Source organism: Nilaparvata lugens, chromosome 3 (assembly GCF_014356525.2).
Source record: "Nilaparvata lugens isolate BPH chromosome 3, ASM1435652v1, whole genome shotgun sequence".
NCBI lineage: Eukaryota > Metazoa > Arthropoda > Insecta > Hemiptera > Delphacidae > Nilaparvata > Nilaparvata lugens.
This window is the reverse complement of record NC_052506.1, coordinates 28,676,912-28,749,000: the sequence shown is the minus strand read 5'-3', so window position 1 is coordinate 28,749,000 and position 72,089 is coordinate 28,676,912. Positions and strand designations below refer to the sequence as shown.

Below are 72,089 nucleotides of genomic sequence, written 5' to 3'. Positions count from 1 at the left end.
CTTAGTCGATTTAGATCTTACAAAGAATAAAATCCAAGGACTGAGTTCGCTCTAGATCTAAATAAATAATTATACTTAAATTGCAAGTGCTTTCAGCTAATTAGCCTTTTCTATAAGTGGGGATTCACACACTTCATACTAGGTATAATAATCAACTAGTTTTACACTATTTTGCATTTAATAATATTTTGCTATCAGTCTTGATAAATAGTTTAGAGCTGATAACAACCGAATACGGTTCATAACAAACTTGAAAAAGACTAGAACAAGATAACTTTATTTTAACTTAAATAAACTTACAATAAAATTTGGTTTATCAATGGTCAATGTAATACATGTATTTAAAATGTAAACAATTCAATCTGAATAAATACGCGTATATTTAAGTACCGTACCTGACAGATACATTGTCTACAGATACATTTGGAAGTGATTACTCAATTTTCAAGTGGCTCATAATAAAGAAAAATGTACAATTCTATCTACAGAAATACTTATTTACACTATAAAAATATATTATTAGAATGTAAGTTATGTTATAAAATTTCAATATTTACAATAATTATGTTTTTTATACATTGTATTATTTACAATTATCATGTTCAACAATGGGTTACCCCAACACTACATAATTGAAGTCATTGGAAAGGAAACCCCTTTATAGTATGCACCATTCAAAACTTATTGTAAAATCAATTAGATGATATGATTGATGATTTTTGTAAAGGAATGATCCAGATATTGGTTTTAAAGTTGATGGAATAAATGTTGTAGTTTGGAATACAGAATATTACTGTACTTGCAAAAATTAACTTATTAAAACTTTTCGAGTGAATGGACACGATAAATCTGCTTAATGACAAATCTAATTAAAGACACCTCACTCACACACGAGCTGGGAAGCTTGACCGAACTGTTTTGTGATGAACACCCACAATTTTTGACTAGAAGTATTTGATGTTAGCCATCTAAAGGAGGCCCAAGGTAAACCATCGACACTTCTGTATTTCCATAGACTGCTGAGACAGCAGGGTACAGCCGTTTATCCGGTAATCCTTAAAAAAACAAAGTTTTAAATTATTACTCAAATAATAATTTGAGTTCAATATAGATAAGTATGCTCATGATTTCTTTTCTGTACTTTTCATGTATATTTGAACAAAATTTCAATCTTAATAATTTACCTACTCGACTCTGCTTTTCGTTCAATACAAGTATATTCTTATGCTGAATCTAATGGATAAGAAAAAAGTCTACTGCATAATAATTATTTAAAATTCAAGACAATAACATAATTTATTGGTTCAGTACCATATTATAGAATAGAATAGCGAGATTGCCTTTTTCCAAGTTCTAGAGACCGAGTACATAGTAAGTACATAGCTGATGCAGTTATCAGCTACTATGCAATGGGTCTTGCAAGACGTGGCAATACATTGTCATTTGTGATAAAGAATCAATCAATCAATACTAGGAAATAATATTTCTATAAACCCGAAGTTGTCACAACATTCACCTATAACATAACAGCTTCGATAGAATTCATAAAGTTTATCATTGTACATAAAAATTAATTTGGATTTTTTCATATTGATAGAACTATAAAAATTACACAAAATTCTGTTCTTACATCCAGAAACCCAATGGGTGCAAGACAGCCTTATCTAGAAATTGAATGTCTAGATATTTCTACCGGGTGCGGCAGCAAAACTTCCTTTTTTAAAGTGAATGTCATCCAGTCAGCTGATGTAGTAGAAGAGCAAAATTTGCCTCATTAGAGGGGTCAGAATATAAAGTTTTCTCCCCGACATGTTCAGTCGCCATCATGCATTGGAACAATGAGAAGCGGGCATTTGCCGTTGAGACTCAGGGCCGGTTTCCGAGCTCGGGATTTAGCTAAGTTCTAGACTTTAAACAGCACTGGAGTCGAAAAATGGCTTTCGAAAACGGGGCGTAGTCGCAGTTTTTATTTTCTCATTTCTATAATTGGAAACGTTATTCCTTGATGAAATTGAACAATCCTAAATAATCCAAAATAGCTTAAACTTTACACTATTTTTCCTTTATTTTATTTTGTGTTCAACGTTCTAGTTTTTCGAAATTTAATTCAAGCGTGACAATGACAATGACTACGACTACGCCCCGTTTCGGAAAGCCAATTTTCTCACTCCAGCTGTTTAAAGTCTAGAACTTAACTCAATCCCGAGCTCGGAAACCGGCCCTTATTTTTCGAACGGATGTTCTGTGATCACAACCCAGCGCGCATTTTGAAATCGCTTTAATTCAGCCCCTTTGGCTACTGTCCCGGACCGGAAATCAATTGTTACGTGAGTAACTACATTCAGACAAACTGCAAGTGCGACTAGACGAAGAACTGAAGTCCAATTGCAAAGTTCAGTAATCTCCTTCCAACAGAAATACTTAGGCAATTAATTTGTAATAATATGAGATATTTTATTTGTAGCCTGATTAATATAATACTGTACTGAAAAAGTAACAATGCAAGGTTCAGAACAATTTTAATCAGGCCGTGATCATCTCGATAAGTAATTAGAAGTTTTAAAATTCCAAGTGATGAAGGTGGTGTTTTCTGCGATCAGAATAGAATGGAGTACTTAGATTCATAACAAAATGTTTTAAAATTGATCAACAGCCGTCTAATATGGAAAGAATTTGCTATTCCAAGAGGGAAATTTGCACCATATTTAGGCAGAACGTCCTAAATACTGCAAGAAAATCTCTCTAAAACAATATCCTCACGGTGATATGCAACTACTTACGGTAATTAAAGTGATAATTTTGACTGAAGTAAAAAGTAATTGAATACGACCAACATATCTGTAACATTAAAGTCAGAATAACAAAATATAGATCTTTCTCAACACTAATGCTAAATGGGGTCCACAGCTTAATCAATATGCTCCACAAAGAATTGGAATCTATCAAAGAAAGGAAATTTTTGCTCAAAGGTCCAAAGTGTTACCTATCGGTAAACCTACAATTCAGTGGCAGATTACGTGCTGGTGCCTAAGCCTACCTTCAACACTCCCCGATCAACAGACTGAAGGCTTGGAGAATACAAGTAACAAGTAAGTTAAGTTATTAACAAACATGAAATATTTACCTCTGAAAGCTACTCCTAGAAACTCATAATTCTTCTCAAATGATAAGGTATTGTCATCACAGTCTAAAATCACACGGATTCTTTCTCCAACCTGAAAATGAGAGAAAAATTGCATATATTTCTTCTTAAAAGAGCAATATTATTATAATAATAGCCTAGTACTGGACCAATTACTAAAATAATACTTGTCAAAGTCTAGGAGGATAAATTTTATGTGACTTATGATTAGCCTTATCTTTTGTCAAACCCAGAAAAATAAATTCAGCTCTCAGATTCAAAAATGTGGTTATTACCTTGCTCATTATATAAAAATATATTCCATTTGTAGCCAACTAAAACTCATTGATAAGAAAAACAAAACAAATTAATAAACAATGAGACTCTCAGATATTGTCTCCGAAGTACTGAGGCAGTACACAACGAAATTGAAATTGTACAACAGGCAACCATTTTCGACTTTATTAAAATTCCGAAACCTATGCGGAGGCTAGGGCCACATGAGCGCACAAAGTGCGTCCGTTGCAAATTACTTTTTGACGTCCGTTGTAGAAATACATATAAGTAGTGATGTGGATCGGGAATATTCCCAGAGGGAAGGAACTTATGATTTGGCAATATTTCCAAGGCAAAGAAATTTTGGAAATTTGAGGGAACTTAGGGGAATTTATAAAATTGATCTAAAAATGATTGAAATTGATCAATCCCACTCATATTTTACATCAATATAATCAATAAATCATCATTCTATTTGATATTGATCAAGCTCAGGCACATTTTACATTGATATAATCAGTAAATCATCATTCTTTGAGCCTGTTTTTGCTCACTCACTCACTGTCTTTTAAATACTTGTATAGTCCAGTCAATGGAAGATTATAGAGGGAAAATTTTGGAACACAATTATTGACCCTGTAGCTCTTTTAAGGGTAGTAAGGGGGTAAACATATCAAATGTCCTCACTCATATCCCCTGTGCTAAGGTGGTGGAGGTGGTTTGAAAGTGCCATATTTTGTTTTTTGCAATTATCTCGAACAATATGCGCATTTCGGAAATTTTTGTCGAACACAATCATAATATTAAAGCTCACAAATTATCCTACAAGTTTCAATTCCAACATTTTTCCATATCTCCCATAGTATCACATTTTGAAGAAAACCCCTTTCGGCTCCGATTTTTTTATCTTTTTGGCCTTATAACTTTTTAACGATTCATTGAAAAAATCCGAGCTAATTATGGGCTCATAGAGCATCATATTCTCTTCAAGTTCATCTATGGTCTCATTATTTTACGCATCTCCCTACGATTGTTGCAGCAGTTATAGTGTTGAGTGTGAAATCTTCAGTTTAACAACAATAGATCAATTGTCAGGGAAATTTGGAGGGATTGTTTGGAACACAATATTTGACTTCGCAGCTTTGTTTGAACTAGTTAGAAGGTGAACATATCAAAAGTTCTCATCCCTACTCCTTGAGCTTAAGAGATGAGGGTAGTTTAAAAGTTGCATTTTTCATTTCTGGCTGACACGCATGTAACTGGGAGAAAATGCATTTCAGCGACATGGCTAACGGAGTAAAAATGAAGCTAGATAAAATTCCTACAAGTTTTGTACAGTAGAGTTTTGTGATATCTTCTTTAGTTTTTGAGATATTCACTTTCAAAAGTGTAAAATCTTTGAAAAGACAGTTATTCTTCCAACTTTTTTCACTTTCAGGGCTTATTAATCAACAGCAATGCATCGAAAAAATGTATTTTTTTTACACATGGGGTAGGAGTGAGGACTTTTAATATGATTACTCCCTTACTATCCTTAAAAGAAAAGCTACGGGGTCAAAAATTGTGTTCCAAAATTTTCCCTCTATAATCTTCCATTGACTGGACTATACGAGTATTTAAAATACAGTGAGTTGTAGAGCATTCCATTCTCTTCGATTTGATGTATTACTTCATCATTTTATGCTTTCCATCAATTTTTATAGCAGCTTTAGTGTTGAGTGTGGTAGGAGTGAGGAATTTCTATATGCTTACCCCCTCACTATCCTTAAAAGGACTGCGAGGTCAAAAATTGGGTTCCAAACTTTTCTGTCTATATCTTTTTGAGCATTCGTTGCCTGGACTAGTATCTTATTACAAGTTAAGTGAGCCTTAATGACTCTTGAAAGGTTGTGAGCTCATTGGTTGTGAGACTTTGTGAGACTTTATTTACCTGATTTACAGGCATTTATTTGTAAGAAAAAATCTTATTCAACTTGTAAGACAAGAAAGTAGCATGATAATAGTGGTGCAATTTTATGATTTATTAAGTGCTCATTTTTCCTTTCAGTCTATGATCAGTCTATATAAACTTCAAATTACTGTTTTCTTTGAACTCACTGCAATTTATAAGTTATTCATCCTTATATTTCTTACATAAATCTTTTGTATAACAGGTGATTGAGAGCTTGAGTAACAAAAAACGTCTTTTTCTGCCATTTTCATAAAAGAAATCATAAATTTCCTCAAGTTCCCATAAATTCCCGGGAATTTATGATGTTTGGGAATATTTCTGTTTAATTCACTGGGAATATTTCCCGATCTTAAATTCCCGGGAATTTTACATCACTACATAGAAGTGAATTGGTGACAACACACGAGGTACGTGCGGACCAAGTAACGGAAGTCGTAACAGACGGTGATTTTTGAACTGCGCAGAAATGCTACAACGCACGTCGAGACATGCAAAAGTTATTGCTTCGTCTGGTTGCATTGCTTAAAGCCAACTGACGTTGACGCACCACACTCAATGCTCGTGTGGTGTCATTGGCGACGGCCGCAAAAAGTAAGTTGCAACGGTCGCACTATGTGTGCGTGATCGCTCGTGTGGCCCTAGTCTAAGTGTCGATTAGTGAACGCACGGCTTTGTATCGAAAAATGGATCTTCCAAGAAACTCCAATCTATGTATTCTCTGTTCATCTTATTGGAGCACCAAGCATATTCTCACACAGTGTTCTGTTTCGTGTTTTTGTTGGTCCCATTATCATAATGAAAGCACACCATTCAGCCCCCCTGCTTGACTTTGAAACTCCTGAGAGGAAAAAATACGTTCTTTCGACTACTTTTTACAATTGGAAGAATAATTTATATTGTTTCTGTGCAACTTTGTCGCTTTTACTACCTATTCATCTCTTGAAACAAAAATGTTTCTAGAATGTTGAGAATTTCATGTTTTCTGATCGAAATGTCTCGACATTGACGAGCATAATCACTGATAAATCAATAAAATAACTATGGATGGATGAAATTTTCCAGACACCAATAGAAGGGAGACATTTTCACCATTATTTTGATATAAAAGTCTTACCTACTCATTACGTCTCATAAATCTAAGAGAAATAATATTCAAGTAAAACACATTTTCGCGATGTTTTCATTTTAATAAAAAAAAACTTTCCGGCCTTATCCGTCTAGCCAGGGGGCTCCAACCCCTGGATCCCCAGCTATATCATCCATGAATAATGGGATTGCTTTCCTTGCATGCCTTTTTTATTTGAGCTTGCTCTCTTCCGTAGAAAAGTCAAAAAAGACTTTCAGACTCGATTCAATCACCAATTTTCTTTGATTTATATTATGTAGCGCATGATTGCAAAATGCTCATTTTTATCTGAATTAATAAACATTCAGTTATTTCTCAATTAGAGGCTTGGTTAGAAATTATAATAATTATTGTAATTCAGTCTAATAGTTATTTCAAATTTGAAACAGGAATGATGTGGAGAACTTGAAAAGCATCCATATCTAACTCAATATCTAATTGGATAATCGCATTTTGAGATCTTATCAAGTAAATGAAATAGCAGAGGAGCTTAATGAACATTTTGTGAGTGTTGGTAGAAGAATTTCTGAAAAAATTACCAAGGTAAAGGACAAGATTTTTAGGGAAAAAACTAATAGATTGTTTTGTAATTCGTTTTTCTTTTTTCCTGTCATAGCAGAGGAAATTGATATGTGTATTAAAAACTTGAAGAAAGGGGTAGCACCAGGATTTGATGGAATTTTTTCTAAATGTCTGAGTTCAAATTCTCGCATAATTTCAGTTCCTCTGGCTCATTTAATAAATTTATGCTTTTTGAATGGTGTTTTCCCCGACGAGTTGAAAAAGGCCACTGTTATTCCTTTGCATAAGAATGGTAACAAAAGTGATCCAGGGAACTATCGCCCAATTTCTTTGCTTTCATGTTTGTCAAAGGTAATTGAGAAATGTGTTAAGACTCGTTTGGTCGAATTCTTGGAAAAATATGAAATTTTATCTAATTGCCAATTTGGCTTTCGTAAGGGTGTAAGTACTTCTGATGCTGTATATAATGTTACTAAGAGAATTATTGAAACACTGGACAGGGAAGAGAAATGTATAGCTGTGTTTTTAGATCACCAGAAGGCTTTTGATACAGTGGACCACAATATTTTATTTAGAAAGTATTGGAATTAGAGGTGTTGCTTTGGGTTTCTTCAAAAGCTATCTCAGTTGTAGATCACAGGTGGTTGGTGTTGATGGTATAATGAGCTCAGAATTAGAAATTACGATGGGTGTGCCACAGGGAACAGTTCTGGGTCCAATATTATTTTTGATTTACATTAATGACTTACTCAAGATAGAGCTTGAGAGCTGTTCTTTGTTTTCTTTTGCTGACGACACTGTTGCTATTTTCTGTGCATCAAAATGGGAGGATGTTTTTTGTGGAGCTAATGAGGGTTTGAAAGTTATAAAAAACTGGTTAGATTTCAACTTAAATCGTTTAAATATAGAAAAAACTACTGCAGTGTCATTTTCTTTGACCTCAGCAGGTCAGCCAGATAACCAGGGGAGTTTGGCTTTTCATGAAACTGGATGCGATGATAATAGTTGTCTATGTCCTATAATAATATTTAAGAACAGCACCAAATACTTGGGAATAATCATTGATAAGCATTTGAAATGGAGAGACCATATTTCATATTTATGTTCTAGGTTGAGGAAGACGCTGTATAAGTTTGTTCAACTGAGAAATATTTTTACAGTTGAGCAAATTAAAATGGTTTTCTTTGCGCTTGTGCAGTCAGTTGTGCGATATGGTATAATTGGCTGGGGTGGTTGTGGTGTTAATGTTCTTAAGCCTCTTATAGTATTGTATAAGAAAATTATTAAAATATGCTTGAAAAACCCGGTTAGATATCCAACAAATTTTCTCTATAAAGAATTTAATGTTCTCAGTATTGAGCACTTGTATGATCTTGACCTAGCTAGTTTTGTCTATTCGTGGCCCAATAGATTCCCTATAGCCCCTCATGGCGGCTATGTTACTCGTAGACAATCTGAGAGATTTTTGCTAGAACCACCTTGTAGAACAGCGGCTGCCAGTGCTCATGCAGCGTATTATGGTCCTAGACTTTTAAACCGTCTGTTGCTTGAAGTTTCTGGAGCATCCCAATGTATACCAATTTGTTATTATTCTTTCACTTTCAAAACTTTTAGACAGTATCTTCGACACTACTTATTAGGGAGACAAAATGAAGACTAATTTTGATTTATTTCTCAAATCTGTAAATCTTAATTCTATTCTTAAAATACATATCTTACTTAGTATAACAGAGCAGAAGAGAATTTGTTGTTTTATTTTTAAATATTGCTGATCTTTATCTTTGATGTAGAACATATAGTTGAATCTCAATTAGGCCTATACTGATTACAAGAGCAACATTTGTATGAAAATAGCATAAGAGAATGGAATTTTCTTTTTTTCTTGATATTGTAATGTAAAATTATAAAATCTAATTATGTTATTAATATCACGATGTATATTAGTATCTTATGCTATCCAACATTCTAGAGATACACCATCCCTCATCACAAGCTTTGCTTAAAGAGGGATGCAACAATATTATTTAGAATATGATATTTTATGTAAATATTCATTATTTTATAAAGAATTTGTATTTTATGTTTGTAAGTATGAATTGTATATTAATTTTTTGTTGACATTAATAAATTGAAATTGAATTATGAATTTGCTTGAAAAATGTGGAAAAATTCGTTGAAAAACGAGATAGGAGCCCTCTAAAAAAACACTGTGGAACGCATGGAAAACGCTGTTATACCACCTATCTTGGACGTATCTTTGACTTAATTCTGAAGTCCTCTCTAGACAAAATTTCTAGACCCTTGCTGAAATTCTACACCAAATTTGAACATTTTCTCTCAGTTGGTTTATATTTGAGACTAATGATGTTCAAATTATGGTTGAAATACAATAAAATGATGGTACGATGTACGAGTATTTCGACAATAGGACTACAGCTTTAGGTCATTATGAAAGTGTAAAATAAACCGTAATCATGGGCCTAAATAGTTCGGCGAAAATCTAGGTTCTGTACCGTTATACACCGTTAACAAAATCACAAAAATAAAACGGCGGTCACTATTGTTTTTTAAATAAACAAATTTCAACGTAGCACAATTTTGCATGCATTGAGCCTATACCGTGTCAGCCATGTTTTTTTTAACTATTGATAGGCCGATACAGTACTTACAGTTATAAATGTACTGATCTGATCCATAACCCCTTCCAGCATATTATTGCCATTTAAAAGAAAGAACCTAACCTTTCACATTTGAAACATTCATAAATATACTTTAACCTGGACACCAACCCCTTCCAACATATTGCAATCCCATACCAAAAACCTAACCTCTTAACCCACCATTTACCTTTGCAATACTAGGTAAACATAACTCAACCTTATCCCTAGCCGGCGTAATTCTAGGTCCAGAGGTGTGTGAAAAGTCTTGAACAAAGTAAGGTTAGTAAAACTAAATTTCTGATAAGTGGCCGTCGTTTAATTTTTGTGATCAAAATAACATACTAAATCGATCCCAACCAAAACTTTTATAACAGGTTGACACTGGATCTAGACTTTAGTCAACGCCATATATCCAATATCCAACGCCATATCCAATACGGTACTAAATATCCATGAAAGCATTTTTTTAGGTTAGGTTTGATTAATATAGCTAACAAACACATTGTACCTAACGTTGATATTTCAGCCTAATTTGGAGTATAATTTTTTTATTAACAATTCTATACTTACCTAAACTAGCTTGATTTTGCCTCAAAAACTACAGAGCTATCATATGATTTAGGAAGGAAGTAAGGCTAATAGATTATCAATACTTAATCTGTTCAGACTAAACAATATATTTAAATTCTATTGATCTTGCATAGTAAGATAAAATTATAATAATTGAAAGCAGGAAAACTAATTGTATGAGATTACTAGAAAATAAACTTACAATAAAGATAACCATTCAGATTCCAATTATTACCTGGTACTTGGGTGCATTGTTCAACAACGGATAGTTTCCTCTTGAGTCCCCATTATGTAAAAGGTGATTGTCAACTAGATTCCAGCCCCAACTTTGATCATCAGATCCTAATAAGGCAACATATCCATGACACTGGAGTAGCGCTTCTTTTGTAGATATCCCTATCACTGCCACAGTTCCTAAAGGTCCCTCCCATATCACCTCCCAAGCATGTCGTCCATGTCTAAACCCTATTTTGCCTCTGGAGGCGTCAGTACTTTGAGCTACAGGATTTCTGTGGAGAGTAAAACCATTAGGTTTAATATACACATTCCTGGAACAATCGTTTGGATTCCAAGCATGATAAAATGCTTTGAGTTTTGCTTTATAGGTTGGTACAGATGAGAGCAAGTCTGATTTCAACGCTTCTTCAGCCAGTTTTCTTATACAATGTAACCGCCACACATCATTATTTTCATCAATCAGAAACACATACCACCGTTTACACACAAGTGAACAATTCCTAAGATCATGCAAATCTAAATATGAAAATATAACTTCTAAAACATTATCAGTCAATGTCGCAGCCATTCTACCATTTTGCCGGTTTACCACTTGTTCAAACTAGGGAACGCTTCAGCCAATCAAAACTTATGTTTCTTGTTCCGTTTCAGTGTTGTTCCCATTTCAACCAAAAAACGGGTCGATTCCGTGCACAGAGTAGAAGAGTAGAGCAATCACTGAAAAAGACAGATAAAATAAAAGTAGTCCATTAGAAAGAATTGAATTGCTCATAAAAGAAATACGGGTAATACAAGCTTACAGTAAGATAAAATTACTTTGTTGTAAGCAATTCGAATTGTAAGTTTAATTTCATTTCTGATAAAGTCTGCTCAACTTGAGAAAGTGAAGTGGATTTCTAGCAGCCCTGAAAAGTTTAGTTGCTTGATCCAGCCCGTTGACCACATCTTTATTTCGTCGAAAAGGGAAACAGTACTGTTGCATATGAATAGAGCGAAAACATAAAAGAGCTGCATGTGAACGAGTGAGTATAATTTTTTCACAATTCACAAAGTAGAAGGTATTAATTTCTTCTCCCACTTTATTTAATTCTCTGTGCACAATGCATAATGAAAGACAAATAATTATGTGCTGTCGAAGAGTACTCTGTACTGTACTGAAGTATGCAATTCATCAGATTATATTGACTATGGATGAGGTGGTGGTGGTGGTGGAATAGGAAAACATAATAATAAACTATAGAATGCTAAATATTTGATGAGCCAAGGGCAATTATGGTTGATGATATCATTCATTAATATTACAGATAAGCAATTTTGAAAACATCAAAACTCGATATATCAAAACATGGATAAATAGGAATAGATATACCATTTAGTAAATGATACTGTGGATAAATAATATAGATAGATGGAAATTGAACACAAAAATTAATTAAAAATTGTAGTTTTTTAAAAAATATTGACAAAATTATGAATGAAAAATGATCAGAGTCAACTCATTTTTTAAGATTCTCATTTATTTCTCAAATAAGTTATAATTTGAATAATTTATTATAACTGGAATCCATACCGGTACTGATGGGAGCCATGATATTGCATGCATTGCAGAAACCTGCCTAGGTGATGAAAAAAAATTAAGATTGAACAATACAGTAGCCTATGTCCATTGAATTTCACAGAAGGGAAAAGACGGCGGTGATGTTGCAATGTTAAACTGTGTCTCCAGTATAAATAATTTGAGTTCTATAACCAGAATAAGAAATCAATATTGAAAATGTATTTGAGTGTTGCAGAGTTTTGGTAAAGCGCAGTGAGTTCAAGTTCATATCTGTGATTGAATAATATTGCTGAGAAACAGAAACCATTACCTGCTGCTGCTCGAGCTACTGCATTCTATAAACATGACCTAGCTCCTAGCGCCTAGTTCATAACAGACAGACCCTTCAAGCTCAAATAAAATAATAAAGGCCCAAATTATAAGATTTCAGATTCGAGTTCTTATAACTTGAAACTCCTTAAATGAGTTCTTTAATTATTTGAGTTGGTATATTAATTACTCAGATGCTATTAGGACTCAGTAGAGTCCTAACATACTCAACTGTAAAGAGAACATATTTTGATCTCTTAACAGTATAGTATGCTGTAATGAAAATCACATGTTTTCTTGTTCAGCAAACAGCTGTTTACCGGCTTGATTTAATGCATGGAAAACAGCTGCAATTGAGTAAGTATGACAAAAAAGTAATTGTGCTTCATTTGTAGTTTCTTTTTATACATGTTTTACTTTTATTCTTCATCTCTTCTCCCTGTCCCCTTATTTCCCCCTATTCTCTCTTCCTCCTGGATAGAGCTTTCTGCTATCTTATAATTATAACAATTAATCTGTCATTTTCCAATTATCTACTAATTTATCTTTTTCTTAATTGCATTAATATCATTTTGTTCATGTTACTATCATTTATTTTGTTTAATTATTTGGATGTATATTTTGTAATGCTGTTTTTGTGCAATGGGTCTGTCGAGACCTAGCACACCATCAATAAAATCAATCAATCAATCTCTCTCTTTCTCACACAGACACACCAACTCTTAATTCACACAGCATAGCAGTATATAGAGAATTGAACCCTCTATACTTAAAATATTGTAAAGCCTCAACCAGCTCCCAATAAGTGAGGTATAGAACTATTTACGTCTTATGTAAGATAGTATTTAAAATACTATGACAATTCATTGATCGAAAAAGGTTGTCATACTCAATATTAACCTGTCTGAGTAGATTTTTGCCCACACCTTCTTCTACTAGAATTCCCAGTGTCGCTCTGGGCCGGCTAGACTCAGTCGGCGACTGGGGTGGGCCGCAGCAGGGGACAGGAGTCTTGGTGGGGTGTCCGCCAACCACCTTCATTCGATTCGGAGGTTGAAACAGAGCCTTTAGTACTTTAGAGAAATGTTTCCCTCTTTTAGGTAAGAGGGGCCGTGCTTTCGCACTGCCAAACAGGGCTGGGCGTGGAGTGAGAGGAGTAGGAACGCTGCGGTGTCCGCAGTGAAGGAGGCCTCTGTGATGGGAATAACGTTCCCAATTGCCACAATGCGTCCTCTTGTGCGTCTTGGAACTATTCACTGGAGTCGGTCAACGGGTCGCTATTCTCGGGAACCGGGTGTCTTCCTGGGGCCCGGATCGAGTTCGGAGTTCTCGCAAAGGCTTTCCCTAGCCTTCCTTGAGGTCCTCTTGCGATTCCGGAGTGAATCGGCTAGCTGCGTGAGCCCGCGCACTGGACTTCTCTTCCGATCACTAAGTCCTAATCTTCGGACACCGGGTGTCTTCCTGGGGCCCGGATCGATCTCGGAGTTCTCGCAAAGGCTTTCCCTAGCCTTTCTCGAGGTCCTCTTGCGATTCCGGAGTGAATCGGCAAGCTGCGGGAGCCCGCGCACCGGACTTCTCTTCTGATCACTAAGTCCCAGTCCTCAGGCCCGGGTGTCTTCCTAGAGTCCGGATCGAGCTCGGGGTTGTCGGAAAGGCTTTTCCTAGCCTTTCTCGAGGTCCTCTTGCGATTCGAGGTTCCGGCGATGATGTACCAAGATGTAGTCAGGTTTTAACCAAAACCTGGCGTGTCGCTGCTGGTTGAAACAGGCAGGTTGATGCCCAAACTCGTTGAAAAAGTCGAACAACACTCGTCCAAGTGTGTGTTGAACTGCGGAGCTTCCAGTGTCTGAGATTAACCACCTTTAACCTCAGACACAACTCCCGGTCGTCGAAGGATTCGGAGTACACTCAAAGCACGAGATGTACTATGTTGCTAGCTGCGCGCTGCTACCTTCACTCTCTCTGTCGACCGCTCGCACTGGACACCCGAACCAGACTGACTGCCTACCAGCCTTTTACGAGCCTCCCTCAGTGGCCGAGATGGAGGGGAGTAAGGATGCGCGTCACCGCTGAGCGGTAGCCCAGCGGCTAGGCTGCTCGTTGACCTCTGTGATTCCATCAGAGATAACCGAGCATCTTATAACAAGCCCTAAACTCAATTCCCTTCATTAAAATCAAATCAAATCAAATTTATTTACTTACCAATTCACTAGAATTAGTTACGATATACATCATGACACCTGTTAAAAATAGAGACAAAAAATTGTGATTCAATTCCAGCTTCCTCAATAAAATTTCCTACAAGCAGACAAAAATAATATTAAAAGAAGTTCATTCTTATTGAATAAAAAATGAAATATGTTTATTCTACAGCTAATAAAATTTTTTGGGAAACACTGGTATTATTATTTTACAGTACTAGTACTTTCTTGCTATAAGTTCAACCAAATTCTTCATAGAGATAGAATTCTTCATTAATAACATTAAAGTGCTCACAGAGTTTAATTTTTGACTATTTTAGAGCTCCCGCAAACCATTTTACTAATTCGAGGGCGCTGAATCTGAATCTGAAATCAAAATTTTGCTATCTCGATTTTTACGCGATTTAGATTTTTGGTAACTACACTCGCCCGGCCGGGAGAGCCTACACACTCACGGATTTCGCCCGAGCCGAGTCAAGACGGGCCAAATCCGTAGGTGTGTAGGGCCCAAAACTGGAAATTCTAAATTGGAATTCTTCTAAACTGGAAATCATATGTTGTAGTTCTCTTTCCGATTCAGCTAGTAACACGATATCATCAGCGTACATGAGAAGTATAATCCCAATATTACCAACTCTTGCCCCTCCTCCCAATTCTCCCTCCAAATCATTTAAAAAAAGAGAGAACAAAAGCGGGCTCATCTGACAACCCTGTTTTAGGCCTACCCCTGCACCAAACTCTTCCGTCAGCCCATTCTCACTCCATACTCGTGCAGTGGTTCCATTATTTCCGCAATACATATTTCTAATCATCTTTATAAACTTTGATGATATCCCCATGCACGAGAGTTTGTAGAAAAGCGACCGTCTATCCACCGTGTCGAACGCGGCCGAAAAGTCGACATAGAAACAGAAGAGTTTACCTCGTTTTCTACTAATTTTCAAGTTGGCTATCGATAGTAAATTGAAAATGTTGTCTACTGTGCAATATCCCTTCCTGTAGCCAGCCTGATATTCGTTCAGTATTTTATTCGTGTGTACCCACTTCTCTAGCCTCATCAGTAAAGTTCCTGCAAAGAGTTTTGCTACGGCGTCTATAAAAGCTATTCCTCTGAAATTCATTGCTTGATTTACATCTCCTTTTTTATGTAGGGGAAAAACTATTGATCTTTGAAAAGAATCAAATACTGGACTAACCACTTTGTCAATAGACAATGATTCGACTGGCATCTATGTCAGTTCTGGTTGATGACTAATATCTGGAGAATTAGTTGGGGATTGTATAGTAAAATGTGATTATTTTCCCCTTCCATGATGTATAAAAAACAGAAGCTACAAGTATTATAGAGAATTCTCGCAGTCAAAACTGGAAGTTGTAGAAGTCAAAGATAAACCAATGTTCGATTTTACTACGAAATATCAAAGGGACCAAGATACAGCAGTGGGCCAACATTGCTTTACTATGGATTATTGAGGCTTTTCCCTGGGATTGACCTTCCACTACGAATTATAGTACATATAGTGAGGTCCACGTTATAATGTCAGTGTACAATTGACAATACCTACTGTTGCTGTCCTTTTCTATCATACAACAAAACAGATAGCGCTATCTCTCTCTCGCTTTGCAATGTTGTCCATTTGCCAGAATATTTTATTTTTACTTTTGACAGTGACTACAAAAGTGAACAAACAATTCTCAGCCGCCATTTTTTCTTCATTCTATCAAAATATTTGAGTACATGAGTTGAATAATTGATTTAAAATGTATTTTTGAAACAATGAAATAATTTTTAGACATTACCGTATGAGAAACACAAATTAGAATACCTGAAATGACATTTTAAAAGTTGATATCCAACTAACCATCCTAGACTTCATCCATGCTTCAGTTAGCCTACACGTATAGGTTACCTATACCTACTCGTACTAGTATAAATAATATTGAAAGGTTATTTCAGAATTATTTCCATTAAAATTACTTATTTTGAATAGGATTTCTATTATTTTTAAAAAGAATTGGAATAGAATACCTACCAAATAGCTTAACTTTATGCTGTTTTGAAATACAGAATGTTGTATCACAGCTTTTTAAATTAGCCGCCATTTCAGGTTTGTATAAAAATAAAAATCTGATCTCAGTTATGAAAGCAAATTTTCGAATCAAATTATGAAAAAATATATTATCTTTATTAATTTGACATAAAATTGATAATTTTATCAAGGAATTGATAATTATTATCGGATCAAATTATGAGATGAATTGAGTAACAGCTGTGTACACTCAGTGGCAAAATGGAGAGACTTGGCAACGTTTTTCTCCTATCTTTCTTCACTGTCATTATAACGTGGACCTCACTTTTTTATAGTAGAGTTATCGAGTTCCTACTCTAAAATATATGCAGCTTCAATATATAATAATGATTCAGCACAAAAAAAGGCTATAAAGCATTCAGGCTATAAGCTCTTTCTCTACCTCTGCACTACTGCCAAATCAGTTTTTGGCTATGAAGTAATATTAATGAATTACTGTGATATTATCTCAATTATGGATTTATCATTGAATCATAAAAATATACTTTTTTGATGAATAAAATATATTTAATCATATAAACATGAATCAACAATATTAAAATAAAATAATTTTCACTGGATTTATGTGAATCAAAGATAATATTTATTTAATATGGAAGGCATTAGTAAAAGGAAATTTGTAATCCTGTATTCTTATTGTTATACACTGAACGTATATGCTTTGTCCAATAGCATAATGATAATGCTGACTAAAATCAAAATGTGAATCTCACTATAGTTGAGGGTTGAGTTTTAGCTTTTCAACTTGGACCAGTTATAGAATATACACACCCCATACTGAAAGTCGATGATGCCAACATGTACTGCCATATCGCTCCATCTTGACGTCAGCATCGTATAGAAAACTATTCTGTAGAGTTTGTTCACATTGTTTTTCATAGCAGATTGTGTCTATTTCAGATGGAAGTAAATTATTAAAGAACTAAAATTATATAATTGAGAACTTATAATTATATATTATTGATTTGAGAAAATGTGATTATTCAATTGCAAACTGTTGGCAACTGTTGATTCTATTAAATCATTCACTATGAAGAGATAGCAGATCTCGTGTATATCCAGCGTTATTGTCCTGTCACCAGCTGGCTCAGATCTTTGAATAGTAGACTTGAGATGTGCGTTAACACTAGCGTCAGATGATCAGTTTTAAATGTTTATATCTTGCTCATTTACGGCAAAACGTGGTAATAGATCTTCATGAAATTTTGTCAGGTATGTTCCTTTTTAAATTGTGCGTCAACATATATACAAAGGTTTTGGGAATTTTGCATTTTAAGGATAATATAAAAAGAAAAAGGAGCCTCCTTCATATGCCAATATTAGAGTAAAAATCATACTATAGAATTATTCATCATAAATCAGCTGTTTAGTGGACTATAATACTATCCATTTAAAAACATTGAACATCTTGAAAATGTATCTCTTCATCAATGTTGTAGACAGTTGCAGCCAGACCTGATAACAGCGCTCACACTCACATTCCGGGACGACTCGTCATGGTCATGGTATAGGACAGAAAACTATGTTTATTTGTGATTTTTTTAGACCTTTTAAATGTATAAATATTTATTTATTTTTGAGAAAACATAACAACATGTCAATGTAACTTACTGAGCGCGACGTCTACTATTCACAGATCTACTAGTATAATGCTGACGTCACGATGGGGTGATATGGCAGTAGATTTTGGCTACATCGATATGAATATACATGGGGTGTGTCTATTCTATAACTGGTCTAAGCTTTTCAATGGCAATATGCCAGTTGTTCTATACCTGAATTACTCCCCTCTTGAACAAATAGGCTGGATATGAGGCATAATATAGGCATAATTATGATACATAATATACATACATTCTATTTCATTCGATACAGCCGATGATACATATGATAATATTAATAAAAATATGAAATTACCTTCTTATTTAAAATGTTTTTAATGAAAAGGGTACTTCATATTTTTAATTAATTAGCCCATACATGTGAAGTGATTTTATATAAACTGATATGATAATATTTTTATTAAAATTTAGTTCAATTAATATTCATTTCATCCAAATGATAATTCAATTTTATATGATAATTATGTACAGAATTATTCGGTTCATTTTAGAATTTCGAATCAGAAATTTTGTTATTGTAGTTGACAAAATGCCTACTGTAGCGCTAATGCTTGATGCTGTACAATTATCTGTGTCAAGTGATTGGTAAAGCGGTAAAGCTTTAGCCAGTGAAATTTTCAGGCTAACATTTTTATAACCATGCCACTTTTTTGGTGACTCACTTCTAATATTGTTTGTTTTAGTTTGAATAGAAATTATACTTTTTTGTTCGAGTACATTCAAGACATGTCGTTACTTGTTATTTTCAAAGTTATTTTAAATGAAGGTTAACTTGCTCTTGCTTTAATACTCTGTGATCCCACGTGACGATACACGCTAAATCAGCTGGTTGATCAGTGCCCGCCACCAAGCTCGAGAACTGTCGATTGGCGTTATAGCCAACATTGATAGAGTTGTAGACGTTCTTTTATTCCAATACTCTCGGTATTTGTTTGATATTGAATTTACAATTCTTATTCATTTGATATTTTGTTTTTTTTTCAATTCCTCAAAAATTTTCAAAATTTTTTTTAGTTCAGTAATGAAATGAATCGACGCCATTTTGAGTGATGGTATTGAAGCACATCATACACACCAGTGCTCGTCAAGTCAAAATTTGTGGCATTGAATTGATTTTATAAATGTGATAGTTGGTGATTCGTTAGTTGAAACAACAAAGATGGCTCAACAGAGTGGATTAGTTAATTTCTGGATACATGATTCCAATGGTAAGTATTCAAAGTTGTGCATGCTTTGTGTTTAATTTTGGAGGGGGTGGTTTCATGAAGAACAGTGACTTGTTGTTTTATGGAGGGGGCAAAGCCAGATGTTTAGATTTTGGCGGGACTGAGCAGCCATATTATTAAAGGGTTATCTTTTTGAGATAACGATAACCAAATAAAAACTTTAACAAAAAAGTAGATGAAGCAGTTGTTGAAAAATCCTAACATTTATTTTCTTATCAAAATTTAACTTGATTTATCTTTAATCTTTTCACATAAATGTTTCTCACTGAAGTTTTCACCAATATAAATAAAACCGTAATTGAAACATTGTTTTGTAAATTTTAACTTAATTTCTCAGGTTATTTAAAACATGGTTGATTTATGATAAAATGAGATGTTCATTATTATCATGTAGCCAAAAATTTAGATCTAGCTAATTTTTTGAATTTTCAAAATTTCAACTTTGGGTTTGGCCTACTATTTTCCCCATATTATCAGCTTTTTAAATTCACATTTTATTAAAACTATAATATTGGGTTCGTATTACATTTAGTCGCTACCACCACTGGTCTCGTCCACAAGTGGGTCGTCTGAGTGTAACTATTGGCGGGGTACCTGAGGTAAAGCACGCTTGGGCACCAGAGAGACCATGATTGGCTGGCGACCCAAGTGATAGATAAACCAACCAACCGAATCGCCAAAATCTGGTGGTTGGCCGCTAGAATCTGGCCACCCTAGTGCACTGACATCAATAATAAATATTGCCCCCCGTCACGCTCGGACTATTTTAGTGTTTCACTGACTCCCGAGACTGGTGGCTAGATGTAATGCCGTCGCCACACTCTTGCCGATTGTGTTAAAATAACAACGAGCGTAAGCCTGTGGATGGCTACTATGGATCACTCGGCTAGACTTGCCTTCGCTGTGATTTTTGTCTAGACGAGACAAGTGAAGGCGAGGAACTACCTAACATTGATCTTGATGGGGCGCGTATCTTCTGGTCACATTGCAGTGTGGATGACAATATGAACGCGAGCAACTACCTAACATTGATCTTGATGGGGCACTTATCTTCTGGTCACATTGCAGTGTGGATGACAATATGAACGCGAGCCACTTGTTTTGGCCATCTGGTGAGCCAATCGGTACGAGTGGCCTATCATGAAAGGTTTCACCACTGTAGTGACTACAGTGCGACACTGAAATGCCGGCGCTTCACTTTCATCTAGCTAGTACAGGTGACTACGATCACGAGAGTATGGAAGGCTACTCTGCAACTATCGCCATCACTCCGATCGGTTCACATTAATTGTGATTATTGTCGGTCAAAGGCGAAAGCTATTCGGTGACATTCTCGACAAGATTGAAGCGCTGACATGACTCCTCCACTACACTCTTTGCCAATTCGCTCTCCGAATGTTCAACATGTATGATCGACATAAATTTGAGAGAAGTGATCCACACTCTCGCGTTCGTCATTACTCGTGCAAACTCGGTGAGAGTAAAGCGCCAGTATTACAGTGTGGCATCTAGTTTTTACTGATGAGTGGTGACATTCACCTCTTATGATAGTCAGTCATTTCTTTTTATATAGTTTGTGATCTTATACAAAATTTATTGGATGAAAATAAAGTGAACAGTTCAAGAAACGTTTGGTCAAGTTGAGGACTGAAGTTTCATTTCCGCTCATGACAATATTTTTTTAATTAGATATTGAATAATATGACTTAGTAACAGAAAAATTTATCATCCCAATAATTAAAATATGGCTGTTATAATATTAGTATAGTTCAGTAATCAATGTCCTCTTTTGACTTATGATGACTTTGTTAAGGTGTACCTGTGATGCTGAGGCTCATGCTTCAATGCTTTGTTTGAAGTGAGAGGCAAGTAATATGCCATAGACCAGGGGTGACCACAGGAGGGAGGCGAGGGCGCATACTGTGTCCTTGAAATTTCTTGGGAGGTACCCCGAAAAATGTATTTGGGAGGGGAGGGGGTTTAATACTAGAATTAGTAGGATTGATTTGTTTATTGTTGGGGGGGGGGTTAACCCCCTAGTTTAATATGATGCCAGTATAATTTGCTATCTTCAACGATGCCCGATTCAATTAAATGTTTTATCCGTGTGAGACCAGTTTTTATACAGGATGGACATTGTCGATTAATATCAAGAATCAAGAATGTGTCATTGTCACAAACAAAATAATTGCATTGACAAAAGTCACTTCATAAGGATACATTAACATTGATACTTTGTATACAAGTACACGTTATAAATTGTAATATTACAGATTAAAATAGAAATTAGGCTACTTAAATATTTTAGTTATGGATAACAGTTACAGACCAGCATTTCCTCGATTGAATAAAATGATTTATTCTTCAACCATCATTTTATTGCTCTCTTAAAACTATCAAGATCATAATTCCGTACTTCCAGTTATAATCTGTTGAAAATTTTCACTCCTATATAACATTACATTTTCTGTGTTTTGGCAAGCCTAGCACGGCCCAGATCAATCTGACCACCTGACCGAGTGTTATGCTCATGAATGCTCCCCCTCAAATTGAAAAGATTGGAGTTTTGCTTTACAAATATTAAACAATCCATAATATAAATACATGGAAGTGGCAATATACCATTGTCTAAGAAAAAAGGCTTACAAGACTCCCTCATGCCTAGATTAAAAATATAGCACGCATAGCTCTTTTTTGACACATAAACACCTCTTTTGCGCCACTAGAATTAATAAAAACATTCAAAAACAAAACATTAACTTCTGTGTTAATAAAAACACAGAAGTAAAATATTTAGGTACACTAATCTCAAGATGGCTATCCAAGAGAATGGCTAAACATACAATCTCCTCATTCAGAGAATAGAGAGGGAGGTTAATCAGCTTCTCTCGGATCAACAATAATGTACGGTACGGGAAACTGGAATTATATTAATATTGTAAGATCTGCCAAGCGTTTGCGTTTCTTTTTTTAGTATATTGTCTTCTGTTTGTATATTATTAGATCAGTTTTTTGCAAATATATTTTATACTAGCTTACCCGGCGAACTTCTTACCACCAAAAGTCAATGTATCTCATGTCTCACTGGACTTTATTTGGTGATTCATGAAATTTATCTGACAATGAATATTTTCATTTACATCTCAATACGGACTTCCTATGTGCTTAGTCATGCAGCATTTATTATTCCGAAAACATATTCTTCTCAATCAATTGGTAGTAATATCTATCATTAAAGTGTAGAATTGAAAAAAAAATAGATAGGTTAAATTAGTGTTTCAAAGATCAATTTAATGTTTTCATAGTTGTGGATTGTCAATAGATGGTCCAGAAAATATGCGATGTCCGATGAATCACACAGAATTCTATATTCTTTCCATCTTTCATTTTAGGGTGAAATGAAGCCGCATTGTTGGTTGTTACACACAGAAGAATCATTATGTTTTTAGTTGGGGCGTTAAGAATAAAATACATGGGCGGTTATGGAGCAGCACACACTCTTGTCTACTATCTACCGACGGCTGAATTGTATGACGCAATGATTATAACAGCTAATTTTACTTTCCTTGCCCTATTACCATAGGTAAGGAAAGTATTGCTTTTCGAAAAAAAATTAGGTACCCCAATTTCTAAATTTCGATACGTTTCAAGATCCCCTGAGTCCAAAAAAGTGGTTTTTGGATATTGGTCTGTGTGTGTGTGTGTGTGTGTGTGTGTGTGTGTGTGTATGTGTGTGCGTCTGTGTACACGATATCTCATCTCCCAATTAACGGAATGACTTGACATTTGGAACTTTAGGTCCTTACACTATAAGGATCCGACACGAACAATTTCGATCAAATGCAGTTCAAGATGGCGGCTAAAATGGCGAAAATGTTGTCAAAAACAGGGGTTTTCGCGATTTTCTAAAAAATTGCTCCAACGATTTTGATCAAATTTATATTTAAAATAGTCATTGATAAGCTCTATCAACTGCCACAAGTCCCATATCTGTAGAAATTTCAGGAGCTCCGCCCCATCTATGCAAAGTTTGATTTTTGATTTCCAATTATCAGGTCTCAGATTTGATTTCAACGAAAAATTTTGAGTGGAAAAGATTGAGCATAAAAATCTCTACAATTAATGTTCAGTAACATTTTCACCTAAATTAAAAATAAGCTTGAAATTTGAGAAAATGTGATTATTCAATTGCAAACTGTTGGCAACTGTTGATTCTATTAAATTATTCACTATGAAGAGATAGCAGATCTCGTGTGTACCCAGCGTTATTGTCCTGCCACCAGCTGGCTCAGATCTTTTAATAGTAGACTTGAGATGCCCGTTAACACTAGCGTCAGGTGATCAATTTTCATAACGGCAAGGAAAGTTGTGTGAGTGCGCCACACCAGATTTTTTATTTATGTGTATGGCCAGCTCACAAATCTTCTCCCATAAGGATTACATGTAAACTTTGAAGGACCGTAGGAAAAAGTCCTGAAGTCGGATTATAAATTTGATAGGCCATAAGCCTCGTCCTGAACATAACGAACACAACTAAAAAAATCATGAAATTCGGTGTACACATAAAAAATTTATTGAATTTCAAAATTTGAGGCTCGATTTTTATTTATATAGATTTGTTTCTTCCAGATTATGTTTATCATAGAGAAAATATAGCATAATATTTAATATAGCATAAAATACAACTTATGCTATCTTTTTTCTCTGCTTGTATCCTGACTTTTTTCATGTATTAGGCTATAATGTCTTCTGCATAAAGTGTGTAACTGTTCTTGCTATCCATTTCACTAGAAAGATCATCTTTAATATTATATTCACCAGGAAGAGCAGTGGTCCCGGCATTGACCTTAGGGTTTGAGGCACACTTGTTCATGTTCCGGAGAGAGAATTTTTACTGTAGGATATTGTTCTCTCTGTTCTCTCTTTGTTATTAAAAAAAATTAGATTTGATTCAATTACTATAATAGATTTACATTATAGTCAGTGGAAATGATAGGACTATAATAGAGTTGCCGGTTCTCTGTTACCGCCGCCTTCTACATCAGACAACTGTAATTCAAGTTATTCCTATATACCTGATACAATATTAATTTCTGATTCTGTTAATAATGAAAAACTCAATCTTGAATATATTTTATTCGCCAAATAAATATAATATGCTATCATGATTTAATAATACATTTTCATAATTGAACAACCTCATCTCAAATATATTTTATTCACTAAGAAAAAATATGTTCTCATGATTAAATCATACTTTTTCATAATTGAAATAAAATATTTATGTAGTCCATTAGGTTTCTTCATAGTCAACAAACTATTTGACAACAGTTCGGATGTAGCAAATGATAGAGCAATCTGCTTTAACTGACAAGGATAGCAACCAATGTTAATCAGCTGAATTTATAATGTGAATCTCGAGTATCTAAAGTTTTTTTCAATTTGATCTCAGGCCACACAGTTTACTGCGATAACATAATATATTTAGGATTGTTTGATCTTAGTTTCTGGGAAAGTATGTCCAACTTTTGTTTGTGTTGGTTTATATTTACGAGTGCTGGTGCTGTCTCTGCAGTCAAGAGTTGTGTCATCTGTTGTCTCAATTGGTGGTTGTATGAAGGCAGCATGTAAAGATTGCTAAAGTGTTGAACGTCTGATAAATATTGGCCATTGTGGCTTAGACATGAATTCTCATTATTAGTTCAATACTTCTGGCCTCTTTCGTTGTTTAGAGTTCCATAGTTCCTTTCGTTTCTCATCAGTCTGTTGAATTTTTGTGTTGATGATTCCCCTCTGTATCATATCTTTCTTAGTTTCCCTCAAATGCATTCTTCAACATGTTAGCCTGTCAGTCTGAGTTTGTTTTAATGCCGGTTTCAATTGTTTATTAGATGATCTATAGATTCTCCAACCCAAAATGAATACTTTTTTGTTGGCATAATTCTCTTTTGGTCTCTCTTGGCAAAACCTCATCTTTATTCTGACGTATTATATCAATAACATTTTTATACTTTGTTTCAATAGATATTTGATTCGTTTACCTGCCTCAATCTATGCGGCTTAGTCTGTGTTTTTAGTTATTTTTTAATTAAAAAGTTAGATATTCCTGCTAAATAAATACTTGTTTATTCTGTAAATTTTCTGCATTTTATTATACTTATTATTGATTGGGTGATCAGAGATACGATTTCTATATGCACAAGCTTTTATGTCTTTGGTTAGTAGGCCTGTTGTGGCTATCTATTATTGTTGCTGAAGTTTCTTATTATTATGGTTCCTTAAAGATCAAATATGTAATATCCATGCTGAACCAAGCTGCTCTTTAAGTCTAAAAAGCAAATACTATTGGTTTTTACGAATCTATATATTTTTTAATACTAACGAGTTAGTATCCTGGAATGTTTGTAGTTGTAACCTGTATATAGTAGTCCTGCTAAGTCATGTTCTGTTAGTATGACAGATGAGGGTTAGATATTTTGTAGTTTTTTAATCAAAAACTTCTCCATTTCATAAGCTATCGAATGAGTATAAATTCGAAAAGGTAAATTCCATTCCAAAGTGTTCAAAACTGCTAATATCTGGAATGAACACATTCAAAATGAGGAAATTCACAAACAGCATGCATCAAGTGGTGATCCCAAAGGGGGAAATCACCTGATTTATATCTGACAATATTCACAATGTTTTAATTAACATTTCAACATTCTACAATGATATGACTTTTTCAATATCTTGCATTATTTCCTTTACCATAAATCCTGAATCCAAGAAGTGTATGTTTCAGCCTATTTGCAGTATAGTTTTCAGTGTGCTTTCCAGTTAATTGGCATGATATGTATCAACTTTGTCTAGTAGAGAAGTGTTCGCGTTCATTATCATGAAATTTACCTTGATTGAGTACTTGAACATGTTATTGGTGCATGCAGAGTGTGGATGCAATTCAAGAGAGGCAGAGAGAGTATACAGGAGACGTTTTTTTGACCGAAAACACCCATCTCATAACACGTTTTTAAGATTGACAGATGTCAATATGGTGAGGGTCTAGGATCAGTTTCAAGGTACGAGAGGCCCGTCTTAATTTCTGAAGCTTTTGAGAATTTTATTCTAAAGTATTTCGAGCAGAATCCTCGATCCAGCATCCGGCGGACAGCTGGTATGTTGGATGTTTCAAGAATAGTTCAAAGAATATCGAAGAAGAATAACTTTCGACCATTTCATGATACCCAGTTCAAGAGTTGAATGAACCTGATACTGTTTCAAGGATGCAGTTTTGCCGTTAGATCTTAGCATAAGATAATGTGTTTCGAATATTTTATTGACAGATCACAGATAAAAGTACGTTCACAAGAACTGGTGCTGTAAATTTCCGCAATACACATACCCAAGAATAAATGGTGAAGTTTATATGGACTTCCTGGTCAATGAGCTTCACTAATATTGATGGAAGACGTGCCTCTCAATTTGAGGCAGAATATGTGGCTCCAGTTGGATGGCTGCCTCCCTCATTCCCTCATTTTGCTAGAAACGTCCGTGGGTGGCTTGATAACAATTATGCTGGGCGGTGGATTGGCCGAGGTGGACCCGTAAGTTGGCCACCACGTTCACCTGATCTTACTCCAATGGACTTCTACTTTTGGGGGGTTGTGAAAAGTATAAAGTTTACAGAGAACCTGTAGAGACCAGGGAGAAACTGATTCTCAGAATTCGATTGATGTTTAAAGTAATGAAGAGACGGCCCAACGAAGTGAGACGGGCAACTCGAAGCTTGATGCAGAAGTTGCACAAAGAGAAATGGAGGCTATTTTGAATTCCTGTAAGCAGTGAGCATGATATGTAACTTGATTACCATTAGTTTTTTAATTCTGTAATTCATCTACTTTGAATTATTATTCTATGAATACGTTTTGTTGGATCTTGTAAAATTGTATGATTCATATTTAATATATAGGATTTAGGCTATGTGCTACAGAAAATAATGCAATAATCAGGTGATTTCACCCTTTTAGGATCACCAATTGACGCATGCTGTTTGTGAATTCCCTCATTTTGAAGGTGTTCATTCCAAATATTAGCAGTTTTGAACACTTTATCATGGAACTTACCTTTTCGAATTTATACTCATTCGAAAGCTTATGAAATGAAGCTTTTGCAATATTGAAACCACCATAATACCCGGAGAAAAATCGAGAAAAATCTGTTTGAAATTTGACTTTGAATTTGAAGAATAGCAAAAATTTATTGAACATTTTTTGTCAGAAATGTCGAGTAGTATCTATGGTCAACGGCTGTTACAACCTTGATGGGACACCCTGTATAGAGTGATCCCCTCAGCAGGGCATCGTGAGCACTGTAGGCGCCTATCTTCATTGAGCTGGGCATCCTTACGGTCTTCAACCAGTACATACTGTCTAGTCTGCTGCATGTTAAGGACACCGAGGGCTGATCATCATGTGCCTGAGGAGATCATCATGTGCATCATGTACAATGACGAGACTGCATTGACGAGACATTGACAAACCGCGCTGCAGAACCAACCAGAGGAAGGACTCCTTTATAATATTTGTAAAATGAACTGCCTATTAGTGTGAAGAGCCTGCAGTGTATTGCTTTTAAAACAGAGTTGAGATCTGGTTGAAGAGAAACCCATTCTATTCGGTTAATGAGTATTTTGATGCACACAAGGACAATATAGTTTGACCTGTCATCTTACCATCTTGCTTTTTTGACGCCATCTATCCAGTTGGTCATGGATGTAGAAGGAGGAATTAAGAGATTAAGTGTTTCTAAAATAGGCCGACAAACTTTGTGATGGGTGGTTCCCTCCACCCAAAATGGAGAGAAAAATGCCATTCAACTTAGGCTCTAAAATGTTTTGTTACTGAGATAATGATGGTTAAAGATTGAACATGTCTCTTCAAAATTTTATTTTTATAAATAACGGGTGTTTTTATAGTAGGTATAGAACTTAAAGTTGGCATTACTGTTCAAGATGGCGACCAATTCAACAGTTGTTGAGTGATTTATTCTCAGTTTTGCTTGGCGATTCATCATGAATAGGTAGGTTCACGCCTGAGCAACGCTTGAAAATAGTGAAATTTTATTTTGAAAATAATGTTTCTGTACGGAATTCGTATCGCGCACTACATCTATTTTATCACGTTTACTCTTATCTATAACTCGCATCCCCATAGACGCCGTGCGGTGTGTACAGCCTATTGCTACTGCTACTGTAGAACGTAGCATTGAGGAAGACTCGACTAATGAGTCCATCCGACATCGAGCACAGTAACTGGATGTGTGTCTGTCCGCTTTATGGAAGATTACTAATTTTTTCATTCCTGAATGGAACAACCATAATGTCCAGGAGCTGTGGTTCCAACAAGACGGCTCATCATGTCACATAGCTCGTGCCACAATCGATTTATTGAAAGGCACGTTTGGTGACCGCTTAATTTCACGTTTTGGACCTGTGAATATTGCCCTCCAAGATCTTGTGATTTAACACCACTAGACCACTTTCTGTGGGCTATGTGAAGTCATTTGTCTATGAGGATAAGCCACAAACGCTTGACCATTTGGAGGAACATTCGCCGTGTTATTGCTAATACACGACCAAAAATTGGACGTCAAGATTGGACTACATCTGTGCCAGCCGTGGTGGTCATATGTCAGAAATCATAATCAAAACGTAATGCCACAAGATTATCTTTCCAATAAAAAAATATGACAATCGAATTTTTGTTTTAATGCAATTTAAAGTTCTATAAATCTAAAAAAACACCCGTTATATGGCAGCCTCAAGAGGATACTACTTGATTGATCTATTCTTATGTAAAATTGAGAGAAATCAAATAAAATCAATTAGAAGAGTGTAACTTCAATTATTATTATAGTTCAGTTAGTAGGAAGCTTATGCAGAAAAACGTAATTTTCAATCTTAAAGGGATATAACTAAAGTGCGAGATAAATTACTTTTAACATGAAGAGGAGAAACCCATTTCTCCCTCCACAGTTTGTAGCGTAGACACAGACGGACATCCTGCGCACAATTGGATGCGCCGTGTCATTTTGTTTCATGTTCTTGTGATGAACACATCTCCGTAACATACACAAACCAATACCTGCTGACCAGTTCACTTCTTGGAACATTGCCAGCAATAGATGGAGGAGAGTGTTGCCGCGTCGCGTTACAAAGCTCTCTCACTCAGACACAAAAGAAGGAGAATGCTGCTAGGTAGTGGGAGTGATTAGTGGAGGATAGAGCATCGGACCTCTCCGTCTTTGAGAAAGAGCCGTGTTAAAAGTAATTTATCTCGCACTTTAGGATAATTTGTGTTTGAATGTATTTTCTATCAGAGGAAATTGTAGATGGTACAATTCTGAAGAGAAAATGTTATTTTGTCTAAAACATACACACACCTCATAACTCAGGATCAAAAAATACAGAACAGACAAAAAATAGCACATTTGAAAAATCTGCTCTCATGAATAAAACACCAGGATTGTGCGTTTTAGACAAAAATCCTGTCATGGATGGCACCTCATGAGGCTGCCACAAAATATAGAATTAAAAATTTGAAAAGAAATGTGCAATCTTCCGCCATTATTATCTTGTAGCAAATAATTTTAGGATACTTGCTTTCTAGAATTTTTTGTTTATTTCAATGTTCAGGAAACCACTTACGAAGTTTATTGGTGTATTTCATAATCATCCTATCATCCTAAATACATATATACATTGAGAAAAAAAACATATCCAGCCAAGTTAGAACTTACAAAAGTGGATTGACAAGTTGATCCCAAATTTTATTTTATTTTTATGCGGCGGCGGCGGGCCGTGGTCCTCACCCCTCCCCCCAGACCATAGACCTCACCGGAAAAAAAGATCGTCAGTCGTCATGTCAAACACTTCCTACCTTTTTTTGACTCCTCATAAATTTATCGAAAATATAAAATGGCTATATGCATAGATTAATAGACGTATATTTGTCATGAGATTACGTATTAAAAATCGAGAATGTACCAGTCTATTCATAGGTATAGCTAATAAACAAGTATATTGAGAAATATATATTTGGCTCAATACACAAATACTCGAAACTATATTCACGATGGATTCCTAATTCAAGTCTTCTAAAACTATATTTTCTCATATTTTACATGAAGTTTTAACACTAAAATGATGACTTGCAGACTATATGCACTATACGAAAGCATGCTTTCGAATTACATCGGATCCATTGTAAAAAAGCTTCAGTCAATGAGTAAATATTTTATATTTGATCATATATTCTGCAAATCGTCATTTTAGTGTTAAATCCTAATTTAACTTCACATTACTACGATCATGAATCAAATAACATATTACTGGGTCCATATTCAAACGCGAATTGGTAACGTCACCGAACAACGTGAGGAGTGGACTGAGTTAGAGTACTGAGCTCTGAACTTTTTATGTTGGAGAAAGAATAGAATACCTAAATATAATGAATATATTTTTGAAAGTAGAGAGGGCAAAGTGGCGAAAGTTTTTGCTTTACAGACGCGACGCCAATTGCAATTAATTCCGTCTGGACAAATTTCATTTGATTAACAATTTACTAAATAAATGTAAACTTTCTATTAATTAAAATGTCAATTCTATAGACTAGGTAATTTTATTGATAGACATTGGGCTGTGTAGGATTATCTCTATTTCTATTTCAGGAAGAAAGCATTCTATCTAGTGCTTGATTATTTTTAATGGAGGAGGGGGCGCTCCAGGTCCGTAGATACATGGACGCGTATGATACATGCTTATATTTGAACCAGTATTAATTTGTGAAATACTGAAGATAATCAAATAAAAATCGTTTTTAGAACATTCCAGTTACGCCTAATATAGTCATTATGCATGGCTATGGTTGCTCTCCAAACAGTTCCACATTGTGAAGAAGAATAATAACTAGTAGTTCTGTGAACAGTAGACCTCGCGCAGTTATAAAACACAGTCTCCTCTAATAATGTCCATCAGAGTAAATTCTGTCCTGGCCTGTCGTGTCGGCGAGATATCGGTGTATAAACGACTAATGGCTGTTGTTGTATCGACAAAGCTAATAATTTGATGTATAGATCTATATGCTACTATCATCAAAAGCTTACCGAGTTGAAAGCAGAGAAAAGTTGGGAGAAAATACTATGCTACTTCAAGTTATCATTTGCATGCCTCATTGCATGCAATTAATAGTCTACACAACAGCTGTTTTTTAATTAAGTTACATTGAGATATTGAATTGCATGCGTCATTGCATGCAATTTATAATCCACTCGACAGCTGATTTATGATGAATATAGTCTAATTCTATAGTCTAAATTTAACTCTAATATTGGCGTATGAAGGAGGCTCCTTTTCCTTTTATATTATCCTTGAAATGCAAAATTTTCAAAAACCTTGTATATACGTCGACGCGCAATTTAAAAAAGAACATACCTGTCTAATTTCATGGAAAATCTATTGCTGCGTTTCGCTGTAAATGTGCAACATTATAAACATAAAGAGAAATGCAAAACCTTCGACTTGAATCTTAGACCTCACTTCGCTCGATCAAAAATTTAATCAAGAGAAGTTATGGATCATTTATTTAAGGGCGAGATACCAACTTTGGAGACAAATTAGAAGATGGAATATGTTTTCTTTGAGGGGCTGCATCATCATCATCATCCTTCTGCACCCCTACACCTGGAGATGTTTAAGCAGTAGTTGGACTTTTTGTGATGTCGGAACAGCTGAACATTCTAGTAGTCTATCGCCCAAAAAACAACAAAAAATGAATAAAAGGTTTTTCTCTGTGTATTAAACGTGTCACAAGGCTTGCCAAAACTACTATGGCAAGATATCGCGCCTTGCCTTTTCCATTGTTTGTCAGGTATTGAGGATGAATTCCTCTTCTTTGAACTCGTTACCAGTCAACCAATGTTTCACGAGGGATGCAACCCGAAGTTGAATAAAAAATATTGCACTACATGGAATTTCTATGATAGTAGTAGTTGATGACACCCCAGCTTGTGATGATAGTATAACTTTCTTAGCGTGTCTTTCTAGGTGACTGCAACAAACGATTGCTCGTAAGTTCCGCCGTTAACTATGTGGCCGGGTTCCGAGTTAAGTTTCTGATCACTTTGCTATATGCACACTACCTGTTGTAAGAAATTTATTGATGAACCGCATTATTGTCGAATTATTAGGAAGTGCAGTATGGGGAAACTCTATTCATAACTTATTTTGTCCAGAATTGTAAGATTCACAAACGATATAAATCTTTAAAATAAACACGCGTTCATCAGCCACAACACAACAAAACGAAAGCCAAAACAGAACGACTAGAATGACTAGCGCTCTTCAACTAACACTTTTATTTGGAATTAATAAACTGTTACCAAATGGAAGTTTTGGAACCTCAAATTTACCTATGTATTACTACTATCTGTAAAAACTTTGGGTTGCGTCCGTCGTGAAACGCTCATCACCATGAATTCCTTATCCTTTCCTTGGTTCAATATTCAGTCACTAATTCTCCTGGAACATTAAATTCAAATTCTGATTGAAGATCTTTTTTCAGGAAACCCACAAGTGATAAAAGTGCAAACGCAGGGGAAACCTGTGGCAGTGGCCAACGCCAAGACTCCTGCCAACAACCAAGTGATGCGAGCTATCATCAAGACCACCAATAATGATTCTAATCAACAGGTAAGCTGATCCATTTGCAGTTAAAACCGTAAAATCTACTCTTATACTAAAAACGGTTTTTAAAACTTTTTGAATTTGAATTTTACAAAGATATTGTATTTATTTGTAATTAATAAATTATTGTAAATCATTGTTGTAAATCGGCTGTAAATCATTGTTCTAATTTTAGACCAGTTCTATTTAAAACAGGACTATCTTTCTCTTAAATTATTTAAAATTATAAGAACTTTGAAGGATGTAGATTGGATGACACTGATAACACCAATAATCACATACGGCTAAGAAACCTGGAATTTAACTGCAGTTGATGCCTCCAAACTGAGAGTTTTCGAAAGGAAGATTATTAAGCTGCGTACACATATTCGCGCATCCAACCCGCACCAAGCACGCTCCTCCCTCGTACCGCCCTCGTTCCTCCATCGTACCGCAGTAGCTCCGCCTCCGCTCGGCAGTCGCACCCATCATGAACGTTAAGGTGCGTACAGATTTACGCGCCGCGAACATGAACAATTCACTTTTAATCAGCTGATGCCAAGCCTTTTTATATCTGTATAATACCGTTTCTGTAAAAATACAGATATAGTCAGGTGATTAAAAGTGAACTGCTCATGTTCGCGGTACGTATATCTGTACGCACCATTACAGAAGATGTTAGATCTTCTCGCGTTCCCCGGTCGAACCACTGTTGTTCCCCGGTCGATCATCAAACGCTCTGCTGGAGTGACGTTCGGTTGCGGAGCAGAGCGAAAGTCTGTACGCACCTTTAGGCGCATATCTGGAGGCATCAATGACAATGTAGTCTGGAGGAGACGATCAAATGATGAAATAAATGAAATTCCAAAGGGTGAGGATGTGGTACGATTCATCAAATCACAAAGATTGCGCTGAGATGGTCATGTAGAAAGAATGGTGGACCATCGAATGCCAAAAGCAATTTACAAGGCCCGGATGGAGGGTAGAAGATGACAAGGGAGGCCACGCAATCGATGGAGAGATGAAGTGGAGGATGATCTCCGGAGGATGGGAGTTGTGGAATGGAGACGAAAGGCATGTGACCGTGATGTGTGGAGGGCTCTAGTGCGAGAGGCTAAAGCTCACATCGAGCTATAATGCCAGAAGAAGAAGATTGGATGGGATTTGATTCAAAGAATTTAGTTCACTGTTAACTTTCTTTCTTTAACTGTTGCATTATTATTTTTGAAAGGCTTGCGCCATTATCCTTGGGGTTAGGACATTGCACGACACAATGACTGGTCTAAAATCCTAAGTTTGTTGAAAAAAATGCTCTTGTATCACATTTGAAAAGGGTTGTGGTTAGAAGATTAGATTTTGGAAAGATATTAGGAATTGATTCTTGATTATTAGGAATAATTTATTCTGTAACTTTTGAGGTTCTTGTCAAAAATTGTTTTAATTTGATTTGTTGGAACCATTTAATTGGATCGATTCACATGTTGTATAATTAATTAATTATCTTGACATTCTTGAAGAGAAGAGTATTTTTTCAGACATATTTTGCTCAAATTGTAACCTGTTATGCATACTAGGAACTACTAAAAATCTCTAACATTGTAAGGGGAGGAGTGGAGGTACTTATATAAAGTATCTTTAGGAAATGAGAGAAGTAGTTTTTATACTCGGATCTACCAAATAATGTAGTTCCTTTTACATTGAATTTCTTATTAGAGTGAACTCGAGAGTCTACAAAAAAATAATGAGAAATTTAAATCTTGGTTCTTATTTATTTTTTAATAAATTACTGGACTGACTTCTTGCAGTGTGAAGCGCGGCGCTTGCTTTTCAAAACCACTCTTTATGACAGTATGAGTTTAACAAAATCGTATGATTTTACAGTTTCTTAGTTTTTAAATCACTTCAATTAAAATATCATAGCAATTTCAATTGTTTTGTTTGAAATTTAGTGTTGACATTTCGCAAAGTAGGCCGATTTCTGACTTGGTAGCTACTGCAAGAGTTTACGTTGGTAGCTTTGCACCTACTTTAAATGCATTAAGTGCCGGTTTCCAAGCTCTGGATCTATAAGTTCTGAATTTACAGAGTCTAGGACTTTAATAAGCCCTCTGATCTAAATCGGCTTTCTGAGTCACGGACTTATCTTTGAAAATCCATAAACTATTAAGTCCAAGACCTATTTGAGTCTAGGACTTGAAGCAATAAACAAGAGGGAAAAGTGAAGTATTTTGTTTCTTTAATTTTGGTAGTTATTGGAATTGAAAGACAGCTGATGAAAGTGTGCTGATAGATGTACGGTATTGTAATGCGCTATTTAACGTTTCCGTTTTCTTTCTCTGTTTATTATATAAAATTATCGAAACATTTCCAACAAGCCTACTGCCATTTAAAAGCAAAGCCTAATCCGATAAACCTACCTTTTTACTTATAGCCCAGTCAATAAAGGTTTTTTCGATCCGAAAATTAAATAAAAGCTGAATCTTCTACCATCGATAGAACCCTCTCAGAGGGTCATTCTCCCAAAAAGTCCCAAGAAATCCCCTTGGAGCTTCCCCCCCTAGCCACCTTCAAAGTTGAAAAATGCAGGTAATCACGGAAAATCAATTATCTCTGTACCCATTGATCGGAAACAGTTCTATTATATGCCATTCGATTCGTTACATTATGGACTACAATATTAATATATTCATTTCTTCAATAAAATTAACAGTTTTCTTGATAAAATAATATATATGTAAAAATTTAGGGGGTTTGCGATTTGATTCTTTGTTTTCTTCGATTAACTTCAAAGCAAGTGGGTCTAAAGAAAAATGAGCCGAATAATTAATGTAGCCACTCTTATTGCAAATCCATTGATGTATATTGTTATGTATTTGCGATTCGATTTGACGCCGTGGAAGGGGAAAGAGTCGACGCGGAACGGCGCGGCTGACTCTCTTAAGCCATAGTAAACAGCAAACTGGAAATCAATTATCTGTGTAACCATTAATCGGAAAAAAATCTATCATATGCCATTCGATTCGTTACATTATGGACTAAAATATTATTCGTATCCATTTCCTCAATAAATCGAACAGTTTCCTTGATAAAATAATATAATGTAAAAATTTAGGGGTTTTTCGATTTGATTTTTTTGTTTTCTCCGATTAATTTCGAAGCAAGTAATTTTAAAGAATAATGTGACTAATAATTATTGTAGCCACATTCATTGCGAATCCATTGATGTATATTGTTATGTATTTGCAATTCAAGTTGACGCTGTGGAAGGGGAAACAGCCGACGCGGCTGACTCCCTTCACCATAGTAAACAGAATAATACTGCTCTCTACATTGCATCTCATTTACACTATGGCGCTCGAAACAATTAATTTTGTCTATTGTTTTGACATGCGCTGTATATAGATTTTCACTTTTCAATACTCTAAAAAAAATATTACAATTTTCTTGATTTAACCATGCTCATGATAAAAATCAGGATTTCGTTGTTTGCTCACAGAATTTATTATATTAATTTGAAGTGTGCCTTCTCCATACGAGTCAGAGGTAACACAATTTGATAACTCTAGTTTCAGATATTGATGTTTTTCAACGAAGTTTCATGATATATTATGTCACTCTTTGTGTCCGACTCCTTCATCTTATCCTTATTTTGTGAAAAATGAAGATTCAGAATTTCTTTTCATAGCTTTTCTTGTGTTTTATCTTGTTTCATCACTCTTTATAATTTGAACACTTAATAATGAAATGAATATCATCAGATCACGTGAACAAAAAAATAAAAGGGTGGGCCTACCTGAGATACTATATGATAACACTGTACTCCTGATAAGTTGAAAATTTTCAAGCTGAAAGTAGATTAATTTGTTGCACATTCGGTTCAAATATTAACAAATGTTACCAAATATTACCAATATTATCACATATAGTGAGAACGAATTATTCTGAAGCTTTCTATTCTCACTGAACATGAAGAGGCAATACCAAGCCAGAATCGCAGTTCCGTTCAAATCATTATTATCAGAGCTTTCAAATTGATGCTATGTAACTATGGATGTTATCCCCATCTCACAATTTCCCTATTTATCCTTATCCTGATTCAGAATAAAGTAGTCGATCTCTATAATCACAAAAATCAATGTACAGTACCTATAATAAAAGTAAAAATAACAAAATTTCCAGTAATAATGCAACTTTTTTATGGTATGAAATTCAAGGCTCATAAAATAATGCCTTTTTCTCAATCACAGGCAGAAATTCCAAAGATCATCATAATAGTAATTTAATGAAAATTGTTTATATTGTACATTGTTCGACGTAAGATAAGCTACATCTTTAAGGTAATCAACGTATTTAGGATTATCATGTTTATGAATGAAAGCGAGACTGTGATAGAAGATTGGTCAAACTGAAATATAAACATTATAGACAATGCATATTTCTGATCAACTATAATTACAAATGATAGTATCAAGCCGTAATGAATTGAGCAACTGAATTTCAAAGTAACTATCCACTGTTCAAATCGCACTGTGATTTCTTTTTACTTCCAAATGGATTGAATTGCCTCACTCTTCAACGTAACAATTATTGTAAAAAACCAGTGGAATGTGAACATCATCCAAATAGCATTTGAATTTCAATTTTCAGATCATGAAATTCATAAAAAACTAATTCTTGAGAGAATAGTGATGAATTGCAAACAGTGCAAGTAACATTGATACAAAGCGATACAATGAAAATCAACATCGATTAATTTTATATTGGACTTATCAAATTTATATTATTTATAAAGCTTATAAAATGTAAAACCAACATTTTAAATTTTCTCTACTGGAGCAAAACATCGATAGAAAATAAAGAAGAGCCCATTATAAGCACAATATACTTGTGTACTAGAATTCACTTGAACTAACTCATCACTTACACCCTTCAATGATCACAATGAACTAGAATGGTATAAAAACCATGGAATTGATAATCAGGTACATTTTTCAAATAGCTTCACCCAACTAAATCTGTGAATGCTAAGTCATAAGAAATCATGTTCAATAGATTCAATTTGAATGCTTCAAATAGAAAATGATCTATTTTCTGGTGCCCTAATCAAAATCAATTTCAATCAACATTAATCGACATAAAGAAAAGTTTCTGCCAACCTTGTGTAATGAATGACAAGATGCGAGTGGAGGTGAAAAATCGATATGTTATCAAAAATAATAGAAGATGAATGTGAAACACTTCCATGATTTTCCTACCGTTTATGCATGCTTACTCTTCCTTAATTTGTATGTTTGCATGGCTTTCATCTTTAGAATCTACTGAATTTTCATATTGGACTGTCTAAATAATGTAGATTCAACTAGTAAGAACGGAAGATAAGCTGCTTTACAGAGATAATCATAGAAAATTTCAACTCAACAAGCCCAATGTATAATTTTTTTTATGCCTCAGCCGTCATATACATTTGGCTCAACTGAAGGTATATTATCAACCTGGCTTGAAGAATATTAACTGTAGAAAACAGCAAACACTGCACGCTATGATTTTTCAGGAAATTGCCACTGTTAACACTATTGTAATCCATGATTTATCTCAGTTTTTGACATAACTTATGATAAATTTTAGCATAGAATTATGATCATACACACATATTTTGAATATGTATTATATTATGTAATAATACTATATGTTAGCACATATATAACAACAAAATGATTTTAGAGAATTAAAATGTGAAAAATTAGTTTCATCGCATGTCAAAACAATAGACAAAATTGATTGTTTCGAGCGCCATAGTGTGAATAAGATGCAACTTAGAAAGCAGTAGGCCTACTACTGTATTTTACTGTTTACTATGGTGAAGAGAGTCAGCCACGCCATACCGCGTCGACTGTTTCCCCTTCCACAGCGTCAAATCGAATCGCAAATAAATAACAATATACATCAATGGATTCGCAATGAATGTGGCTACATTAATTATTTATTTGCTTCGAAGTTAATCGGAGAAAACAATACTCAAATCGAAAAACCCCCAAATTTTTACATATAATATATTATTTTATCAAGGAAACTGTTTGATTTATTGAGGAAATGAATACGACTAATATTTTAGTCCATAATGTAACGAATCGAATGACATATGATAGATTTTTTTCCGATTAATGGTTACAGAGATTATTGATTTCCAGTTTGCTGTTTACTATGGCTAAGAGAGTCAGCCGCGCCGTTCCGCGTCGACTGTTTCCCCTTCCACAGCGTCAAATCGAATCGCAAATACATAACAATATACATCAATGGATTTGCAATCAGAGTGGCTACATTAATTATTTGGCTCATTTTCCTTCAAAACTACTTTTGAGGTTAATCGGAGAAAACAAAAAAATCAAATCACAAACCCCCTAAATTTTTACATAATATATATTATTTTATCAAGAAAACTGTTAATTTTATTGAAAAAATGAATATCACTAATATTGTAGTCCATAATGTAACGAATCGAATGGCATATAACAGAACTGTTTCCGATCAATGGTTACAGAGACCGTGTTTACCTGCATTTTTCATGTTTTAGGGGGTTGGGGCGGAAAGCTCCAAGGGGATTTCTTGGGACTTTTGGGAGAATGACCCTCTGGGAGGGTTCTATCGATGGTGGGAAATTCAGCTTTTATTTAATTTTCGGATCGAAACTGCTTTTTTGGACCTTCATTGACTGGGCTATTATGAAAGAGAGCTTAATAAGGATATAAAATAGGGAAATAAATATTTCCTTCTAGATTATTATCATTACATCATTGATCCTCGTAAGTGATTTTGGGTTGAAAATCACTGTATAGACGAGTTGAAAAACGTATATGTTTAAAAATTAATTCGTTAAGAAATTGATTTTTTTTATTTTTCATTTTTATTATTTTATATAAAAGTGCTTTATTGATATAAATAAATTTACAATAAATTAAAATACGGCTTGATCTGTTATAGTCAGTTGGAAACTGCAATTAAATAAACATATAAAAATACATTTTAAACAAGTCGACTAAGTAGTACATTTTAAAAAGAAAAAAGTATTCTCATCTATCTCAAGAACAGAAAAAAATTGTCAGAAAAAATACAATAAAGTAATAAGCCAGTTGAACCAAATGAATAGAACAAAGAATAATTCATTTTATACAAAATTCGATACGGTACTATGACAGTATATTGCAACACGTGGAAAACGCGTTCTTTCACATATCCAATAGCGAGAAACATGAGAAAGAGAAAAAAATCAATTTCTTCAATTTAGCTCAACACAGTTGAAAATAAGATTAGTTTCTATGCGCAATTTCGATAAAATTTCAAAATAAACATGCAAACTATACATTATAATTTGGAAGGATTAATTGAAATAATCTAGGTACTCCATGACACCTACTCATATACTCCAAAACAAAAACTGAGATGTGTTTGCGCAGTTAAGTCTAGATCTTAATTTTAAATCCTACCCTCGGCGAGGGTTTAAAATCGTGCTCTTTCAGGTTCTAGACTTAACGATTTTTGATAAATCCTTGACTATAAAAGAGGTGAGAATCTAATTCAAGTCCTGGACTTATAAGTTCTTTACTCATAAATCGAAATTATAAACTCCAGAATCTAGCGTGGTTTCTAAACTCTAGAGTCCTCGACTACGTTACTAACTAATTCCCTGACTCGTAAAGCCAATTTTCTGACTCCAGAGTTTAAAAGCCGGTTAAAGTCTAGAACTTAGCTAGGTAAATCCCGAGATTGGAAACCGGCACTAAGCATTTTTAATAATGGTTTGAAGCTCTAGGCCCGGTTGCACAAAAACCGGTTAAATTTTAATTGTGATTAATGCACGAGAACCATTCAGAGAAGGCGTTTTCGAAAAGACGGCTTCTCTGATTGGCTTTCGTGGAATTAATCATGGTTAAAATTTAACTGGCTTTTGTGCAACGGGTCTTGGTCATTAAAAAATTGAAAATGATGGTTGATAACTTATAGGTCTGATAATTTTTGTTGAGGTACAACCGCATGTAAATGTTTCATGAAAGGTATAATGTTCAAAGAGGCTTCCCAATTTGCAAAAATCATTAAATAAATTAGTTCAGCTATGAATAGAAAACAATTAAGAAAAGGTCGAGTTAACTATGAATAGCAAACAATTGAGAAAAAGTCGAGTAAAGTGGAATTAGTATAAGCTTGGAGAACATTTACTGAATACTTGAGTGATAACTTTGCAATCATTATTTGAATGGTAGCTCTGAGCACTATCATCACCACCTATCTTCATTATTCTCCATGGAGATTGTGTTATTCTGAGGATTGGTAACTGAGAGCAGCATGTACCCTTTTGTCTAGTCTATCAATCGCCTTCCCCTCTTTCAAAACCAGTTCTTTCTTCAGCAACAGATGGTTTGATCGTTACAGCCACTTCTTTGTATTTCTTTCCAAGGCCAAAAACGTTGTGCCCATTCTTGATGGAATTAAGTTTGTTTTGATAGAAATTACTTCGGTTGGGAGACAGTAGGCTACTATTTTCCAAGTATATCTATCAGAAGTGTTCATAGTGAAAATTTATGGAGGCATTACAACAAAACTATATGATCGATATTTATGTGCTCAAAAGAAGTACAGATCATTAATTCAATTTTTATCTTGAACTTCTAGTTCTAGTTTAATGACAAGTTGATGGATGCAAATATTTGCTGTTCTTAAATATAGACAAGACCCACCTTGCATTCTTGTTGGCTTTTGTCTCTAAATTGAAATCATAGACGGTACAGACTGTACTTACATATTTTTTTTTAATTTGAAGCTCTACAATCGTTATCATAAAAATCCATTTGTAACTTTATACCAAATCATCTAGTCCTCAAATTTGTTTTGCTTCGTCTAGTAAATGCGTGTTTTGGAGACTGCTTAGAGAGGTATTGAGAGATAAATAGAGTTGATGAGGTTGGATCTACATAATTATTTTGCTGAATTGAACTAATAATATTTGTTTAGTAAAAGTTTATTCTGATTGAGAAAGGTGTCACATGATGTAGGCAGTAATATTGCCGTTTGGAGTGGTACAGTGTTTATTGAATAAATTGAAACAGGCTACTCCCTCCTGTGCTGTTCACTTTATTCGGGTGTACACGTTTTCGTGTTTCCATTCATGCGGACCCTTTGCATTTCCATTTGCTGGTTGCTACTCCTGCTTTGCTTTGCTCTCTGTGGCGACGAATTGACGGCCGTTCAAAGGCGAAGAAGTCAGTTGCGATTTCTCAACTTCCGTCTTGTCAAAAGCCTTCCTTTTCAACGGCAAACGGCCCCTCCCTTCTCGATATTGTAAAGCTGAGGGGTTGGGTTATTCAGTGTTCTCGTTCCTGTGTTAGATTATAATACTAACATAGAAACATACTACACTCATACGTTTTCTATCCAATGATGTGTTTTCTTCAGATTTGAAATTTTATTGTCAGATTCCTTGAAAATTGCTACCGTCATGAGTAGTATGTTCATGATAAGAGTTATTTAAATGATTATAAGAACATTGAAATAAATTTTAGAATATTATTCCTAGACGAGGCCAAGGCTGATCAAAAATACAGTTACCCAAATAATCTTGAAATTCTTATATACTAGAAGGAAATACTACTTATTGGAAGTTTTAAATCTTAGATTCCTCAACTGAACTCCTTTATAAAATGTTTAGATCGCCTTGAAAAGTGTGGCAAACTCCTATTTTTGTTGATCATTTGGTTCTAAAATATTACTTATAAAATTAAGAAATTATTCTCTATGAGATTCATTTTTAAAATTTTACAATTACATTAGTTTTTATTTTAATAGATCATTCAGTAATTTAAATTATATGAATGATAAATTGAATAATATTTACTGTATGGTGAGAACTTATCAAACGTGGACCAATCTCATTATAGGCTTAATTTCGGCAAGGTGCGCATCCAATCAACCCTCTCATACTAACCAACTCGCACTAAGAAAATACTGTATACAAAACAATGTTATGTTATGTAACACTGAATCCCAACAAAATCCGAAATTATCTTGGCATTCCTAGTCTTCCTCCGTGTCACGTACATTGTAAAAATAATATGTTTTTATAATAATTACACAGGAGTAAAAACTCCTCCATTCAAATGAGTCATGAAATATGCTCTATGATTTATTGGCTTTGTGATTCCAACCATCTTCACAAGGGATAATTTGCAATGAATTAATTCAATATTATTATGAGATTATTTAAACCCGACATTTTCCTTTTAGATCTAGCAAATTTAATTTATGAAGTACTATAATCTGATGAAATATCCTGCTTAATTTATTGAGAAACTAGATACCAGAAATTCATTGATAAATAGGTCATAGATGGATGAAACATGATCCATTCCTCTGCAGTATAATTAGTCGAATTAATTTTTTATAGAAAAAGATACCTTCACAGTTTAATATTGTTTCAAGGTTATATGTAGGTCTCCTCTTAATGTGGGTTCATTCCACAGTGTTTTGTTATGTATAATGGTACTGTGTAGTATTATATGACTTTGAATTTTCCAATTTTTTTGTCAAGCTCTAACAGTTTTAATTGAAACATCATAAATGATCTATTGTTCAATCCTAATTCAATTTGAAAAATATTAATACCATCATGATAATTTTCGTGTACAAGCCCTATCTTTGGAGCGCTCCTAGTGATAATAGATTATCGATTTTGGTCCTGTTTTGTTAGAAGTCAAGTCTTATTCAATTTCAGTTAACTTGGAGTTTTCAATAAAGATTAGTTGAGAGAAACAGGAAACCTGCAAATAGTCTACGGGGTTTCCACTTTCCTGGTCTCATAAAAATTAATTGTGAGCGGCAGTTACTGAGATTGGAATGCTACCCTTTATTTATTTATTGCGGATGATGCCAACATGAGCTTTTTTGCTTGTGCGTGGGTAATGGGAAGTGCGAGGGTGATTTTATGAGATGAATGTCCATGCCCATTCAAAGGGATTCGGCGGGATTCGAACCCACGACCAGGTAGCACTAGCAGACTGAAGGGTGTTTTAGTCCTTAGTCGACTCGGCTATCCTGGCCGGCAAACCTCAGTTGATTAATAATTTTACCGATCATTCGGAAGATGTAATATGGCATACGTTCTGTAGCCACTCTATAAATGATTATTGCAAACTATTATAAATTCTAATAACGCCACTATTGTTCTAATAATTTTAAATCTATTAGAATTTTTATCTCTATAAAGACCTCTTCGAATTGCCGTAGCCACAGTCTTTGCCTTTTCCAAAGTTAGCCACATTTACTCTGTACATAGCGAATTAATTATTGAGACCAAAGTAGTAGACCAAGTAGTAGATTATTCACTTTTATTATGTTCGCAACAAAGAAAGTTAGGCTCTGAGGATTTACACATATTTTCTTTCTTTCAACGCTTTTCGTTTCATTCAATTTTGATTACTTACGCATTGCGCTGCCATTTATTTGTAGCATTTTCATTTGTGACTTGTAGACCACAGTGAAACTAGAATAGAATGCAGTAACCAGAACTGACTAAACAGAATCGTTTGCACTCTACCAATGAGAAGAGATGTGTTGGGTTGAACACCTACTGGCAGCGCAATGCACTATTCCAAAGACTAATGAATGGGAAGTGCACTGGCACTATGTAGCCGGGTCGTAGCCAAGTGGCCTTCCTCTACCAAGGCTGAGTAGGTCACGGCTCTTCACACCTTGCCTCCTTACCAAACTACGCAATTTTATTGTAACTGATTGTCAGTATGATGGTTAGTGAATATTGATGAATGAAACATAATAATCATGGGACACTAATTCTTTAGTATTAATTGTATCATAAATTTGAATACCAAGTTATTATTTTGTGTTATTCGTTTGCTTTGTTATATTCTGGTGATTTTTTTTCATTTCTGTGACCTTAAAAGCTATACTATATTTGATTTAACTTCCGAATTAATGTATAAGATATGGAGTAAAATATATTCAAAGTCGGAAGTTACATTAATTAGAGCATAGTTACAATACATGCAGGGAGAAATTATAAGAAAAATATATGTATTTCACCAAATATTTTCCTTTTGCAAGGATAACGACGTACCATTTCACTAGGTAAAAGTTGAGTTTTATCAAATGATCCGTTAGAAGCATCCGAAAAGCATGTAACAAGCTAATTCAGATTTTAAAAAATTATTATTATCATCATCAACAGTTTGAAGTAGAGCAACGGAAATAGTAAGTTTGATAAGCCCTGTCTGGAATTATGGTGGTTTTAATCGTCACGCCAGAGCCATTTAATTGTATCTATTAATGTATTAATAAATAGAATAACAATCCAAGTATAATGAACTAGTATGCTCTACTTAATACTTGTTCGATCAAATGAGACAAATGAGTCTGGAATGCGACCGTCCGTTTCCTACAATATGAATGCAGCAAACGTGAATATAACAAGAGAGATGCTTCGTTTATAAAATAAAAGTATGGATATGAATTTGCTTTCGATATATTTGACAGATATGACATGGAAGTGCCTCTATTCCTAAAGACCCTAGGGGGTGAGTAGGGCATCTTTTATCTATCAAGGGTAGCAGAAATAAAACTTGGATCGTTCTGGCCTCGGCTGCAGACGATTGGGTAGTCAGAAGGGCGGCACTAGAGAAAGTCGACGATAAATGGAGAACGAGAAGGATGATAGAAAGATATAGGATAGAAAAGGAGCAGAAGGATGGAGCTAGCATGAAAAAGGAATCCTAAATTTGTGTTTCCTGTTGGATCGGTCTCTTCTTGTCGTCATGCCTTCCACTCAATCTTTTTTGTGAATTCTGAAAACTGATCAGAACAGAACACGTAAATTGATTTCTAGGAACAGAAACGGCCAGGATACTGCGTATCCAGTAAAATATAGTCAGAAGTAGATCATAAAAATATTGTTAGAATCATGCAACAAAAGTAATTGAAATACAATAAAGATTATTATCAAGTACTATCAATTTTATTATAACACGACTAGTTTTAATTTCACTGGAATGTGTGAATTACACTTGAAAATGGCTCTTGAAGAATGAAAACAAGTTATGTTATAGAAAAAATAAAGGGTACTCGATGATAATTTTTATTGTGTTTCATTAATTAGTAGCCCTAAAATTGAAAGTAAACTAGTAGTTCGGAGAACAGTAGAACTCGCTACACTCACTAACATCACTACTCACATACACGCCCGCCTATTCACACACAAACACACTTACAAATTGGATTTAGAATATGATGATAAATGCAATAGGATCGGTGGAGGACGCTGAGAAATAGGAAGTTATTTACACTTTTGAGCTAGGATGCATGCTCGAAGAGAAAAAATCTGGGACTTGGAAAATAATCATCGAATTATAAAAATTCAAAATTTTCAACATCTGATGTATGAAATAAAACCGCCTTGGAACGCTGGAGAATAAAAGTCCCTTACACTTTTCAGCTACGATGCACGGTTGAAGAGATGAAAAATCTAAAACTTTAAATGTTGGACTTGAAAAAAAATTATCGAATTCTAATTTTTTTTCAATTTTGAACATACAATATATGAAATAAGACTACCTTGGAGCGCTACACTTTTGAGCTCGGAAGCACGGGTGAAAAGATAAAAAATCTGAAACTTGGATTGGGACTTTGAAAAAAATCAAATTCCAAAAATAGAAAAACAATGAACATGTGATACATGAAATAATGCCGCTTTGAAGCGCTGAGAGGAATGAGTCCAAATGGTTGATTTTCAGGGTAAAATTTCCGAATAAAGGGCTGTCATCTTGAAACGGGGATGAATTTAAAAGTTTTAAATATGTACGTTTCTGCGCCTTGTTTCAAAGTACTTGTATACCAAATTTATCCAAATCGGCCCATAACTGCGGTACAAACAAACAAACAGACAATCGCCGATTGACTTGAAACAGAATTGGCTTCGCTCATTCAATAAGGAAAATATTCATATATAAAAATATACCGTCTCAATTATAATGATTAGTCATCAGCAAATTTAGTCAGATCAATTATTATTTTGAATAAACTTTGTGAATGACATTAAATATTACAAATAACTTATAAAAATATGTATAATACTAACTAATAATGAGTTATTTTTTTACAAATAACTACTGGAAAGCCGAACATGCATACATAGCTAAAATCTTTTTAGAATTATTGTAAACATGATTAACAACGCTTATTTTTCTTACAAAAAAACCTTCAAAAAACAAATTTCAAAACTAATAGGGAATTATAATCTAAAGCGTGCAAACTTATAAAATATCAGTGTTTTTATAATTAATATAGGGAGTTTCCAGAGTAATGTGTTTTCCTTTATAATGACCTCATTACATGTTCATTGAAAATAGTCCTCTATTGTATTTCCGGTGGTGTGTTACCGGTATGTAGTGTTTTGTATACAATTGGCATCAGTCATTACTGGCAAATCATAATGATTAACATCGGAACGTGAGAAGAGATGGATTGAGTTGTCAGGCTTTGCAGAGTTTATACAGGATGTTCAGACGATCGGAAACATATAATGCAATCTAGAACAAGCTCTCTCTCTGCAAATGAATGACTCCAGTGATGTAAGAGTGAGCACGCAGATGAGAACAATGATGATCATCTGCCTGAGTTGAAATTACAATTGGTGATGCGCTGCGCTGTTGCTCTAGTGAAAGTTGTAAAGTATTAAATTTGGGTAGATAAAGATCCCTAACTGAAATAGTAATAGGTCTGAAAATAAAGTAACTGGCTAATATCGCCAAATAGATAATAACTAAGATTAGATAGCATCAGCTTGTTCTGGCTAAATGGTACAAAAACCTAAAAAGGATTTGAAGGAATTTTATTGCTCATAAATAGATTATTATATAAAATATTTGAAGATTGAGGTTATGTACATGTATTCACGGATCGGTGACCTAGAGATCGATCAAACCGAGAAACGTAGAATCTGACCAAAACCCCTTGGCAGAGCTTTATTGCAATCAGATGGTGTGCAATGTGAAAAAACATCTGATCACGTGGCTAATTATTAGGTAGCATGGAATTAATATTAATGTATAGAATATTAGCTAGCATGTAAAGAGCATAAATAAAAAACCAAATAAAAATAATTAATGTATTCAGGAAATAAGAGGTACCAGGCGCATGAATACCGAATAAAATTTGCATGCACCAATAGTAAAACGGCAGTTAATAGGCGGCAACTGTAGGCCAATTCAAAAATATTTCTATATATTTATATAAATGTACTAGATTTTGTGTTAAAACTTTGTATAGTCTATGTTATCGATATGGCTCGAATGCAAAGAAATTATTAACCATACAATCTAAGCAATATTTTGGCATTTTTTGTAAGATCTATTTGAACCTAATGGCGGAGGACTAAGATATTTAAATTTTATGCTAATTTGAAAGTCGGAAATAGGATCTGTAAAACTTGAGAAAGGAGAACCAGCACTCGCCAACCAAATGCCACCAGGAGAGGACCCCAAATATTTTAGAGCGTAGTACCTTGATAATGATTTTGTAAAAGTTAAAGTTAAAGTAAATTATTAAATTTCTTAAAAGACTTCGTGATGCTATTGTGAAGCAGAAGTCATTTTCATTTTTAATTAAATTTATAACCCCTTGGAGGAGACGATTCCGGCTACCATATTCCCAGACCACATGGAGTTGGATCGACATCGGCGGCTTACAAGAAGATTTTCGACACGTGAGTGATAAATTTGAATTAGTGATGGGCGCCCTAGTGCTTCGAATTAATCTGATGATCAAAGCTAGCTCGTCGAAAGGGTTTTTATTATAAATTAAGAAATTAATAAGAGTAATACTTGCGCAAGTAAAATTAGTATTAAAGGTATTTTGTTAAAAGAAAAAAGATAGATCAATATTTCAGAAATTTCTATTAAATCAAAGAAGTACAAAATCTAGGCTATTAAAACATATGCATATGATATTTAATTTTTTGCAATACATTTTGCGATAGTTTATTATAGCTCTAATTCACTAGATGAATGGCTCTACCTATTCCGTCAGGTGCCGAATCTTGCACCCTGAGATAAAAATATATATTCGATACAAAGAAATCTACTAAGTACTAGAGATTTTAATATATATATATTTGGATTATTAGTGGCTAATTTATCAAACTGATCTTAAAGCATACATTTTTAATTGAATTGTCCAAGTCGACAAGTATTAGCAAGCGCATATCGCAGCTACATGCAAAAGAATGCATATGATTTTAAGATAAAGGCACATGGTAATGATTCGTGCCATAAATCTAGAATATAAAGTTTAGCCTGTGATATTTTATTGATTTCAATTATTGTTCTATTTTTATATTATATTTTTTATCGCTCTTTATATATTTTTTTGCCTCTATTTATTTTTTGCATTATTTGTGTAATATATGTATGAAACGTTTATGGTGTGCAATTTATTTATTATTCCTCAACACTATTGTATAAGTATCATATTTATATATATTTATTTTTTATTGAATTACAAGAGTTATAGGAGAAGCCCATACCTAGGCCTATCAAGATTTTTTAAGACTGAATACTATTAGAAAACCACGACCAAATTATATAATTATATCAAATCTCATGCTTTACCGACTGATGCCAAGCAGGAGGCTAATCGTTATTTAAATATAAAGAATAACGTGACATAAAGACATGGCGCCCAACGTGGGGCTGATGATGAGAGCCAAGCTCATTGAATAATTATTTGAAATTAAGTCAATAACCATATTGAAAATTATAGATAACTTATACGAGTTTTGAGGAAAACTGGCGAAGTGAAATTTGTATTACTTTTTGGGGAATCAATAGCTTTAAATAAAGAGAAATTATATGTTTTAAAGAAAATTTTATATTATTAGTACTGTAAAAAATACATGTTTATAGAGAGAGATTATATTTTATAAGCCTAAACTGCTATTACTTTCTAGTCAAAAATATATTATGTGTTTAAGCCGGTTGGAAAATAAGTCACAGCCTGTAAACTAGCCAAGAATAAATTAAAACAAAACATTGGGGGCGCTAGAGCATAATAAAAAACTTAAGTATAAATACCTTGTCTTTGAGTATCCAAACACTTTGCACATCACTGTTTCACTGTAAGTCCCGGTTTGTGTCTCTTTTTTAAGCATTTTCGCTTATCATTTTATCACTTTTTAATTAGCATTTATCATATTTGACATAATGAATCACACTCCCGCAAACTCTGAAGTTTCATATATGTACGGCGGTTGCACAGATCCCACTTTGTCGACTCCAAGCACATCAAACCCCACCACGGTAGATGCCAATACGCCACGAGAAAGGGAACCAGGAAGCGTCGGGTCGATAGTCTTCGATCCACCAGGTCTGCAACCTCTATCATCCACTCGAATCGACGCTGCTGACACACCATTGAATCAACGGATAGCAGAGATCAACTTTGAAGGGGGCTAGGAGCAGCCTGCAGAGCCCGCATCGCCGGAGGCCGAGTCACACCTGAGCAAACAAAGTATATTTTCAATCACAGAGTTAGATCCGCTTCAAAAGGTAATAATGGAACAAACTAGCAGTACTTTCAATATTATGTTACAAAAAACAATGGATAATATGATGCAGGAGATTAAAAAAGAGATTGCTACAGTAAAAGAGGAAAATAAACAAACAGTGGAACAGGGCATGAAAGAGACCGCAGGCGCTATAAAATCAGTAGAACAACGGTTGGATAATATTGAAACTAAAGTAGAGAATCATAGGGAAGAATTAAAAGCAATGATAACCCTACAAAAAGAAAGTCAGGATAAAGTTACGGCAGGATTATCGGAAAGGTTGGATACGGTTACATGTGAACTCAATGAAAGGATAGATAACCTAACCACACAAATCACTACACCCATTCAGGATATAACCAATAACATTAAGGCCGATTGCCACCAAGAAATCCACAAACAAATTACCGTTGCCAATCAAAACTTAACAACTACAGTTGACAAAAATATTAACATTATTAAAGAAATACAAAACAAACAGATTAATACGTCCACAAAAATGAACCAACTGCAAGGTAGCATCAACCAAAATACAGAAACCTGTAAAGCTTTAAACGGAACTCTACTAATTCAAAAATCCACTCTGACTCAATTAAATCAAGAAATAAACGCAAATAAAATTACACATAATAGTCAATGGCAGATAACACAGGAAAAAATAACAGCATTAGAAAATCATATTCAACAACGACCTCAAGGGATTCAAACAGACAACCTCAACGTACATAGTATATTACAAGGACTAGGAAAATTTGATAATACTGATCGCCATTTGCAACCTCAACCATTCATTGATCAGATAAAATTAGTACAAACTCTTGCACCTACCTCTTGGAATTTTTGGCGTCTTCGTTTGACTAATTTATTGATTGGCGAACCCCTGATGTTCTTTCGGAGTAGAGCCCATGAATTTACATCATTGGATGAGTTTGTAGCTGTCTTCCTGGAACAGTATTGGAGCAGAAGTAAACAGTTGGACGTGCTAGCGGACATTATATCATGCGATTTCAACCCTAACTTAGACGGTGCATGTATCACTTTCGTCACTGCCCTACAGTTTAAAAATTCTCAATTGAGCGAGCCCATTAATGAATCGGCATTAGCAAGTATTATTTTAAAGAAGCTACCGTATCAAGTTAGAATGGCACTCGCCACACAACCCATTACTGATTGCAAGCAGCTGATAAATCATTTATATGGCATACAGTCTGTGATGGCAATATCAAACCACCGTTCAGACCAGAGATACGCACAAAATCAACATAACCCAAAATTTAGTCAGTATAACAGCCAAAATTATGAACCGGTATCATATGATCGCTACCGATCTGCCCCTCAATTTGAACGCCGCTATGAGCACAGGCAAAATGGTAACTGGAATAATGAAAAATTTCAAAATCGCACAACCAACCACTATGCCCAGCAGAGCAACCGTAGGAATCACTATGATGGCCGTGATCGATTAAACTCAAATAATAGTCACACCCAGAATAATTATAATAGAAATTACAAACCACCACCTCATCAAATAAATACAAACTACACCATAGCGCATGCAACAGGACTAAATCAACAAAAAACACGGAACCCAGCACCCAACGACCCGCCACCAGATATACAGAAAACTACAGCTAACAAACCAGGACTATATGATACCCCCGATATAACACCTACAAGCTCCAATGAAACAAACAACGAAAATCAAGATATTTCAACATCATACACCACCTTTAGAAATGATTTACCGAAAATATTATTAGAAGAACCGAAGCCAATACAAGACAGCCTACCACTAAAAAACGCCGCCCACCATGCAATTAAAACCAGCCACAGGCATCAACCTCTATTAAGTTTCTTGTTCCCCACCGAAGAGCAACCCGCCGACGATCCATCACCGCAGGTAGAGCAGCCCGCACATCAAGAGACCGCCACCCTACTACCCACTTTGAAAGTCACACTCGCGCATCAAGAGACCGCCACCGCACCCGTGCATCATTCGACCCCACCAAGGCACCCCAAGGAACCCAGGATAGAGGACCAAGAGGATGACACCAGGGAGGACAGACTACCGGATAAGAGGAGCAAACACCGCAAGGCCCGGAGACGGAGGCGCCCGAAGACACCCGACCGGCATCAGGACGAGGAGGACGGACTACAGGACCGTAAGAACATGCATCGCAAGGCCCGGAGGCGGAAGAAGCGACGAAGGAGGAACCACGCGCGCGCATACCGGCCGCATGCACGGTTCAAACGCCCGAAGAGGACACCGGACCGACACCGAGGAGGACAGGAGCGGACCGACGGCGTGCATCCACGGCACATACGCTTTAAAGGCTATGATCAGCGATGTGACCGAAAAAAGGAATCAAATAATTGGAACAAAAATGGAACTGGTAACAAAGCAACTATCGATTCATGTGCGGACAATAAATTGGACTACTTGTGGGAACTAATAAAGGATAAACGGTGTTTGAGAAGAATGGAAGCAATAAAAAGTAATATAAAGAAAATGGAAGTACCTGGCTATATGTTGAAAGATTACAATATTAGAAAGTTGATAAATGTTTTGATATGGTGTGTAATGTTTGTAATAATGGCTGTGATAATATTGAAAAGTGATGCTATAATTAAGACCATGTTATTGTTGAAAGAATTTATTAGTGTTGATTGGAATTGTTATATTATTGAATTGTTTATTATGATGATGAAGCCTAATAATGAATTTAAGTGGATAGTCTTGAAAGAAAATAAATGGAAGGCTTTGAATCAATTAAAAGAAATTATTATTAAAGGAACTACCATTAATGAATCAAGGAATTGTTTAGAAAAGTATACAAGGTACCGGGGCTTTATATTCATGAGGATAAGTTATCAATAGGACAGCCTCACAAATCAACAGCCGATAACCTCACCAGCCTACAACATCTACAAGCAAAATGCAAGAAGATGCAAGTAAACCACGGGATTTTTACATGCAATATCGTCAAATTTTAAATAAATACGATAAGCAATCAAGGAAAACATTATTATCAAACCGATTACTAACCTTCCTTAATAAATTTAATCTTGGCATAGGACCGCATGGCAACAATCCAGTGTTTTAATTCCTTCCAGCCGTTAGAAGCCTGCAATAAGAAAAAGAATAATTTCTAAATGTGTAATTAAATTAGCTACATCCACTAAAAAAGGACACAAGCGGGGATAGTATGTTTAAAATTTGTTAATTACCTTTAAAAGGAAAAAACGCAGCAGTTAGGTTAATTATGAAATTCGACAGCAAATTCTGTAGAACCAGTGACCAGCTGGGCAAGGCCACCTGAATCAAATATGTAATGTCTGTAAACATATGATTATGAAAAAGTATGGTTACCCCAAAATTGTTATTTATTATTGTTATTTATTATATTTATTAATGTCGGTATATTTATTTATATGTTTTATATTTATTACTTTTAATTATGCCACGTTTGTTACCTGAAAAGACCTAAAGTGAATACAAGCTACCAAAAAACCAAAGAGCCATTAACAAAAGAAAAGTATTGTACCTGATGTATAGAAAATCATTTATATTAAGACCTAAGAATACTATAAGATATAAGCCCAGAAGTTTTGTGAATCGAAATTATTATCTAAAAGGAATCATTTGTGAGAATCATGAAATGTGTGTAGTTAGGTTGGCGGCCCTGCAAGCAGCGAATTTAAAAATATTATGTTTTAAGTGTTATCAGGAGGAGTGTGTTTAGAAGTTTATATTTATGATATTTTATGTGTGTTGAGGAGGAGAATTTGTTATTGTATTTGATAAAGGTATAAAGGAGATGCAGCAAATATGTCTGCGAACTGTGATAGAAGTATGAGAGTATAATTTATAATTAAAGTATAGTGTATATCGATGTATTGAAGGGTGGGTTTTCATTAAAAACATTGTGATTCTCAAATATTTTGAATTCAAACCCAGGGGCGCGTGTAAAGTATTAAATTTGGGTAGATAAAGATCCCTAACTGAAATAGTAATAGGTCTGAAAATAAAGTAACTGGCTAATATCGCCAAATAGATAATAACTAAGATTAGATAGCATCAGCTTGTTCTGGCTAAATGGTACAAAAACCTAAAAAGGATTTGAAGGAATTTTATTGCTCATAAATAGATTATTATAAAATATTTGAAGATTGAGGTTATGTACATGTATTCACGGATCGGTGACCTAGAGATCGATCAAACCGAGAAACGTAGAATCTGACCAAAACCCCTTGGCAGAGCTTTATTGCAATCAGATGGTGTGCAATGTGAAAAAACATCTGATCACGTGGCTAATTATTAGGTAGCATGGAATTAATATTAATGTATAGAATATTAGCTAGCATGTAAAGAGCATAAATAAAAAACCAAATAAAAATAATTTAATGTATTCAGGAAATAAGAGGTACCAGGCGCATGAATACCGAATAAAATTTGCATGCACCAATAGTAAAACGGCAGTTAATAGGCGGCAACTGTAGGCCAATTCAAAAATATTTCTATATATTTATATAAATGTACTAGATTTTGTGTTAAAACTTTGTATAGTCTATGTTATCGATATGGCTCGAATGCAAAGAAATTATTAACCATACAATCTAAGCAATATTTTGGCATTTTTTGTAAGATCTATTTGAACCTAATGGCGGAGGACTAAGATATTTAAATTTTATGCTAATTTGAAAGTCGGAAATATGATCTGTAAAACTTGAGAAAGGAGAACCAGCACTCGCCAACCAAATGCCACCAGGAGAGGACCCCAAATATTTTAGAGCGTAGTACCTTGATAATGATTTTGTAAAAGTTAAAGTTAAAGTAAATTATTAAATTTCTTAAAAGACTTCGTGATGCTATTGTGAAGCAGAAGTCATTTTCATTTTTAATTAAATTTATAACCCCTTGGAGGAGACGATTCCGGCTACCATATTCCCGGACCACATGGAGTTGGATCGACATCGGCGGCTTACAAGAAGATTTTCGACACGTGAGTGATAAATTTGAATTAGTGATGGGCGCCCTAGTGCTTCGAATTAATCTGATGATCAAAGCTAGCTCGTCGAAAGGGTTTTTATTATAAATTAAGAAATTAATAAGAGTAATACTTGCGCAAGTAAAATTAGTATTAAAGGTATTTTGTTAAAAGAAAAAAGATAGATCAATATTTCAGAAATTTCTATTAAATCAAAGAAGTACAAAATCTAGGCTATTAAAACATATGCATATGATATTTAATTTTTTGCAATACATTTTGCGATAGTTTATTATAGCTCTAATTCACTAGATGAATGGCTCTACCTATTCCGTCAGGTGCCGAATCTTGCACCCTGAGATAAAAATATATATTCGATACAAAGAAATCTACTAAGTACTAGAGATTTTAATATATATATATTTGGATTATTAGTGGCTAATTTATCAAACTGATCTTAAAGCATACATTTTTAATTGAATTGTCCAAGTCGACAAGTATTAGCAAGCGCATATCGCAGCTACATGCAAAAGAATGCATATGATTTTAAGATAAAGGCACATGGTAATGATTCGTGCCATAAATCTAGAATATAAAGTTTAGCCTGTGATATTTTATTGATTTCAATTATTGTTCTATTTTATATTATATTTTTTATCGCTCTTTATATATTTTTTTGCCTCGATTTATTTTTTGCATTATTTGTGTAATATATGTATGAAACGTTTATGGTGTGCAATTTATTTATTATCCCTCAACACTATTGTATAAGGAACTCAAAAAACTAGTCACCTAAAATAAGATGAAATTGACAGAAGATTTTATTCACCTTTTTTGCGCCACTTTGTCATTTTAAATTTTGACTTAATTGGATGATTTGTGGCGACTTCTTACTTTTGACTCAAGGTAAAAATCGTTGTCCGTCTGTTTGTATGTTTGTCCGTACGTTCTACATTAACTTTCAAAATCGTTTATCAGTCTGCTTCAAATAACTACAATTTTTCTATTAGTTTATAATAGCTGATGCTATTCGGGAGCTATTACACAGACTGTCCTTTATGCGCCGACACATGATTTCAGCCTAATAATATACAACATAATTTACTTTTACATCAACTTGCTTTCGTTAGTCTGCCTGTCTTTTGTCTGTCTGTAACATACGCTTAATTAATTACTGCTTGTGATAGCAGTTGCTATGACATTAGTATTATTAGTTTAGGGATTTTGAATTTTGATTCTTAATTAGTATGTGATTAAATTGGATGCGTGCATGTGCAATTGCACGATTGGTTATGCTCATGACCAAACTTGCAGATGAGAAACAAAATCTGGAAAGAGCAATAGGATCTCCCACATTGAACGCTTGCACCTGCCGGTTGCATTCAATGTGGGCAGGTACATGCATGTGTTTCAATGCTACTTTTCAAATTTTGTTTTTTTTCGGCTCATATATGATTCGACGTGCACTTGCACATACACGCATTCAATGTAATCACACCTTTATTGAAGGTGGGTTTTCGTTTGAGCGTAAATCTCATCATCGATCACAACAGGGGGTGGATCTCAGATTGGCTAGATTTCAATCTGTCTAAATAACCGGAAAGGTTCTGTTTAATTTTTTTTTAAAGGGGGAGGTTAGGTTTTTAAATTTAAATGGCAACATGTTGATATTATTCATAATGTTTTGGTAATAATTATCATAGATAATAAACACAAATAATGTGTTCTCCAACCCAGGGGGTCACTAGTATATAAATGTTTTTCTTTCAAAGTTCTTGCTCATCCTCACCCACCTATTGTATGAAACCAGCTCTAGCATGATATATTGTGAAACATTTATCCAGTTGGTTTGAAAAGGATCTAGAATGCTAGAGGTGCAATAACAAACTCTAAAATGAACTTCGAAATTTATTTTAACAATTTTCACTGTTTTTGGAATTTCAAAGAATAACTAAAAATTCTTATTCAAATTGATTGTAATCGATATTATTATGTCTTTGGATATTGGAAAAAAATATTCTTTTATTTTTTCTAGGTGCTCAGTGGTAACACTTTACAGTGCCTTAGAACCGTCAGTATTCAGCCTTCAAAGCCTGCTTCAAGTAAGTGGTGGAGTTCTTCTGTTATTAGTTATTACATTTTATAGTTTTGTTTGTAAAATTGTGCTTGCAAACCCATTTGTGAAATAAGCTTTATGGAGGAAGCTCTATGGAGGAAGTGTGAATATTTCTGGCTGTACTAAGTACTACTATAGTGAGAAGCAGGTTATAAATTCAGCATCTGAAAGCATTGTTTTGCTATCTTTGTCTGTCATTAGACAAAACCATTTGCTCTATCCTTTTTCATCCTTGCACCGTTGCCAAATCGATACCAGGTGATGAAGAAAGAATGTAACTACCAAAATGTTTCGTCTCAATTATGAAAATGTATTATCAAATCATAGAAAAATACATTTTCTTGACGGATAAAATATATGTAAGATATTCAATTCAATTTTATTTATCAAGTTATGCATCGTATATAATACAATATTAACACAGGTCATAAACATCACATCAAACAATATACATCATCATAAATACATTACAATTATTGTCACCACAATATACATATAATATAGTCTAAATAAATAAAAACAAAAATAAGTTGATATCACAGATAGAATTGATCATTATGGCCTGCTGTCATTGGTAGGCGATTTTAGTGTCTTTGATCTGGATGGCCACAGTGGAATTATTTTTGGGAACTGTTTGGTAATATTGTTGCTTCATAGTCCATATCATTTTAGTTTATACTATTGGTGTTTCCAGTTTAATCGCTCTTATTCCTACAATAGGTTCATGCCAACAGTTGCTCTACTAACATAATTATCTTCATTATCTTTACATAATATATTAGTGTTTTTAACTGTAAGTTTCATGTATGCAAAGTTTCCCATTATTCTTCTTTCTTTGTTTCTTTTTTATTTTCTTCTTGAATAGTTACATACTTCTTTCTTTTTCTTTTATATGCTACTATAAATTTCATATTTGAAAGATTTTCTACTATTTTGTTAGTATCTTGTTTTCAGTTTTTTCCTTAAACTCAATAGTATATTAGTTAAGTTATTCTATTTTCATTTTAATGTATTGTTTTTCAAATTGTATGCTCAATGTGCGTTATGAGGGCAATAATGGGATTTAGTTCCTGGTGCCCTCAAATATGTATATTTTCAAATAAATAATTAAAATTAATAAATTATTATAATAATTAACTATATCTATAAAACTATCTAGATATAACTATCAATACCAGATCTGATTTACTGGGATAATTTGAATCACTGCTATCTGCTATAGAAGGCGGTTTAAAAGGAAATGTGGCAACACCGCCGGACTATCATTTCTACTGACTAAAACTACTGACTACTGAATCTCACTATAGTAGCCTCAACATTGTCTCGAACACTTATTGTACTGGCCTAAACATATTAGAAAGAAATGCAGAAAAGTAAAAAAGACTGATGAAAAATGAATTGCTCACTTTCTTTAAATGCCTCTTTCATAAATAGATAAATAATAGAGTTGACAAGTAAAATGCTTCCCAATAAAAATTAGGTGCAAAATTTTCAACTTGTAATAATGAATCAATGACCTTTGAACACAAACACATATTTATTGGTTATTGTTCTGTGTGTCATAAATAGTGCTTATAAACACACATGTACGTACAGTCATGTATGCAAGCTACAGTGAAACTTGTAAACTGCATAGCTTTAAATATAGTTTATAAATAATTAGAATTTATTTCTGTTTATTTCGTACCGTGTATGATAGTCTTCTTGAAAAAATATCCAAACAAGTGACTCAGTGACTAGCATTTAGAACAAAAATGATTTACGATTTTGATCAACTCATTTTGAGGCTCAAGTAGCTTAGGCTACATTACATTCATAGTTTCAAATTGAATAAATTGTCGTGGTTTTGTGCGACTCTTGAGAGAATTTGATTCTCTCCCGGGGTATCAGTATATTTTTTATTAAAATATGATTAATGATGGAATTTAGTAAAAAATTTAGTTAAAAAGTTATAGTTGAATATTACAGAGTGATTCAGATTGAATGTCCCAATTTGAAACAATCGTATTATATCCTATTTATTTTTAAAAACGTTGCAGACAAAACAATTTCTCATCAAATTACTCACAGATGCATCAAGTTTATGATTTGTATCATAAGTGCTCTATTGGCCCTTGAAAAAAGTACGGTCCATACACCATGGTTTGTGCAAATGCACAAAGAACGTTCACTTGAGCGAATAGCGATGAGGTGAATTTTGATGTAAGCGGTTAAGTTAATCGACATAATGTTCGTATATGGGAAACCGAAACAGTGCATCATGAACAGTGGAGCATGAACTCGATAAGAGTGGCCTTAGTCTAGTGGATTAGATGCTGGTTTAATAATTCAGAGGCCTGGGTTCGAATCCTCGCCCGGACAATATATTTTTCTCGGGCCACTCACATGTTTCGGATGGATATGCTAAGCCGTCGGTCTCGGCTGCCTAAAAACAGTCGTTAGGTCATATCAGAGGCCCTGGAATTAATCAGGTGCGACCTGAAAACTCTGACTCCAGACCTGAGCCAGCCCCAGGTTATTCGATATTAACGATGATTTAGTTACGATATTCGCTTAAGTGAACGTTTTCTATGCATTTCCACAAACCATGGTGTATGGGCCCTACTTTTTTGTATATTTCTTCCGAGCCTCAAAAAGATTAGACATAGAATACTTCTAATACACCAACATAAACTTGATGCTTCTGTGAGTAATTTGATGTGAAATTAGTTTGTGTGCACCGTGCACCGCTTTAATAGGTATGATTGTTTGGACTTGTGTCTTTATGGTGCATCTTCGTTTGTGCAGTCGACGACGACAAGCATTGTTGACATTCATATTGTCCAAATTTCAAGTGTGCTAAAACATACATTACTGGTAGTTTGCACAGTTACTCCTGTGACTCATAATAATTTATTCACAATAACAAAAGTAGAATTATTTCTGAATTGGAAATTGTTCCGAATATATACCATATATATATAGTTACTTTAATTAACTATATAGTATAGACTAAGTTACTTTATAATTACAATGAACTTGAAAATTGGAAATACTTTAGAACTCTCGTGAGCTGTACGCAAAAATGTGTTTCATTTCAATTGTAGAAGTAAAAATATTGTATTTGTTCGATAGCGGTCAAGCGTTCTGAGCTCTACGGTCCATGTTCTTATGTCAAAATGGCATCGGTAAATAAAGTACAAGCGAATTCAGTTGCATTTCTCAATGAAGAAAAATTTAAAGAAAATAAGATACTATCAGACCCAGAACTCTAGCTCCTGTATCAATTATATTATAAGCGTCTCTCTATCTCTTTGTCTCAATAATAAACTTTATTTTTCATGTATTCAATTTCTTAGAACGCAATATTAAATTTGTATAATATAGTAATTTATTGAAATTTGATAATCGTTTATACTTTGATTTTAATGAATACATTTATTGCGCTTGTTTTGCAGAGACCCAACTTGTTACGATTCCAATACAAACGCCCAGCGGAATAAAGGTAAATTTGTTAAGCAATATAAAATGCTTGACTAGTATATTTTATTACAGATAGAAAATATTAAAATATATAACACAAACCATCAACAACAATAACATTAGCTCTGCTTCTCAATCAATAGAATAGAACAATATTTACTACATGTTAAATAAAATAATGTTGATTAAATCACTTGAAGGATATCTCGTATTCGAATAAATTGCCAGTTTGAAATGAGTTCTATTTTATTTTGTTTAAAAATATATTCTATTCGAAGTTACAGTATACCGTTGCTGGCAAATAGTTATACTATATTCAAAATAAATAAATATTACATAAAGATAGTTGGTAAGTATCAAAAATAAATGCAAAATAAATGAATACAGGCTTTGAATTTTCAATTGGTTATTTCACACATTAGGTTATTACTTTGCCTCTTAAATTATTAAACTATGATGTTTATTTTTGCAGGTCATACAGAATGCAAGTCAACAGAAAGGAAATTATATTTCTCCGATTTTGGACCATACTGGCGCTCGTAAACGTCAAGAATTAGAAAATTTGCTCACACCAGAATTGTAAGTTTTTCAACAACAGTTCTATTTTCAAACTGAATACAGTACAATTCATTGGCGGAGTAAAATCGCTTTTCAATCTCCCCATAAACTCAGACTAAGCTATTAACTCGAAAATTCTAAGTAAAAACTTATATGTCATTTTTTATCCTACTTCAAAAAAATTTTAACGACCACCATTCTTCTTCAATTGTAGTCACAGCATAGATTACTAGTCTATCGTTTATAATGTGATATTTGATGTACTGTTACTGTTCCAGAATGTTTCAAAAGTTTACAACAATTTCACGGACTGTAAAAAACACCAACTTTTTCTGAATTTGTGTATACCGATATGTTGAAGGAACTGAAAGCCCTTTTTTGCAATACTTCTCATTACTTCTCATCGATGATATATAAAAATGCCATCTTCAATAGTCCATATTGGCTCATATTATAATCCATATAATAATCTCATCAATGCTACCATATGGGCCTTGAACCATTATGATGTATTGTAACCAATCATGGCATTTTACAGTAAAAGACGTAGAACAGAAAAAGGCGGGAAAGGACTCAGACACTTCTCAATGAAAGTTTGTGAAAAAGTGAGGAAAAAGGGGACCACTTCTTACAATGAAGTTGCTGATGAGTTGGTCGAAGAATTCACAAATCCGCATATCATGACCTCTCATGAACAGGTGAGTAATGAATTAGTCATTTATTAATGTGTAATCAATTGATATTAGATGTAGGCCTATGAAATATTGAAATTTATAATTAAAAATGGTGAAGGTCATGTCAGTTTGAAGGATCTTTTAGAAAAAGCAATGTATCTACATGTTTTCCTGGATATATTTCAGTCACTTTATACATTGGTGCTTGCAATATATTGTAGTTCTGATTTTTAAATATATTTTCGGATACATAAGAGAAGTCCAGAACCATTTATTCATGCAAAATTACCTAGTGCTAGATAAAGAGTGGTCCAAAAACCTCGTTTTTTCTGTACATTTTCCGGTTTCCGCCAAAATCCAGTCATCGGACAGAAAAATTCGTACTCGCATTTTTCTAGATTATGAAGTTTTGAATAAAATTAAATCATCTTGGATAAGTACTGAGTTAAAATTTTTCAAAAATGTGTAAAATTTTTAATAAAATAATCAAATTTGCTAAATTTCAGTTTTTAATCAACAAAATCTTCCAATTGTAAGTTTTTGCTCCACAATCTGAGACCAGGTAGAGCGCTCTATCTCATACATTTTAATATATAGATTATATATGGGATATATCTCTTATTATAGATTATATATCATATAGATTTCCGGGTACCCCTGCTAACAATGCTCCTTGTATTTTGAAAAACACCTCATTTTTAACTTCAATCATCATCACCAACTTTCATTGTCCTCAGATTGAGATTTCGCACAATGATGCAAATTCATAAGATCATGTTCTATGAGAATAATCCGTTCGAGCTTAGATGCACTTTATTTTAGTATTTATTTTTGGAGAGACGCGCATGAGGACACCTCAAGGATGAAATTTTCAAACACTTATTTCTTTTTTACACAATTATTGGATCTCCTTGTACTACAGCTCATTGAAATGAGATGAAATGAACAAACAGCCATGTGCTGAGAGGGAGTTGAACCTATGACTTCTCCGACTACAGTTTATTAAATTTGGATAGCAGCTGTTCGGACTCTCCAATTTCAATTGAGTTAAAGTTTACAAGTGTAAAATTTATATTGCAGCTTATAACTTTATCCATAGGATTCAGTTTGTCAACCATACTAAAAGTTTGTGAGACATGTCTCTACAGACATTTTGTGTCATCGACGAAAGGCTTCAAACGAAAGGCTTTGAGGTTAGGTTTTTGTATGCTCGATTGTTGTTGTTATACAAATACGGATAAAATAAGCTGAACATGACCTGATGAAAAGCAAAAATTTTTTGGCGTATAGGTCTGTAAGCACCTCAAGGTGAACTTTTCCGTTTTATGATCTTATGAAAAATTCCAATGACATTTCTCTTCTGGAGTCCTCACTTCTATGTGTGTCACATGATCATCTACTGTTTATTTTTCAGTATGACCAAAAAAATATCAGAAGAAGGGTGTACGATGCACTCAACGTTCTGATGGCCATGAATATTATTTCAAAGGAGAAGAAAGAGATCAAATGGTTAGGTTTGCCAACAAACTCGGTGCAGGAATGCCGTAACCTTCTCAGGGAAAAGAAACAGATCTCAGAAAGAATCAAAAGCAAAACACAGCGCCTTCATGATCTCTTATTACAAGTGAGTTACGTTATAATTTCCAGTCCATTTTAATAGCAAAAAATTGTAACTTGATTAGTGTTTGAGATTGAATATAATTTAAATAGTATTATATTCATGAATCCGATATCATATAACGTGACAACAGTGTACATTTGTACGTGCATAGAAATAACTTTCATTACATTAATAGTGCAAAGTACTTGAGCCCAGTAAATGAAAACCAGAAAATTGAATTTGCTCTTGAACATTTTTGTTCAACGTTTTATAAAAAATCGATGTGAGTTTTTTGATAACAAATATAAATCGAACTACAGGATCCACAGGATCAGATGCATCATTTTGAAATTTATTGAATTATATTTTGAAAGAAACTTACGTTATTTAGCTCAGTCCTAATCTTAAGTTACTAATTCCATCTTCGTATTACTATTTAATTGATAAATAATAACTAACTTTTCTATTTCAGCAAATTTCTTTCAAAAAACTCGTGGAACGTAACACAGAGTACGAGAAGCTTCATGGCATGCCAAGTCACAACTCAGCCATCCAACTGCCCTTCATAATAGTCAACACTAGCAGAAAAACCATTATAGATTGTAGTATTTCAGATGACAAGTAAGTGAATGATTCTTTCAATCTTAATGTTCTGCAGTGTCATATTTTCAACTGCAGGATAGAAATGTAGAGCAATTTAAGTCTGTGACATGACTCATCTATTTATGCAATTGCCACTGAGTCTGATGAGACCCACAGTGGTTCAAAAACAAAATAGCACTGTACATAAATAAACATAATGTAGAACTATAGTGTAACAAAGAAGTACAGTAATAACGTGGATTACAGTGAAAACATGACAAAAAGATAGAAAATATAATATAGAAAAAATATAATATTGTGGAACGAAATAATAGTTATGCAGTTAGTGATATTTTTGCAAAATGCAAAACTTTATTTTTTTTGTTTCTATACTTATAAAATTCTCAACTGACTCACTCACTGATCACAATTTCTGAAAAACCAATATTATTATTATTTTTATTAGCGTATGGCTTTGAATGGCTTGGGCCTCCCCAAGGGTAGGTAGTTCCACCTCGCCGTATATAGTCCAAAGTTCCCAAATGGGAAACCGGACACTAAGGTTATAGTGAGCACAATACTTTAAATTTACACTTTTCACTTCGGAATAAAGTTCATTTTGATGTTAAAAAGTCCAAACATATACATAACCGAAACAGATACAAAACCGAAACAAAACACAAAACCACTATGCCAAATTTAGAAAATATTGAATTTAGACAATGAAAAACCAGGATGGATTGCAAAAAAAAACTTGTAATATAGTTTCCTCGTTGGTCCTAGGTGCTCACTAAGAAATATTTTGAAAATTGTTCCCTCAAGGAAATTGTTGCATCGAACAATCCCTCAGGGATAAAAAGCAGTATTTTCACTCTAGATATATAAATAACTATTATTGAAGAATAATTTGATTGGGCACTGCTGCTTCAATTAGAGCTATCCCCAGGATTATAGATAATTTATTGAATCTCAATTTTTCAAAATGTTATGACTGGAGTTGCTTTTATCGATCAATTAATCCTATTCTTGTACAACAAAATATAAGTTGTTGCTCTTTTAATTTCTCATACATTTTATATGAAAATTATTCTTATTGTTTTTCAGAACCGAGTATCAATTTGTCTTCACTGATCATTTTCAAATTCATGATGACATGGAGGTTCTAAAACGAATGGGACTTGTGATGGGTGAGAATAGTTTTACTGTACACTTTTTTCATCAGAAGTAGTTTATAAAGTTTTGCATCTAAATGGACTGTTCTTACATCCAACTATTAAGATAGGTTATAAATTGATATAGCAATTTTTAACATTGACTATTTGAACGAGCGTTAGCGGGATCCAAATATTACAATAAAACAGTTCATGAGCGAGTTCTCCAACCCAGGGGGTCACTAGTTTAACGAGCGTTAACGAGTTCTCACTTTTGCCTCTCTGAAGTCGTCCGTCTGTTGTTCTACAATAACGTTAGAAAGAATTGATCAATCAGCTTCAAATTTTGAACACGTATTATTCGAACCTTTTTACAGGCCAAGCTCGTTGAACAAGAAAATTGACTCACTCCTCCAGGATATGAAAATAACATTGAAAGTGCATAAAAATGTGTTGTGATTTATCATTCAGTCATCTTAAGAATTCATTGCATGCAATTACTACAGTTTTTTCATTCATTCATTCATAAATCAGATAAGGCTATTTGGGAGCTATCACACAGAATGTCCTTCATGCGCTTACACATGATTTCAGCTGGTTAATATACCACGTAATTTACTACTTTTACATCAATAAACTGATACGGTTTGAGATATCAATCTGCGGTTTTCGTCATTCTATTACTCTCTTGGAACTCTTTATTGAAATTGTATCACATGATCACCTTCTCATTTAAAAAAATGAATTTTGATTCATATGAGGGTCAAAGATGTTGAAACGAGAAGGTAATTTTTAGTTGGAAATATTTAGTTGTTTCCATAATTTTTATCAATTCCATAATTTTCACTGTGTAATTAAAAGTTGCTGGTTTCAAAGATTACAATAAAACAGTTCATGAGTGAGTTCTCCAACCCAGGGGTCACTAGTTATACACCGTTTTTCTGGTGGTGCCTGTACCATAAATTTTGCGATTTTTATGAAAATTTAGAGGATTTATGTAGGTTTTACATTGATTCAAAAATTAGAAAAACTGAGAAATTCAGTTTGTAATAATCGAAAGGTGGTCACTTCCTCTCGTTGCATGAGCCAAATTAGAGGGCTCTCAGACCAAGTCTAGACCAGGCTGGACTCTTCTTTCGGCGGCCAATTCAAACCGTAGTGAAAGATGGATTAGGAAATAATTTTAATAAAACATGATACTTTTGTTCACAATTCTACCATTTTTTGATTCGTCTTGAAGCGTAATAATGATAGCTGGATTTCTATTTACGTGTGAAAAGCTTTACTGCTCTCATCAATTTTATATTATTTTGCAGGTTTGGACAAGGGAAAATGCTCAGATGAAGATTTAGAGAAAGCTAAATCCATGGTTCCAAAAGCTCTGGAGAAATACATCATACGTGAGTATAAAATTCTAACTTTTCCACAAAACTATTTGCAAATTATTATGTCATTTCTTTTACAAACTGTCAAATCAGTCCTGTATATGAATGACCTTACTTACCAAGATACAGCATAAGTTGTGTTATTGAGCCAATCTTGGTTCTCATGAAATCGCTAAATCGATGCAGCTGCATCCAAATCTACTGCAGTTAACATTTCAGTGGAAACAAATATTCTGAAGAGTATTCCAATTGGAATAGAACAATCAGGTTTTTACTTTCCTTGCCCTATTACCATACGTAAGGAAAGTATTGCTTTCTGAAAAAAATTAAGGTACCCCAATTTCTAAATTTCTATACGTTTCAAGGTCCCCTGAGTCCAAAAAAGTGGTTTTTGGGTATTGGTCTGTATGTGTGTGTGTGTATGAGTGTATGTGCGTCTGTGTACACGATATCTCATCTCCCAATTAACGGAATGACTTGACATTTGGAACTTAAGGTCCTTACACTATAAGGATCCGACACGAAAAATTTCGATCAAATGCAATTCAAGATGGCGGCTAAAATGGCGAAAATGTTGTCAAAAACAGGGGTTTTCGCGATTTTCTCAAAAACGGCTCCAACGATTTTGATCAAATTTATATCTGAAATAGTCATTGATAAGCTCTATCAACTGACACAAGTCACATATTTGTGAAAATTCCAGGAGCTCCGCCCCATCTATGCAAAGTTTGATTTTAGATTCCTAATTATCAGGCTTCAGATACAATTAAAACAAAAAATTTCAAGTGGAAAAGATTGAGCATACAAATCTCTACAATTAATGTTCAGTAACATTTTCACCTAAAATTTAAAATGAGCTCGAAATTAGAGAAAATGTTATCATTTCAATTGCAAACTGTTGGCAACTGTTGATTCTATTAGATCATTCACTATGAAGAGATAGCAGATCTCGTGTGTATCGAGCGTTATAGTCCTGTCACCAGCTGACTCAGATCTTTGAATAGTAAACTAGTATGCGCGGGAACACTAGCGTAAGGTGATAAATTTTCATAACGGTAAGGAAAGTTGTGTGAGTGCGCCACACCAGATTTTTACTGTATTTCAATCATTTTTTAATTTCCAGAATTCTTTATTCGCGAACCTGAATAGGTTGAAATAAAATGCATTGAGAATTAGTTTTTCTGCAAACCTTGCCTGCTGACAGCTTAATCTATCAAATTTAGAAAAGATTTTTCTCATACACAAAAAATCTGTCAGATGCCTTGCTTGACTTGCTGGAGCTCAGGGTATTCAGGGTATAAGTCAGGGTATTCTGACTTTGCCTTGCATCTATATTTATCAACTACTCTTGCGAAGAAATTGATAGTGTTATGGATGAGGCCTTTAGAAGGATGGCAGGAGGCGAGGGGTTTCTAGTAAACAACACAGAGGAGGCAGGGGGGGCTTCTTGATCGTTCTAGATCATTCCCGTGAGTTCATCTTGGTGCAGGGAGACGTCGACCAATGACAAGCGCGTTCCAGAACCTTCGAAACACTTTGATTGGTCGAAATTTCTGTAATATAAATGGCGCGTGTTGCAGCCGGCGAGTTGAGTTGAGAAACTACAGTGGAGTGTTGGCGTCTTCTCATCGTGACAGATATTAAAGTGATAATAGACTTTTGTAGTTGTTTTAACAGTCATTATTCTTGGTGACAGTTATTCTTATACAGTTCTTATACTAGTAACGTAAGCTTGTGATAATTCTGTGTAATTTATTAGGTAGTGATCAGTTTATAGTTTTTCTAGTTTACTTCTGTGTGTTATAGTGTTGTAATAAATCTAATCAGTATAATTCACCTCAGTGTTTTATCAGTGTAAGAACCTACAACAATAGTGAAGAAATGTTTTCAACAAACACATAGGTTCACCAATACAATTCCAGAGGCAAGGGGTATTTGTGTGTTGTCTCACATAGGTTAAGGCTTTTTGAGAAGAAGCCTTATGTGGGAATCAAGCTCTTTAATCACCCGACATTGCAATCAAGGGAAGAATTTGCAGATATTTCAAAATGGATGTCTTTTCTTTTTTTATTAAAGGGGAATTTTATAGTGTTAACGAATTGTTTGATAATGAAACTTAATCATATAAGAAAACTTACTAATTGTGTAATTATACTGTTATTATACATGATTGATTTTAGTGGCCTACTGTATAGCATACATGTTTTATGTTTTGATGAGTTTTATATTTTGATGATACAATTAACTTTTTGTGTAACAATGTGTAAATAAAGAATTTCATTTGATCAAGGCTACACTATCGGTAGAACATGCATGTTTATCATGCACACAAACAGGTTCATCAAGCATGTTTTGTCATCAGCGAGAGGCTTCTAGCATAAAATAAACAACCAATAACAATGAATAAACCACTGGAAAATTACAAATTATAATGATAGAAGAATAATTCAACCTGAAAAAGAGCAGCGAAGAACAACAAAAACTCCGAGATACAAAAACCTTACCTCAAAAAATGTTGGTAGTAGGAAATGTTAATTCATTACTTGTGTATGTTATGCTATTACAAAATATTCTATTGTCATTGAATATTTAATTTTCAGAGTTGGCTAAAAGAGAAGAGTCTGTTGATGGTGACGTGGACGAAGACGAGGCGAACTGTCTGATTGGTCTGTCGGCGGGCGGAGCGGGTCTGATTGCCGAGGAAGTGAGCCTGCAGCCATCAGACGTGTCCGGTCAGGTGTCGCCGTCCGACGTGTTCTCGCCGTCTGCTCACGACTACTCCGACGATGAGTCCGACCTGTCCAGTGACGTCGACGTCAATTAGCCCCAACCCACAACAATCTCATTTCTCTTAGCTGAACAGTTTAGTTATTTTACACGTTCTTCGGACTAAATCAAGTGAATTTATAATTACTTATTGTTTACTGCAAATATAATATGATATGGTATTTTGAAAAATAAATATTCGGTTTAAGTTTCCAAACTTGGAAAACATGCACGAGTAGAAAACTCGTTAGAAACAAGTTTTTATTGGAAGCTAATGAGAGACTTTTATCATGTATTTGATGTAGATTCATCTTTTTCTATTGTATACATTGACAATATTGTGAAAATATTCCTTTGACATGGAAAACTATTGATAACAGCTGTTGACTATGCAACTGTCTCATTACCATCGTAACTTCGGTTCCCAACATAGCAGACTTGAAATGCCCAGTTAATAGGGTATTGGCCTATTGGTCAATATCATCCATTCAACCACCAAAATATATTGAAAATTAGAAATAATATCCAACTGTTCCCTAACAGCTCTTTTATTCAGGGTCATCTCTCCTGGAAAAGTTGAAAACTTTATTCTGATTTTTCCAATAATCAATTCAGAAGAGTTTATATGGAAATAGTTCCATCCACTAGATATAGTAGATCTAGCAAATCAATCAAACCTATAAGGCCCACTTTGACATTTCAAAGTGTTATTTCATAAAAGCTTTAGGGTTGAAATAAGCCCAAGCACCTTTAATTTTTCCACCTCTTTCATTTAAAAATGTTTGAGTCGTTATATTCAATGATAGTATTGAGATACATTGTGTGAAAATACTACGATTTTGCCCTAGTAACACAAGCATAACTTGGTATGGAGCATGCATTTGCTGCTTACATTGGTCGAACAAAGAGAGTGACTATTGCCTGTATTGATAATAGTCTGTAGTCATAAAGCTAATAACTACTATTCACCTGTTTCAAGTTATCTTTAAACTTTATTCAAAGATGGCCATAAGTAGTTTTTCACATCAAAGGAGTGATATTGCTATGTCGATATTGATTTAGAATTTGTTTTATTATCTTACATAAATGATCTGTATCATTTTACATTTGAATGTATTTTCTCCATTATTAAGAGCACGTTTGGTTTTTCTGAAATCTGCTTAGAATAAATAGCTGATTTATTGTTAGCTGCTTGTATTTTTCGACATCTAAATACACGTATAGACTACTCTTCAAAGTAAATCATATATATGTTTAATTATATATTTTTTTCACATACTGGAGAGTGTAATATTTTATAGATTTTTTGTGAAAATGAAAATCAGTGAACGGTAATTCAGTTCAGTCGTGAACAATATGTTACACTATTAACATTTTCATTTAAAGGATTATTACAGTATACTACAATATTGCATTATTATATTATTGCAAAGGAATTGAATGCGAAAATCCTTTTTTTATTAATTGTAATCATTATTCTCAATAAAAATTTCTCTTTGGTGATATTTTGTCTTATTTTTTCATGGAGGAGTAGCTAGAAGTATGCAGATTATTAGGGTTTATACGTTTACTTGCAACCTACCACACACACTACATTTGGTTCCTTCTTCTATAATTCCTCAATAAAAAAACCTAAAACTATGTTAATGCTGATCAAACCCATTTTTTAAAATTTTCAATTCTGTCAACTTTTGCGCTTGTTAGCGTATATTACACGCAAAAAACTTTCTACAACAAAAAAGTTTACTTTACTGTATTGCTATGAAGCATATGATTGTTTCAATCATAGAAAGATAAAACAGGCTGATATCAGGATCAATTCACACAGGACGAAAGTCGGGCAGAGATCAGATAAGAGGCTGGTATAGCACGGAAACGCAGCATTTATGCAATGCAAAATAGCCGGGCAAAATTTTTCATAAAAATCTCGCATTTTCCACAGTTAAATACATGGCGTAGAACTGGCGTGCTCGTTCTTGTATGAGACTGCAAGGAGACTTGGCACGGGTGGGAAAGCGACTGCCTGCGTCACGTCTCTTCTGA

At 34.3% G+C, this 72,089-nt stretch overlaps 2 protein-coding genes across 2 annotated transcripts in view; one reads left to right on the top strand and one right to left on the bottom strand.

Annotated features, from left to right (window-relative positions):
• LOC111055254 (F-box/SPRY domain-containing protein 1) overlaps nt 1-11,067 on the bottom strand; it is a 12,773-nt gene extending 1,706 nt beyond the window's left edge. Inside the window, exons 1-3 of the mRNA XM_022342422.2 lie at nt 10,462-11,067; nt 3,125-3,215; nt 1-1,055 (exon numbers count right to left, since the gene is read on the bottom strand). The exon at nt 1-1,055 is cut by the window's left edge and continues 1,706 nt beyond it. Coding sequence (XP_022198114.1) covers nt 961-1,055; nt 3,125-3,215; nt 10,462-11,031 — 756 coding nt within the window. The 5' untranslated portion in view covers nt 11,032-11,067 and the 3' untranslated portion in view covers nt 1-960. The remainder of the gene's footprint in view (nt 1,056-3,124; nt 3,216-10,461) is intronic.
• Nucleotides 11,068-19,057: 7,990 nt separating this feature from the next.
• On the top strand, nt 19,058-71,551 carry LOC111055256 (transcription factor Dp-1). Its single transcript, XM_022342425.2, has 11 exons — nt 19,058-19,451; nt 33,068-33,195; nt 57,788-57,854; nt 61,306-61,352; nt 61,803-61,909; nt 62,427-62,586; nt 63,977-64,186; nt 64,635-64,783; nt 65,849-65,931; nt 67,212-67,295; nt 69,881-71,551. The coding sequence occupies exons 1-11, from the start codon at nt 19,403-19,405 to the stop codon at nt 70,102-70,104; spliced, it is 1,308 nt and encodes a 435-aa protein (XP_022198117.2). The 5' UTR covers nt 19,058-19,402; the 3' UTR covers nt 70,105-71,551.
• Nucleotides 71,552-72,089: the final 538 nt, after the last annotated feature.

What these genes read in the sequence shown, in the direction of transcription:
- LOC111055256 (XM_022342425.2), top strand. Translation starts at nt 19,403, where the DNA reads ATGGCTCAACAGAGTGGATTAGTTAATTTCTGGATACATGATTCCAAT. An exon ending in TCATGACCTCTCATGAACAG is followed by an intron (nt 62,587 to 63,976) that starts GTGAGTAATGAA and finishes TTTATTTTTCAG; the next exon opens with TATGACCAAAAAAATATCAG. An exon ending in ACGAATGGGACTTGTGATGG is followed by an intron (nt 65,932 to 67,211) that starts GTGAGAATAGTT and finishes ATTATTTTGCAG; the next exon opens with GTTTGGACAAGGGAAAATGC.